The 72,089-nt window shown below is 37.1% G+C and overlaps 1 protein-coding gene across 3 annotated transcripts; it reads left to right on the top strand.

Moving 5' to 3' along the window:
• Window positions 1-13,135: 13,135 nt before the first annotated feature.
• Window positions 13,136-68,319, top strand: LOC131078547 (mediator of RNA polymerase II transcription subunit 21). Of its 3 annotated transcripts, XM_058016270.2 has the most exons (6): window positions 13,141-13,426; window positions 13,508-13,640; window positions 52,558-52,788; window positions 58,209-58,286; window positions 67,731-67,782; window positions 67,929-68,319. In XM_058016270.2, the coding sequence occupies exons 3-6, from the start codon at window positions 52,582-52,584 to the stop codon at window positions 68,003-68,005; spliced, it is 414 nt and encodes a 137-aa protein (XP_057872253.1). In that variant the 5' UTR covers window positions 13,141-13,426; window positions 13,508-13,640; window positions 52,558-52,581; the 3' UTR covers window positions 68,006-68,319. The 3 variants fall into 3 exon arrangements, with proteins under 3 accessions (XP_057872252.1, XP_057872253.1, XP_057872251.1); XM_058016269.2 differs by having other exon boundaries at window positions 13,136-13,525; XM_058016268.2 differs by having other exon boundaries at window positions 13,141-13,640.
• Window positions 68,320-72,089: the final 3,770 nt, after the last annotated feature.

Genomic DNA, 72,089 nt, shown 5'->3' with positions numbered 1-72,089 from the left:
CACATTAGGTCTAAGGAGCCACTCCACTTTATAGACTTTTGTCTGTAATGTGTTAGCATCACATTGAATAGGTTGATTTGTATTAAAAACACTCATGCCTTCCATAGGAGTCTTGGAGAAATACAATAAACCTTTGCCATGGCAATTCTCTCCAAGATGACGAGGGTGATTTGCAAAACTGTTATTTGAAACTGAATTTGAGTCCTCTGAGTATTCACTCTCAAAGGATGTATTAAAAACACCATCTTCAAATCAAATGGATTTCATCATGGGAGGACTAACAAATAGTTCACCTTTACAATCAAACTTAAATACCTCCATTTCAGTTTGAGTGTATGATATTGTAATGGGGGAAAATAAGTTCTCCTTAGTTTGTGCTTCAATACCTTCATGAGTCTCCAGTGATTTGGGCTACAAAAATTCATCATTTTCTTGCATGCAATCAAATTGAAAAGATTCAAATTATGCCTGCTCATTAAGATGAGAAATATTCCCTACTTTATCATCAATACAAATTTCTTGTCCATGTTGATCTTTCGTTTCTGCCTAATCAAGACCACTAGTAGGAATCACATTAGAAGCTTCAAATGTAAAAGAATCAAATTTAGAAAAATAAATATCTTCCAGCAGTCTTTCATCGAATTTTTCATTACCAGACTTTTGCTCAACATGAGATGCATTTACACATGACATTAAATTTTTTAACTTTGAATTGTGATCTTTTCCACCTTCAAAAGAAGCATCCTCCTCATCATGCAAATGATAGATGCCTGCAATACTATGAGAGCTATTTTTAGCCATAAGACATGCATGAAAATCTTCATCATTAAAGACTGTTAGATTCTGGAGATATGAGATGGGTGATGTTGGTTTTGCTGCCTTCAATACGAATTTCCTTTGCTGAAGCTTTTCTATGGGTTTCAAATTCTGATTATGAAAACAAATTTATGATTGTGGCATCTCCACACTACACATTAATGCACTTCATTCCACTCAAAAACATATCATCATCAATCTTAATAGCCTCTTTTCGTGCATCTTCCAAGTTTTGCAATTTCTTACGTATCAACAAGAATTTAATCTTAGTTTGTAATGCAGCAGTAAAAACACACAGTTGATTACTTTCATTCAGTTGGCAAGCTTGAGGAATCTTACCAACACACCTATTAAACCTATCAACAAAATATTTCATTGATTCATCCTTTTTCATCTGAATTTGAAATAAATTCAAGAAAATTTTATGAGTGTCAACCACAAGTTGAAATATTCCAAGAAATTTTACCTTTAAATCATTCCAAGCAGTAATGCATCCCTCTTTCAAATTTTGAAACCATTCAGCAGCATCTTTGACAAAGCTTTCAACAAATAGCCTGACAAACACATCCTCTTCTTGTACTCCGAGAATCCCACATGCAACAATAACTGCTATAATATGATCATCTGGGTCTTGAGTTCTATCTTCGACAAACTTCAGAAGATATTCGCCTGATCGTTTAGGTAGGGCTGAATATCGTGGCAAAGCAAAAGGTCCAATTTGAGCCCCCCATGGCTGAGCTGCAACCAAAGCCATTATATACTGAAATTCTTTTACCAAAGATTTTTAAATTGAAACACAGAGTCTCCAATCTCTTTATACACAAAGATATTTCAAAGTCTGGAGAAATAAAAGCACTAATCTTCGATTTCAAATCCCCAGCAGAGTCGCCAAAAATATGTTAGTTAACATATTTGTCCTTCTAAAATAACTTCACAAATGACTTCTAAATACCCCAAAGTTGGAAAACAAACTGGAACTAACAATTGAGTCACTTGCAATGGAGATGTGCAAGTGCTCTCTGAATTTTGATGAGAAGGTACAACTCCCTTCGTTTGATTTGCAAGGAATTAAATATGAGTTATGTCTTTCACTAGAAGACACAAAGGCACTTTAACATCCACCCATCACCATGGTGTGAACGCAGATTTTGGATTTAAAACTAAAAGAAAAGATTAGACAGACAATGCAAAGCCCATCTATTCGATCTTCCAACTACAAGATGACGAAGGGAAGATTTTAAATATAATTTCCAAGTAGATGCACGGATGAAATTCAAAGCCTTCATCATCACCATTTACACAAATAGATTGCACAGGACTGTATAAAAAGAGGACTGAAACAACACAAAGATTGGCTCAATCAGAAGGAAAAATATCTTAAATTCAAAGCTTTACATATATTCCCTCCTTTTATTTCAACACAAAATAAACAAATCAAAGTCCATATTACCCCTGTACACCCAAAATAATGTCTGAAAATATTAATACTCTCCTCCTTTGCCCTGTTACAATTCAAAATAATAGAAAATTGCCCCCCTTTCCTGTAGCACACAGACTGTCGAAAAAAGAACCCCCCTTTTACCCTTTCTTTTGCATATTTATCCTTCTTTTTCTCTTGGTGAGACACTTTTGGTTCCAATAACTGAATCTTGGCATATCATATGCTGACAGCTGGATATAATAATTGTCTTCACTCTTTCATCTCTTTCATATTCGATGTGTATTATATAAACACTTTCTTGGATTCAATGTAATCTTTATCATAATATTCTAATATGAAAACATTATAACTTAAAATATATGAATTAATTATAGGCCCCATCATTGCAAATATAAGTCGTGCCTTGTTAATATTTGCAGACAAGAAATTTGGTTCCTGCTGGTCACCTTGGATAGACTCGCACTCAGTCAACCATATCTTTTGAAGAAGACATAATTCGGCTAATTGCTCCAGTGGAACCATGCGCAACTTTCTTTTGCACAAAATATCCAAAAATGGGAAAAATCCAACGGTGGAACAAAAATATATGCTCCCCAAGACATGACGGTTGTTCTGTCACAAAATAATCAAAAAATGTTCTTTTTCTAGACTTGTATTCTGTTAAGTGTATCTTGCAGACCAGATCGAATTTCCACAATTACTTTGGTGAGAAATTATAAAAATAGGTTTCATAAAACATATCCGAAATATATCATGATCCAATGATTGATGTGAGATATATGCCCCTTGCACAGAGACTGATTTTGCTATCTCATAAAATTTGTAATTACAGGTTGCATTGAAAATTATAAACATTCTTCATGTTAACTCTTGCACAATCCTCTGGGAAAAATAATCAACTGCTGCCTAAATAAATGGTGAATCAATATTTCTCTTCCAAACTTTTGCTGGTTGACTAAATTTGTCCACTGATTGCATCTCTTAAACATAAAAAATGACTTGATATTGTTTGCAGTGCAAGAGCTATGTGTGTCTTGGCAACTCCATGATTTCATTGATCTGTACAAGCAAAACTGAAAAAAAAAACTATTGGTATGATCAGTAACATAACAATATGGGCCCAATCTGAATTCATTATAATATCACCATATCCCATAGTTGAAAAATGTGACAGTTATGAAGAAGAAGGCATGATAAAATGTTAAACATTTATGCGAGCCATAGTTGTTCTCTTTATTGATATTAAGTGGGGTAGCTTTATTTGCAACTGAATGTCTTGCTATTCATCCAAATGAAAGTCTCTTTCCTGTTCAAACTCGAGTTTCTTGATAATCTTTACAACTAACGGTGCTGGTGGTATATGGTAAACCTTATGCTCCAAACTCTTATACTTAGGGAACTGCTCAAGAACTGCTTGAACTTTTGGAACCTGTTGAACTACTTTAAAACATTTTGAACCCTTTTTAACCATTTTGAACCATTTTGAACCCGAGTTCAAATGTTTTTTCATAGTTTGCCTTTAAGAAAAATGTCACCTCCATAAAAAGATTATAAGAAAAATAATACATATTTCACCTTCAAGGCACTATTAATGGAAACAAAGACTCGATTTTAAAATTTTAATCGGGGCACTATAATGGGGCCAATAGTTGATAAGCACTTGGTTGATTTTTTATATTTATATTAGGTTCCTACGCTACTCCAGGATATCCACAAATGATTAGAGTAGTCGGGATGGTTCCTGATATCTTTTTCTTTGTTTGTTGTATGCGGATTGTTCCAATGAAGTTCTGGGGCATATACTAATGGTGTCTACGTGGGAAGTTCACTAAGCTACGTGATCCTATGCAAAAATACAGTCATGGATCACTATGGATTACTGACTACAGTGTATACCTCAACCATTTGTACATGAACCAGAATGGAGGGGATCTTTCCTTGTCTGCGATGTTTGCTTACAAGTGAAACACTCAACCTTGGTTTTTGATACCTCTGCCAAGATCGATACTACCATGCTCGATGAGGAAATAAAGTATTATGAATATGCCATGGATCGTCATTTCATCTCATCTGTTTATATTGCATCGTATTGCATATCACTCATACATTTGTCCATTCATATATTGTAAATATTTTGTATGCATGCATACACAAGGAATAGGGTTGCTATGAGAAAGCTACGTATGAAGGACCATCCCTAAAATCATGTTTGAGTACAATGATACATACCCTATTCATGTCAACGGATAACTCTATTTTGATCCTCTTCCATAGGAATGAGTCCTAGGTCCTCCATACCTTGTATCTAAAATTGACTTCCCCACCTTACCCTCCCCATCTCGATCATCAACATCACATAACCTACATCGTGTCCCATCGACCCAATCAAGCCACGTTCATTACCATCCATCTGTAACGGGAGGGGTTGTGTAACCGATGTTACCTAGGTCATCTTATAAGAAAAGCAAGTTACTATGTCTACGTAGGTACATCGACTCATGCACACCTAGACTACAATAGACATTTACATCAATTGCCTAGTCTCAATAAGTATGCTAAGTCCAACAAATGCCACAAACACTGTCAATTGATCAACCAATCAAACACAATCAAAACAAACAATTACATCAATTGTCTAATTCTCAACGAGTAATTTGCCTCAAAAATAAATTACATCAATTGTAAAAGTCTCTTCATTGGGCAATTACATCAATTGTCTAAGTCTCATTAGGTCAATTTGACTCACTTACTCAGACTTTATCCTATCCAAGCGAACAACTGACATCAACTGTCATGCTTTGACTCAATCGGGGTAATTCAACCGATTGCACCAGATTGTCCAACCAATTTTGATCAATTGTACAACATCAATCAAAAGCACAAACACTACATTTACACCATATCTCTTGGATGACCTAAGGGTACTCACTGGCTTGCCCTTTCTTCGTTTTACCCCTGTTTTCCTCCATTTTCTTGCCATTTCCTCTAAAATCATCTACTCTACTGTCCTGCTCTGTCGTCCCCTAATTTCTTTCTATTTTTCAAGAAATCGCCCAATTTTCTGAAATTTTGTTCCATCTCTCGAGGGGGCATACCTAACCACTACCTTGGTGCATACTGGGGCACGTACTATGCTTACTTGTTTTTCTTTGAAACAATGTGATAAACCACACTGTCTCAAAGAGGGGCAAATGTAGACACCCAAATCTGTCCACTTAATTGAATGAATATTCAATATTTATTTGATTATTTAAACCATTGATCAACAGTTAATTAAACTAATATTTAATTAATTCATCTTAAACCTCTTCTCCTATTAATTAAATAAATTATTGAATTTATTGAATTTAATTCATTAAACCACATTCTGACAAATAATTAAATGAATAAAGCATATTTGTTTAATTAACCCCTCCCCACATTTAAATAAATATTTATTTAAATCTCTAAAACCCTCCCACTTGCATTCTCCTACAAATGCAAGTTGCACAATTTTAGTTGAAATAAATGAATTTTATTTTAATTAAAATCCCCTTTTATCCTCACCCACTTGCTCACTAACTTTCTTTTGGAATCTTCTAACCCCCTTCTAGACTCTTCTAACCCCTTCTAATTAGCCTAATCCCCCTCTCTAATCACTTGCACATTCCTAAACAAAGGTCACTTATCAAAAATGCCTCAAAGTCTTTGAAATGCATTAAAGGCTTTTATTTTTCAACAAGTTAACCCCCAAAGTCTTTCAAAGTCGGGTCTCTTCAAGCATTTATTGCTTTGACCATGGTTATCTCCATTAACTCTTGCATAAGAGTTTATCCATTGGATAAAAGTAGTATCCATTGGATAAAAGCTTTATCCACTAACTCAAGCCTAACCAAACCCTCCTTTGGTAACCCTCATGTCATCTCAAGCATTTAATGGTTCTTCCCTCTCCTTTCAAGCCATCTCATGTTGACACTTGTCATCATGAGATTGGGTTGAAAGCCATCACATGAATCCCAAACCCATCAATCTTGACCCTTCACAAGCTCACTCATTCTTGGTCATTCAATCAACATTTTTCCCTATAAAAGGACCTCATTCCCCAAGCAAAAAGGGAAGAAGGAAGAGAGCATTAGAGCATTGTTATTATAGTAAAATTTACATAGACATTAATTAGGAACTTTCTCATAGCAAAACATTTTACAATTGTATAAGCATTTGTTTTCATTTACAACCATCTTGAATCTTCATATGACATCCATGGATAGTGCTAAAAGTTGAGAGCTACACTCATTTGGGACCTGGAAAAGAGAGGAACAATGAAGAGCCAACATCATCAAGCACAGGGAGGGAGTATTAGAGTTGTCTAGTTCCTTATTTTCCTCTCTGCTTTGTTATTAATCTTTCTTGATATGCTTTGAAATGGATTCATTTTCATGTTATACTTATGGTTGAAAGTTTACTAACACGGTTTCTTTATTGTCCACTAATCCCTTTTTCACAACATCATTTGTAAATGCATATAACATATCTATACCCAATATTTTGATATGGGGTAGCCAACTCAGCTGTCTACCTAGCCAACGGTCAAAGGTGGTAGCCACGTGGACCCTGTTAGTCCCAACCGGTGCTTAGAGGGGAGGGGTGAATCAACACTACAGTGGTTTTAACCAATTGAAACTTTTACTTTAAGTTTGAACTAATTTACCATTCATCAATGTAAATATTTACTGTAGAAGATTATGCATACATGAAAAGATACACAATGACACACATGTTTATTTCGTGGAAACCCAATAGGGAGAAAACCATGGTGTGAGTAGGAACTCACAAAATTTGTACTCTTCTAAAGTATGCCCAGTTAAGAGTCATCCCTGTTAGGAGATTACAAAGACACTATTAGGTGTCACTCGATTAAGGGATTTTGATCAAGGCCGATTAGTGCCTTTACCCTGTTAAAGGTAGCCTGGTTAAAGGACTTAGAACATCAATTAAGATGTCACTCGATTAAGGGATTTTACAACAGGGACATGTTAAAGTCCACCCAGTTAAGGGATTTATGTTGCAGTTGTCAGAAAGCAACAAATGGATGATCTACTAAAATTGCTACTCATTAGCCTAATCAGATCACACTGAAAAATCACACTAGATCTGCATCGGTTGTGTTTGTTCTACACAACTCTGATTTCCTGAATGCACTTTCAACTCTACCTTCTGCCTATTTACTGATCCTTGAATATCACACTGCAGGTCCTCTGTCACTTGAGTCACCACTTTGTGAAACTCCACTCTACCGGTCCTCTATCATTCGGCTCTGCAGTCTCTTAAACTCCCCCTATGTCCACTTTCACATTATCTTCATTCACCTCGACAACAACAAATCTCAAGAATGAGATATGTGTATTTATAGACCCTTTGGTCTGCATCTAGCTTTCCCTCCAAAACATACCTTTCAAAATTCCATAATCATGCCTTAAATTATGTCTTTGAAAACATTACAGCAATCTCTGTCAATAAAGTCAAACATGCTGATAATTCTGTCGGTTGAGTGGAGAAGACTCTTGATTTAGCTGAATGTAACTGAACGTTACCAGTCTGCCAGTTATTGACTCTTCCGGTGAACCGATCAAAATCTGTCTAGCTAGTTTCCTCCTGAATATCGGTATGTTCTTTGCTTAGTCGATGGACCTCTTATGTTCTGATCTACTCACCACTACCCAATCCACTTACTGTTTGCTGATATGCTCACTGCTTTCCGATCTAGTTACTGCTTGCCAGTCTACTCACTACTTAACCTGTTTACTTATTGCTTAACCGGTTGACCTTAGTATCCTAGTCTTCTTACTACCAATGGATTGTGAAGACTTAAGAGACGATGTTGCCAACAATGACAACCATATCATTAACCAGTCATACAAAACTGCATCACAATGCCAACAAACCCCAAAGATAAGGTGCGCACATTTTGACTCCTCTCCCCTACATGAATGAAAAGTACATGTGTTTGTTGGAATCAAGGAACACTGAGAGGGGGGGTGAATTAGTGTTCTACTGGTAAATAAACTTTCAAATTTATTCTCAAACCACCAGAAGCAAATGTAAGAAAGTAAAATGTAGAAACACAAGGTATTCAACCACAAAACCATAACACCAAATTTTTTATGTGGAAACCCGGAAAGGGAAAAACCATGGTGGGATTGGAACCATATATTGTGATAAAGAGTACATAAATATTACATAAGAGGAATGCACTTGCATTCAAGCACACTCCCTAGAACCAGAGGTTCAATTACAATATGGAAGTCTCACTGATTTAAAGATCAATCACAATGATAACTACAATAATTGAACTCCAAAATAGCATCAAACAATGCCTAGATGAGTTCCAGTTGAGTGCACAAAGTCTGTTTGTAATACGTCTGCAACTCCGCTTTGTTCTGCTTCTTAGTCAACTACCAAATCAATTGCGCACGTGAAACTGTGCCAAAAGGATTTCTCGATCACAACTCACTCGTATCATCATACAAAAAGATCTTCTACATCAATTATATATATATATCTGCAACCACAAAATAAACATTCATTAAGTCGACCAAGCATAATATGCAATGTAACGTGTAATCGAGTGTCAGCTCAGACTAGATCACCAAAAACACATGTGGATCAACCAAATAGCATCCAAATGATTTTTATATATATCTGCAACCACAAAATAAACATTCATTAAGTCGACCAAGCATAATATGCAATGTAATGTGTAATCAAGTGTCAGCTCAGACCAGATCACCAAAAACACATGTGGATCAACCAAATAGTGTCCAAATGATTTTTATATGTTGGCCCTATCATCCCATGCATGAATCTATCTACCCCAATCACTGCAATGATTCCAGACCAAAAATGTTCTGCTTATCCTGAAATACCAGAGACAGATTATCGGATCACTTTCTCCATTGGTTACCAAAAAATCATGATTACCGAATAGGATTTCCAAGGAGAGTTGCCATCAATGACAACCCTAATCCATTATCCATGCACTAAAATCCACCAGATGAGTGTCAATTGCCAATAGTGTTGTCATGGGTATCAATTGTATACACATGGGAATTGCAAAGGGACACTATTAATTGGTTAATAAATGACAAGATCGAGTGAGAGAATAAAAATCCCATAAATGATAAAATCTTACAAAGTAGATTACAATGCGTATGACAATTAATATCATGACCTAGTGGGATGAAGTGGCGTTATCCTCTTATATTATGGGAAGTGTGCATTGAGTTGGGAGAGACACGATATATTTAGGATGCCACCATATAAGTGAAAGCAGTTAAGTTGTCATTTAATATATATGTCGGTAAGAGTTTAAAGGAGTTAAAAAAAGCCATTTTGTGGATAGTTTGTGGTGTAGGAGCACCTAAAACTTAGACTATTTAGTTTTCTCAATTTTGGCTTGTACTGACCCTAGCCAAGTCAGTAGAAAATAAGGACTCCAGGAGGGTCCAAGAGTTAGTGTTTTGAGTCAATGTAGGCCTAGGTTGAGTTCATTCTTCTTAGGTTTGCATTTTTGTGTAAATAGTGGGTTTGAGTAGGTAGTTGACCTTCTTGATGGTCAAAAGTGTCAAAACTTGGTATAGGAATTAGGGAGGGTTAAATTAGTCTTAGAAATGTTTTAAAAGTCATGTGTGATGACTTAGATTAGGTCTCATAGCTTGGGACGACCAAAAAGTGAAAAAGTACAAAATTGCAAAAAGTTGTCATGACAACTTTTGTCCTGAATTGGTTAGCCATGGAGTTAGGGATTGTCCAATGCCCTAGGATGACTCCACACATGGGAAAATCTATAAGTACCCTCTCTTGCATGGTTACCAAGGTTGGAGAATGTGTTTTGTAAGTTCAACAATCTGAAACTACTCATTTTCAGACTAGTTGGCAACGTTTTGGCTTGATTTTACTCATTTTGTAATTGAAAATGGATCAAATCCATTGATCCAACAATGGATTGAATCCATTGATCCAACAATGGATTGAATCCATTGATCCAACAATGGATTGAGTTTCTCTAGTGTGTTACAATATTGTTGGTTCCTTTTCAAGCTTTGTAGATAGTTTACTTTGGTGTTTTCTTGCTTTGGTTTGTATATAGCAGTTTATGTAAAAATGGTTGCCCCATGAATTCCACACGTGCTGCCATCACGACTTGTTGGGACATGAAGGGAAACCACTTGTATAATGTACATATGTAGGGACAAGTGTTGGAGATGAGTTTCAGTATGAATGTCACCTTGTTCTAGGTGAGTCCAAGAGCAACCCGACTAGAGGAAACAAGATGAAAATGATGTGCAAAGTGCAAGGGTGAATGCCAAATCACCATCTAAGTTTTCGGAGGGGTCCATGAAGTTGGGACAAAGTTGCCAATGCAAGGAGAAGCCTTGACAAAGTCATTTGATGCCCAAACCCCAACTTGACCAGTTACTGCTAGCTAGAAGGCCTAGAAACCCTCCAAAACCCTCATTCGGGGTTAGCATATTGTATGGTGAAACAAGAAGCCAAAACCACAAAAAATCTCTCGAGGTTAGGTGAACCATTGAAGAAAAACTAGACTTTCTAGGGGGTCTTTTGGACCATTTTCCTTCAAGCCCTAGAAAACTAGTTTTAGGAGGCCTAATAGGGCTAATTCCTTGTAGCCTTTTTCTGGGCAAAATATTGAAATCGGTAAGAAAGCTAATAGTCGCAAAGCTCAAATGGACCCTAAATGCATTCAAAACATGTTAGAAGACACCTCCACACCTCTGCATCAACTCATGACAGTAGGAGGTCAATTTGACAAGTTGAAGCCAAGAAACCATAATTGAACACATGGGAAGCACTGTGAATTGGTAGGGTTCCTAGCCAAAACACTTGAAGCAAACACCTTGGAATGGTCAAGAGTCAAGCCCTAGAAGAGACTGAGAAGGACTTTGAGGTATAAAGAGCAACGAGGCTTGGTGAATTGGTGGAACTGAGCAACACCAACTAGGTGAAGTAATAAGCAAACTAGGTGAACCCCATCAGTTTGGTAGGTTTCTTCATCTATGTAGTGGACGGGTGGGTGTTGGATAGTTGCAGATAAAATAGAAGCCACATTCACCATTTACACAATGAAGCAACAACTGACATTTGTTGGCAAGATATCTGAGAAAAGGTTAAAATCCATTTTCAAGTATAGTGATGAATTTTTTTTGAGATATTTGAAGTTGTTTCTTGGGGATTGCTTCATGCAAACACATCATCGATATCACACGAATGTGGATATCGTTAGCATGGTGGCGGTATGGGGGTTGGAGATTGGGAAGAGCTCGGACAAGGTAAAGTGGTTGATGAAGGCATGTGTGGGGGAGGAATGACTTGATGGCCTCGACGATTAGCTCCTTAGGGCAATTTCAAGTATTGGGTTTGATCTTTAGAAGGGGGAAAACGAAGGTGGAGTTAGTACCATCTTCCCCTTTATTAGATGGAAAGTTGGGGAGGACCGACAAGCAAGGAGGGCAAAAGCAGCCCTCGGGTGGACAATGTTGGAGCTATTTCTGCGTGAGAAAGAGTCGGGCCTTGATGGCCATGGAATAAGTGTAGAGGGAGGTGTAGGTGCAGAGGGAGGTGAAGGTGAAGGTGAGGAGGAAGGTGGAAGTTTGAAGGGAGATGGAGGTTCAAAAGATGATGAAGATTCAGAAGATGATGAAGATTATACCCCACCCTAGTCAATTAACCGTATGCGAGAGTTGTGGGTAAAGAAGAATTGGAGGTTTTTTGGACGAATTTTTGGTAAGCTTTGTAATTGTTATTGTTTTAAAACTAAATTAAATAGTTCAAACAAAATCAATATATGTATGGACAAAATGTGACAGTAAAGGATTGTGAAGATGTAGGGTAACAAGATTAATATCTATGTGTTTTTGTTGAAGCTCCTCTGTTGGTGTGCCTGTTTGCTCCTCTTCGATGTTTGCCATGTCTTTCTCTTGTTGCAATGCTTGCTGTGTGTTTGTCCGTGACTGCAATGAGATGAGTCTTCTTTTTTTAATACAAACATTTTGTGGTTTCCCCCTTTTAATGTACTGATTCAAATTTGAAATTTGAATGCCCATTGAATTTGCAGAGGCAATTCATTTAAGCTTGTTTTGATTGTTTTTGAATGGAATATGGTGGCCTTACATGCTTGTTGTCGTCGTTGCAAGTGAGAGAAGCCATGATAGGACCAGTAAGTGTGCGTTGAAGATACCTAAAGGTGATGGTTCAAGTGGTACAGATGGGATAGATAGTTGGCAACTGTGTCAAGGACAAAATGTTTCAAGGTGCATACATGGACCTAAACGTTTGTTTAGGTGCTATATGATGGGTTGCATTTGGGTCCATGTGTGTGCGGGTGGCAATATGAAGTTTTTGTATATGTTTGCCATGTTGGTGTCGGACTCAACATGTTTTTAACGGTCGTACTTGTTTGACCCTTTCAATATGACACAATATTTTATATTTAAATATAATGAATACACTTTGACTCTAAAATGTGTTATGTTTGTATGTTCATGTTTATTGATTTAATTTGATGTATATTTTTGAATTGGGGCGGACATGTTTTGGTGCTATATGATGGGTTGCGTTTGGGTCCATGTGTGTGCGGGTGGCAATATGAAGTTTTTGTATATGTTCGCCATGTTGGTGACCGGACTCGACATGTTTTTAACGGTCGTACTTATTTGACCCTTTCAATGTGACACACAATATTTTATATTTAAATATAATGAATACACTTTGACTCTAAAATGTGTTATGTTCGTATGTGGATGTTTATTGATTTAATTTGATGTATATTTTCGAATTGGGGTGGGCATGTTTTGGTATGTTAGGCGAGAAGTGTGGGGCCGAAACAGTGGACAAACCATATTACGCGCACGCATTGGCTCCTCTCCCCTATTGCAATTGATTTGCACGAAATATTATTCTCAATATTTGGCATCGAAGGTCATGATTTTGCACAGCGTGAACAAGGAGTATTAACATTATCGACTATTCATGTGTGCTGAAGCGCTCATAGTTGATCTGTTCGTGGGTTCTCTTGAAGTCGTCAATTCCTTGATTGGCACGGTTGCTTCATGGTCGCAGCGGTTACAGGATATCTAAATCTTTCAGTCCAGAGGCAACGAGAGTGAGATACCGGTGTGTTATTTGTAGCTACTTATATGTGCCTGGCGCCTCACAACGCAGGCACTAATTGATTACCTCATTTGAACCTGGCAGCGGCAACATTCCATTCAGGTGTTCATCGATTCCTTTCTTGAGCATCACTGCGGTGGGAAGATAAAGGGGCAAAATATATAATTGGCCTACTTCATATCGGGTTATTAGGCTGGGAAAATCTGAGTAGTTAAAGGTCAGAATTCTGGTTGCCATTTCCAGTAATACTTTCCTTCTGTTACATACCTTATTCTCAGACTCTTTATTTACTTGTGGATTCACTCTTTGCTCATTATTGGATAATAAAATAAATCATTTCATTTATCCAACTGTTTATAGATTTTTTTTGGAAAATGCATAGCAAAAGTCTGGTAGAAATCAATTAGGGATTTTACACCTAGCTTGATTCTAGTATAGTTTCTCCCTTTTACAATGATTCTCATAATGGATGTCAAGAGTGCCTTCTTCAACAGGTTTGTATGGGCTTAAACAGGCTCCATGAGCTTGGTATATTAAAATTGACCAGCATCTCCAAGATTTTGGATTCAGCAGAAGTCATTTTGATTCAAATGTATATGTTGAAAGAGATTGTGATTCTTACTATATATCCCAACGATCTTGTCATCACAAGTAGTGGGGCCATTGCTTTTCAATAAGTGAAATCAAATTTGTGTGCAATTTTTGAGATGACTGATCTAGGCCTTATACACTATTCTCCAAGCATTGAATTTTGGCGAGGTGATCATCTCATATCCATAGTTCATATCAAATGTGATAGGAGTATGTTGGAGAGGTTTGGGATGATAGATTCCAGTCCCTCTTTGACACCAACGGAGGTTAGGCTGAAGTTGTCAGCCAATGGCGATTCATCCATGGTCTGTAATAATCCCAGTGTGATACCAGCCGTAGTGTAGTCCTGTTCTTTAAATGGATTGATATTATTTATCAATTTACAGTTGCATACTCAGAATTAACTACTCAAAATTGAAATCACAATATTGAAATAACATCAACTTGTAACTGCCCAGGACATGCTGGCCCTGCTGTACATTATAGATTTGAACAATAGTGCAAAAAGTACACAGGAGTACACCAATAATTATTTGATTATTGTCTGACCTTGATTAAATGTCATCACATTGGGCGAACTCAATTCTAATCATTGTACACAGATGGCTGGCATCGTGGACTATAAAAGACCCTTTCCTTTTTTTTTGGTTCAGTTTACAGAATTTTGGGCCTACGGCCTGTAACAATAATAATACCAATCAACTTAATGTTTTTGGAGTGACCTAGGAGTTGACTGGTATTGCACCTTTATTCATCTGATATTGCCTTGTGTCAAAGACATCTCCCTTGCTTCTGCTATGTCAGGCGGCTTCAATTAAAGCAGTCCAACTCTTCTTTCCTAATGTAGACCTCTGAAACTGGGCACCTCCAGCTGGTAGTTGTAATGTCTCTTTTTGGGATATTCCTGATTTTTGCCCTAAAACAATAATTCTTACTTCAAAATGACAATGACTTTATCAAACATCAGAAATTCAAGATAATAATTAGATCAACAAATCAAAGCACAATCCTCAAAATCAATCAAATCATGAATTCATTAGGAAAATGACTTGCTTGGAGCATGAAATGGTCCCTGTACCTTCCATTCCTGGCCCCAGGGAGCATGAAATGGTTCCTGTACCTTCCATCTCCTAGCCCCAGAGCATGAAAGGGTCGTTGTAGCATTCAACTCTTAGCCCCAGAGCATGAAAGGGTTTTTGTCCTTCCAACTCCTAGCCTCAGAGCATGAAAGGATTACGTCCTTCCAACTCCTAGCCCTAGAGCATGAAAGAATTATGTCCTTAGCCCCTAAGCATGAAAAGGTTTTGTCCTTCCAATTCCTAGCCCTAGAGCATGAAAGGATTACGTCCTTCCTAAATGGAAAGCTCTCTTTTATATCTCATGTTTGAGGGGTCACAAAACTTCATTTTATGTCTTTTGACCATTCATTAAAACTAATTAAATTTTAATTATATTATATTTTTTTAATTATTATTCTTATTTTAATTTATTATTATTGATTATTAAATCTTATTTCAAAATGGATACATTAAAGTCCACCCTTCCCAAGATTGCTTGTCCTCAAGCAATCGCAAATTAGGATAGCTTTAGAATTTATCCTTCACTTGACTAAATCTCAAAATTGTGAAATGTATGATGATGCATGAATGTAGTCTGTGATTATGTTACGTCCATGAATCCATTTTGTATAATCTGTTTAGGTCATTTTATTTCTTCATAGTTAAGAGTCAAGACATTCTATGTAGAGTATTGCAGTCTATTGAAATTAGACTTTTAAGTTATTCGATCAGTGGAGAATATAGGGAAATTTATGGTTTGGTGTGCGGTTGATGAATATTGAAGATAATTTGCTTGCATCCCATGAAATAACAGAAGTTAAGCTAGTTGTGGTTGGAAAGGGAAAACATGTCTTAGTTCATGCCATAGTGATATAAGGATGTAGATAGCTAGAGGTTTGAAGATTCAATATTGTGTATTCACTGTTTTTGAAGCTACCTAATTATAGAATTGAATTTTTTGAGTGCAAAATCTGTGTACAACAGATAAAAATTAATGTGGCATTAGAATGTATTGTCTGAAAATTTTGGGATCCTTGTATGGAGTGGACTGCTACATGTGAGAGGGATCTATTGTGCTTATGTTATTGAAGTGATCCTTAGGCTGGCAGGAACCTGGCTTGGATATGTAATGTCCCCAAGTAAGTTTAACCATTTAAGACATCATAGAAATAGAATAGGACGCTTTGATACCTCAGTGTGACGACTCCCTCGGGGTTTTTGGATCCAAGCCCAGGCCTAATTTTGGGACGACAACCTCAAGGTCTTACATGGGTCGCTGATCTCTACCCATCTTGGGATAGATGCCTGATGGTTTTACACAGGCCTTTCCCTATTCATTCATACAACCTTCCAACTACATTCATATTAAGGATTAACAATTTGTTTATGTCTTGTTTAATTGTTCCAACTTGTTCATTTGCTAGTTACGGATAAGAGTTTGTATGATAAAGAATAAATAGTTCTGGATTCATAGATGTGTTACAGATAAGAAATTAATTGTTGAATTATTGCGATTTTATTAAAACACTGATATATTTGACATCCCCTTTACAGTTTATTCTAGTAATCATGAATTAAATTACTAATGTTGTATTTTGCTGTATTATGGATGACTTGCAATAAATATATATTTCTGTGTAAATTATGTGTACCTTGGCAGGATCACAGCGGAATTCCTGTAAACTGATCCCAGACACGTATTCCCAGCCTAAGGAAATCGTGTGCAGTGGATGTCAACCAATGGCTAGTGATTAGAGCAGCGTATATTCCAACTGAAGTCCAGACGTGATTTTTCCTCAGCGATTTCGATTTCCTCCCCTTTATATCTCTCAATTTGAGGGAGAGGTCACACCTCTTCATCATGTATTCCCTTTGGAAAGAGTGCAACTCTTCATTATTTCTACCCTTTGAAAGGGACACAGCCTTTCATAATCAGATGTGCACTTATTATTTAAATCAGATCTGCACTTCTCATTAACAAATTATCCCCCCTCTCAAATGAGGTTCTCTTCTCCCTTTTATATCTCATTGTTGAGGGAGTCACAGCTTTTCCTTTCATGTCTTTTGACTTTTCATTAACTTAATTAATTTTAAATTAATCATATTTAATTATATTATTTTATATTTTAATTTAATGTTTAATGTTTTAATTTTATTATTATCATTTATTATTAAATTCTATTTCAAGGTGGGGACATTAGAATGCATTGTCTGAAAATTTTGGGATCCTTGTATGGAGTGGCCTGCTACATGTGAGAGGGATCTATTGTGCTTATGTGATTGAAGTGATCCTCAGGCTGGCAGGAACCTGGCTTGGATACCAATTGTAATGTCCCCTTTTGGGATATTCCTGATTTTTGCCCTAAAATAACAATTCTTACTTCAAAATGGTAATGACTTTATCAAACATAAAAAATTCAAGATAATAACCAGATCAACAAATCAAAGCACAATACTCAAAATCAATCAAATCGTGAATTCCTTGGCAACCGACTTGCCTATAGCATGAAAGGGTCCCTGAACCTTCCAACTCCTAGTCCCAAAGCATGAAATGGTTTTCATCCTTCCAACTCCTAGTCCCAAAGCATGAAATGGTTTTCATCCTTCCAACTCCTAGCCCCAAAGCATGAAAGGATTATGTCCTTTAACTCCTAGTTCCAAAGCATGAAAAGTTTACGTCCATCCCAAATGAAATGATCTTCCTTTTAAATCTCATGTTTGAGAGAGTCACAACTCTTCATTCTATGTTTTGTGACCATTCATTGAACCTAATTAAATATTAATTATATTATATTTTACTTTATTATTTTTAATTTTTAATTTACGATTATTTATTATTAAATCCCATATTGAAAAGGGGACATTACAATGGTGAAGCCAGTGGGTAATGCTGATCACTCTGAATTAAGTTGGACTGCATATTCAATATTGCTCAATGTGTATGACAATTTTTAAACCCAAGGGCGCTGTAGTGGGGGGTTCGTCCCAATCCAGCAAGTTGCAGAGCAACTTCGAATTGTTAAACTCTCATACCTAAAACAAGAGGAATGAAGCTGCCTATATTCCCCAGTCCAAACCAAGAGCAAGTAGGCCTGGAAGTTTGAATTCCCTTTTTTGGCACCAATACAAACAAGAAGTCGGCCCAAAACATTATTATTATTAAAAAATAATAATAATGATATCATAATATAGTGTTTAAAAACACTCTTAGTTAATTAAAAAAAAAATTTATTTAAGGCCCAACGAAAGGACATGACAGTCCTCTGGCCCCAATTTTTTCTCAAGCAATGATGACTTCGGAGTAACTGCCCACTTCATATCAAGGTAGCATGTCAGGTGGTGATGCTTATCAATCCAGGGCTTGGAAATCCTAAATTTTTGACTGTGATGCTCCAAACTGCTCGTTTACAGCCGTTCAAGGAAGGTACAACTAGTGGAAGCATCATTCCTTTGCTGTAACATTGCAATCCTGTGATCTGGATTGGAGGTATAATAATTGGAAACCAACCTCGGAGTGGTTTCTTGGTTATCTTTATGTGGTGAGTGATTTGGCTTGCCTGAACATTGCCTTCCACTCTTTTAGCTTCAACCATACTTGGATCTCCATTCAATATACCTTTCAACTATGTTCGGATGTCCATTCAATATGTCTTGTCACCTTCTTCCCACTCGCCCTGAGTTTGAACTCTATGGTGAACTCTGCCATAGGGTATACCCTTGACATGATGAATTCTCCTATGACACAGAAGTTGCTGCAGTCCGTGCATCCATCCAGCTGTTGTGGCCACTTGTTCATCATAGGTAAAGGATTCCAACCACCTATGCGAGCTTCCTGACTGTATCCTTGAGCCACGATGAGATCCATAATGCTACTGTGGGCTGGTCCCTCCACAGAGTGACACAAATCAGCTTGCATGTATGGATGTGTTGACGTGTATTTTGTACACTATCAAACACATAATAAAATACCCAAAGGTACCTTATCCTCTCTTGAACAAAGTCTCTGATTGCTGAAGATGTCGCAAAAAAGGATCAATCAAGGTGACTCCAAGGTTCTTTGATGTAGGGTCTCTATGTGTGGATAAGCACCAGTGGTCGTTGTGAATGCTGTTTCATCAAGGGGCCTTACGTTTCCGAATTGCAGGAACAGAATTTCCTAAAATTAACAAGTTCTCAAAAAAGATCAATAGGTAAGGTTTGCAAGAGATAGATTCTAATCTAATCCTAAGAATAACTCAACGTGGGCTAGACTTGGTAAGATTTTACCAATTTCAGTATTGCCAAGGAATTACAACTTTACTGGAATTGATGCGATCTTCTAAGGTGAATAATGATTTTTCGAATCATTAAGAATTATAGATACTACCATGAAGATGCATATCAATAGTTCAATAATGATTGAAAGTTCAAGCCATCCAAATATCTCCAGTTGACCACACAAGGCGTCCTTACAATCAGTAAGAAGCTAGTGGTTTGGAACGTGAATCTCACCAAAGATCAAGCCCAACACTTAGTCCTTCAAACTTAAATACTATTTCGACTGAGAATGATTCAAGAAAGTAAACAACCATGAAGATAGCCACGAGAATTGCAATAAAACACCATAACTTCAATATTTTATTGATCTCCAAGCCAACATAGACAACAATTGCTTGAAATTCTTTCTTCAATGCTCAATCTTGCTACAAAATAACTTTCTTCTTTCAAAAAGCTCTAATCTTCTAACTTCTAATTGCAAATCATCTAATCTCTAATGACAAAATGAAAATGAGTGAGGGTATATATAGCATCCTCAATTACAATGAACGGCCTAGATCAACAGAAGATCAATGGCTGAGATTATGACACCTAAACCCTAATTAGGGTTTATTACAAAAAGTCCCCTTTTTATTGAACAATATTAAATGCATAGCCAAATATTTAATTGGCACAAAAATCTAGGAAACATAGACCAATGATAATTAAAGTGCCACATCATCTACAACAACCTTTCTTCTAGAATCTTATTCCCTTTCCAATGCTCTTTCTTAGCATATGCAACGAATCTAGACACAATTCCTTCAATCTCAGCAATAGGAATCTCGGGAAGATTCTTCAGTCGTTCCTCCAAGTGGATGACCTGATTGAAAGCCTCGAGAAGAGACGCATCCCATCCAGGCTCAAGTTCTTTGATTTTCTCAATCAGGAGCATGGTAGCAAACATTTGATCCCATTGCTCATCTGTGATAACATTATCATCTTTGCAAAAGATAACCTTGACCTTTTTTTCCAACTCTTGAAGATCCACATCTGTCTCAACTTCGATCCTTCTGCCAAGAATAGTACATAACACCCCAAACACCTTGTCCTGAATCGGATGGATGACTTCTTCAACTTGATTGTATTTGGTGTTGATGTCTTCAAAAAGAACTTCCTTCATCTGAAGTAGGGTTGACCATTGGAGTAAATTATGAGCTCCTCCATCCATTATCTTTTCTTGTGCTAGGATTTTCCTTGGTGTTTGCCTGATTACTTGTAGAACAGGAATGATAACATCTCTAGTGTGGGCAAAGGCGGCTATTGTTATCATTAGGTTGTGGATGATCTCAAGAACCTGGATAGCTCGGTGGATAGTCTGCATCATTCTTGTTGCAAACTCAACGGCAACTGTATGGGATTTGTCAATCCAAGAGCTCATAAGCTGGACCAAGCTCTTGACTCTCTCTGCCTCACCAACTGATTCAAGGGGAAGTGCTTGCACATGAGATACTGCTGGATCCTGACGTCCCAAAGGCTGATTGAGATGGCTAAAGTAACCTCTCCAAGCACCTCTCTCTCTCTCAAGCTTTCTATTTTTTTCCATTTCTTCCTTAAGTTTATCTTTAAGTGCCTCAAATGAATCAGTTGCCTCCTCCAGTGTCTGCTCGGCGGTGAGTGGACCAAGCTCAAATGTTTCTACATCATACTCCTCTGCGAGGATTTCACCTTCATACTTGTCCATTGCTGGTGTAGCTATCTGCAATTTCCTGGATCCTGTCTCATCTCTGATCATCTTGGACATCTTAGTGGCCTTCCTTTTCTCTGTTACTTCCTGAGAATTCCCTACAAGACTTTCTAAATCAATTATATTATCTTCGTCCTCGATCACAATCACCCTTGTTAGTCTCTCTTTCAGCCAATCTGGAATGGCTGATCTCGTCTCTCTAACTTGTATCTCTTTAGGCAATGATTCTTCTTCTCGGAGAGGAGATGTCACTTCATCATTATTCTTGTCTTCATGTAGCTCATTGACTTGGAGAGATTGACTTGATGAACGTTGAGGCGCCTGTCCTTCTTCGTGTTTATCATTCTGAACCATTGATTCCTCCACTTCAAGTGCCCTTTTCTCTTGTCTTTGTCCTTTTTTCATGTCGAGAAGATGTGCCGGATGAGCGATCTCGATTGGCCTCTTGCTTCTTCTTGGAGGATTCCCTTTTCTCAGGTCTTTCTTTCCTCTTTGCACCTCTAGGATGAGGATTGCCCTCACTTGCGCTTCGAAGATTGCCTTCGCTTGTGCTTCTAGGATGAGGATTGCCTTCACTTACACTTGCTCCTCCTTCCCCTAGTCTTTCCTCCAAAGTAAAAGTCATAGGTATGTTCTGTTCTCTCAACTTTTGATGTTGCACATCAACCCATCTGCGAGTACAAGACAAAATTGGAGCCATCAAAGCATCTAGATCCAAAACCTCAGGATCGTTCCAATCTATCCTCACTGCTTTGTTTTCTCGGTCATAAGATGATTGGAGATGTCTGCCACTGTCCTGAGCTTGATTGGCCACTCTGTAGACTTTGCATCTCCTGATGAAATCTAAAGGTAACCTGGAATGCATCTTTCTTTTCACTTCTAAATCATCTGAGAGATTCATCCAAAAGTCCTCTACCTGAAATTCATGCTTGTACTTTCTACCAACCATCTCTTCTATATACCCATAAGGATCAAAATTCTCTCTCAAGGCAAAGAATGAAAATGAATATAAGGCCAACTCCCTCTCTGCGTCATCCATGGCTAGAGCATTAGGACATACCTCAACTGAATTTCCTAATATGATAGGTACAGGAATTCCATTTCCATGCCTGTGTCTGAATGCCTTTGCATAAGCTACCAACTGCCTAGTCACCTCAAGTAGCACTATCCTGTCTGTTGGATATCTCGGCAACATATAGGGAGGCGAAGGACACCCATGAACTCTAATATATGTAAATTTTTGGAATTGGATGAACCAAGCACCACACCTCTTTACAAGCTCCTGTGCATCTTGAGATAGCCGATTGTGAATCCTGCCTTGCAATGTCGTGGTGATGTTCATCGTGAAGGTATCATTGACTAACTTGTAGTCACTTCCAGGTGGATGATGCAAATGAACATAAGAATCACAAACTCTGACTTCTCCGGGCCCTCTTCCGATCACTCCTTTGTGAGGTAGTCCTGCATATTCAAAACTCCTGATCAAGGCATATATGATGTATGAGCTCATGTGGAATGACTTGGTAGCCTTTAGTCTTCTCAACTGCACGTCCAAGCAATGGCTAATAATTCTAGCCCAATGAATTGTTCCTTTTCCTTGAACTATCACTTGGATGAAGTAGAACATCCACTTCTCAAAGTAGAAGGCCTGAGGAGCCCCTGTAACTCGATTGAGCAAAGTTATCAAATCTCTGTACTCCTCCTGGAAGTCGATCCTATGTGGTGTGGTGGGAATCTTGCTCAGGCGAGGACGACTTTTGAGTAACCAATTCTTATTAATGATGCTCAAGCAAGTGTCAGGATCATCTTCATACATGGACCTGGCTCCTTCTAAGCTTTTGTAAATCATATCCCTATGTTCTAGAAGATGAAGAGCCTCACTTATAGCCTCCTCTGAAAGGTAAGCCAAAGTGTTTCCCTCCTTGGACACGATCGATCTTGATTGTGGGTCATAATGGCAGGCACACTAGATCATCAGCTCATGGCTTTGGACTGCTGGAGGGAAACCGGCCGCCTTGATAATGCCACTTTCAATTATTCTCTTTGCGACAGGTGATGACTTTCCAATGTAAGGGACCTCTCGAAACTTCTTCACACTGAAGTTTCCCAAGTTGGTATCTCCAATGTTGCTCCACTTTGACATGATCTTGGTCTCCAATTCTTCATTCCTCTGATCTTCCTTCATGAGAGCTGGACGACTAGTGGATGCTCCCGCTTTTGGGGTCGCCATCTTGACACCTACACAGCATTTCATAATGAGTAATATATTTTGCAATTTAAACATATAGAGTAGAAAGGAAAATTGAAGCATTTAATTTAGGAAACTTCATGATAAATCTTTGAATTATCATTTCCTAAATTTAACTACGCAATTTGAAATTCAAAATTCAAAATTTCAACATTGGACTAGGAAGATCTCGCCATACCTCCACTTGAGGATTAATTCTAAGAAATGATGCAAAATTAGGAAAATTCGCTAGGGAAAAGGTAGATCGAAGTCTTCAAAATGCGCTTCCTTTATCAACTCCACCACCCCTAGCCTTGAACAAAATTCGCTCCAACTTAGACCAGATTTCGCACCTTTTATTGCTTCTCCAAATCGCACTTGAATGAATGATTGAATGATTGATTAAAATGGTTCAAAATACCAATGTTATATAGGCGCTCACCACTTCCTTTTCCCATAGGCCGACTTGGTAAAATAAAACCCAAAATAAACAAAAATTAATAAAAGAAGAGGCCGACTTTACAAAAATATTAAAATGATACCTCAAGCGCTCTATCTTTTAATTTTTAATTTAATAATAATTAATTTCGAATGCCTAAATAATAATAAAAATCGATTTTCCAAGGCTTAAATTAATTATTAAATACCAACGCACCCTTATTAAATGCCAATTTAATAAAAAAAATTTCCAAAATATTTCAAAGTTTTAGCGAACTTGACATCTAACGTGGTTTGGAGGATATTGGTGCCCAGGCATGGTGAAAAATAGTGGATGTCAATAACCTCGCTCTGGTTCCTTGGAGAGGGACAGGAGCGTCTTTTCATTTTAGACCTGGCATCCCTCGTTTTTACGTTCAAAACCTCATCCTTGACGTTCAAAATGGCATTTTATTTGGAACTTTAAGTTCAATTCATGTGATCTTTGGAAGGAGCTTGCCTTAAAGCATTTTCGCCCTGGTCCCTTGGTGAGGGATAGGAGTGATTTTTGTCTTTTGTCCTTGATCTTTATCTTCTAAATTGCCAATTCAAGTTTGGGGATAAGCAATGATCTTCATTGTTCGTTCTATGCATGTTCAACTCGCTTTCTCAAGACAAAATGGGCTTTCCAAAGATTTTCGCCCTGGTCCTCCAGTGAAGGACAGGAGCGATTTTTGTATTTGAGCCTAGGATTGTTGATTCTTGGAGGCGATTCCTTGTTCACTATCTTTCGAAAGGCATTCCCCATCTTTTATCACCTTGTCTTGGCGTGGTTTTGGAGGAAAATTGTTGATTTTATAGAAAATCGCCTTGGTCCTTCAGTGGAGGACAGGAGCGCTTTTTAATTTATTGCACAATCTCTTGACCACATCGACCTTCAGTTACTCCTAAGGCATAAAACATGATTCCCCATTCCATCTTGAGTCTTGGAAACAAAAGTAGCATTTCAAAATGTTAGGCGATTAGGCATATTTGAAGATTTCGCTTCAGTTCTTTGAGGAGGGACAGGAGCGCTCTAGCCAATTTTCATTGAATTTTATGGTCTTTGCAACTTCATTCCTCCTTGAAGCACTTTAAATATCATTGCAATCTCGTGCCTTGGTCGGGATTCGTCCAAATTTGGAGGGGGAAGCTAGATAATGTGTTTTTCACCCTGGTCCCTTGGTGAGGGACAGGAGCGATTTTGCAATTATAAGCTCACTTGTGCTTTGCTAGTCTTCGAAATTATCTCCAATGGATCGATTACGTCCTCTTTCATTCATCTCAAACACAAAACTTAACTTTTGCAAGATATTTGCCTTGTTAGAAAATCGCTCTAGTTCCTTGCTGGGGGACAGGAGCACCCTTTGAAAATCGCTCTGGTTCTTTGAGGAGGGACAGGAGCGATTATGTCACTTAGGTTGATTTTCTTCATTGTGGCCCACTCAAGTTATATTCAACGGACAGAACACACTCCCCTTGACCTCTTCAAATCGTAAAATCACTTAAATCTTGCAAGGATAATGCAAATTTGGAATTCAAGCTCCTGTCCTTCAGTGAGGGACAGGAGCGCCTTTTGCCCTCTAGGCCAAATCGTTACAATTTTCATCTCGAAATTCCTTCGCTGGAGAAGATATCATCCTTTTACAAGCCATGAACGAGAGCCCAAGTCCAGGAAAGGTCCCAAAAGGTGTGTGTAAAGAAAATTGCCCTGGTCCCTTGGTGAGGGACAGGAGTGAATTTATCTTGCTAGGTAAAAGGTCCAACCTTTCATTGCTTTTAACTGAGTCTGGATGCTCCATTATGCTCATTTCATCCTTCATTGTGTCCTTAATGGTTCAATTTGATCAACCAGGGCCAAAAATGACCAAAATAAATCATTTCGCCCTGGTCCTTCAGTGGTTGACAGGAGCGAATTTATCTTAATCCTTCAAATTTCATCATTTTCAAACCTTCAAAATCCTTAAAATCTTCAATTCACGTCCAATCATCTCCCCTGGAGACCCTGCACAAAACAATTTAAACAAGTCAGAAACCAATATGCACCAAATAACATTTTCGCCTTGGTCCCTGGGAGAGGGACAGGAGCGATTTCACCTTTATAAGCCAAAATATCCACAATTTAAATCTTCAATCACTTCACCAGGCAGGGTTAGGTCATCTTCAAGGCCAGGGACCAGTTAGCAAGCCTTCAACAAAATTTTAATCAAAACTTAACTAGGCAAGAATACACAATTCCATCATCAAAATGCTAACACTTAGACATAGCTTGAATTTGCCTCAAAATCCTGATTAGACCTAACCTGAGATCTATCTGAGCTCACTGTCTCAATCCCAATCCTCGGGAGGATGCATAATAACTTTCAAAATTTGACTGGACTTGTCTCAAAAAAAACATATCCAAAAGAAACCCCCAGGGTTTAGCCCTAGTCCAGACAACTCACTCACTCAAAATCCTAGAAGAAGAGAGAGAACAGGCAAAACAGAAGCAAGAAGAGGGGGTCCCCATTCCAATGGGGCGATGTGTGAAATGGTCACAACAGGATGCAAGGGAACACCCTCACTTCGCACAAATATACAGCTGTCCATGTCTGAAAACATTAAGGCCAACAATATAGGAATGATGTAACAGCTGTAATTATGACAAACACCTGCAAAATTGAGCAATGAGCAATGTGATGCAACGATAATGTCCTGAAAGGCCCCAAGCACTTTCTTGTCTTGAGAGAATATCTTTACTAATCCAATTATGAAGAGAAACTGCATCAGGTTGGGCAATGGATTGTCAGAATTTGTGGCTTCATTTTGGAGGATTTAATTGAGATCAAAAGCGAAGATTTTCCTGATTTGAAATAGCAAAGATGTTAGTTCAGCAATTAATTCTGTAATGTTTTCTTTGCACTGTAAAAGGTAATCTGCTAAACAAGCGAACTCCTGAATTCCGATGACTAGTTTGTCAACATCTGATGCTTTAAACCTTAAGAGTCTTTTCAGGGTCTTGGGTGAAAAAATTAATGACATTGGTAATAGCAGTTGCAGACTTTACATCGATGACACTAATTGTACTCCTGGTATCAGAAAGAGAAGTGGATTTTGCTTTGACAAAAGACCAAACACAAGTGTGAGGATCTCCAGTACTTTCAGCATCAATTATCATGGCATATTTGACCTTGCCAGTATTTTATACAAGTCTACCCCCTCAGCATCAGCAGCAAGGATTATATCAAGCGCGTTTCTAGCTTCTTGAACAATCATATTTTCTTGGACAAGGTTTAGTTTTTTTAACAATTCAAAGTATCCCTGATTGGCAGCTTGAAACTTCAACTCTTTTTGGGTGAGAGCATCTTCTAAGAAAGCTCTATCTTCTTGTTCCTTGGCGCCCATCCTATCATCTCCTTTACATGTAATAATAACCTCCACTGAACCCAAATCTGAAATAGTAGTCATAACAGCATTCTATTTTCTTTCAATGGAATGTTCTTGAATTGTTTGGATATCAGATGGATCTCCAGATCTTGGAACATCATGTTTACAAATCTGCATTAGATTCTTTGTTCCGTTAATTTTAGGTGCTCAGATGTTAAACAAATTAATTAACTATAATCAGACTGTGAATAAACAGTAATAGTAATGAAACACAAGACACAAGACACCAATACCCTGGGAAAACCTCCCTCTTGGAGGTGAAAAACCCAGCCTTAAACTATGAAGTATATTATCTCAATGATAGGCAATTACAATCATAACAGACTTATCTCTGATTGTTGTCCAAACAGCAAGTTGACAAAATGAAAGAGGATGCAGCCCTAACCAGCAGTAGATGACCAAGAGAGCAATCAGCAGAAGATAGCTTCAATAGACTGGAGCAGAAATATCCTTGGATTTCGCCAAGATGTAGAGCAACAATTCGCAAGTGTAGAGGAGCAGATCGCTAAGTGAAGAAGAGCAGATAGCTAAAGAGCAGATCACATTTTTGCAAGTAAGAATGGATGTGTTTGACTTCATCTTGAGGTTGATTATAAATATCCTCCTTTTGGCAGTAGAGACTCTTAGGTCGGCTTGCAACTTTATTGATTTAATGTTATATTGTTATTGCATATTACCACGTTGGACATTTGGGTCCAGACCAATAGTTATTGACATGCCTTTGCACGTTACATTTTGGGCCCAGCCCAATGACACATCAAATTGCCTTTCCCACATTACATTTGGGTCCAGCCCATTTAGCAAATACATTGAGATATCATATACATATTTAATTATCATTTAACATCAAAGTTTGATAATAAGATATCCGAACTTAGCTAATATTTTCAACACCCCCTATTAGCTAAGGAGGATAACTGCCACATGTCATGATCCATTCATGACTTTCATCTTGCATTGCCTGCAAGAGTGAATGTATAAACTTCATAGAGTATACCTGCAACAAAAAATACATAAATATCATGAACTCATTTCATGATGTCCATCTTACATTGCCCGCAGAGGATGGAACCACCTGCCCGCAGAGGGTGGAAGAGGTTTTACACCTCAGCCTTCTCCCAGAGAAGGATACACTGTCACCTTGCATTGCTCGCAGAGGGTGACTCCACCTTGCATTGCCCGCAGAGGGTGGAAGATGCAAACTGAATTGCATTACTAAGATTGAGACTCCCTCTCAATCAATGTTGTGTTCTCCACCATTCCAAGCTTCTCTTTGAAGTACTCAAACTTCACTTGAGCTAGAGGCTTGGTGAGAACATCAGAAACCTGTTCATCAGTGCTGATATATTTCAGCTGGATAGCACCTCTTTGTGCCATATCACGAATATAATGATAATGAGTTTCCACATGTTTTGACCTGTCATGAAACACGAGATTGTTAGACATTTTAATACAACTCTGGTTATCACAATAAATAACAGCGGATTCCCATGGTTGTCCAAACAACCCAGCAAGAAGCTTGCGAAGCCAAACTGTTTCTCTAGTTGCCACACTTGAGGCAATGTATTCAGCTTCTGCAGTACTTAATGCAACTGAGGACTGTTTCCTACTGGCCCAAGAGATCATAGCGGAACCCAAGCTGAAACAGATTCCTGAAGTGCTTTTCCTATCAGTAACACTTCCAGCCCAATTAGAATCAGAGTAGCCTTCCAAGTTGATTGCTGTGTTGATCGAATACTTCAGCCCATAGCCAATTGTTCCACGCAAGTATCTCAGGATGTGCTTGGCTGCCATCGGGTAAACATGCTTTGGCTAGTTCATGAATTGGCTAAGTGCATTCACTACATAGTAGATATCTGGTCTAGTGTTGACTAGATACATCAAGGATCCAATCAACTGCCTGTATTCTGAGGGATTTGCAAAATCAGAGTTAGTTGCAGAGATACTCAACTTCTTCAAGTTAGTTTCCATTGGAGTAGACATAGGTTTACAATCCATCATACCAAATCTTTTCAGTATATCAATAGTATATTTTCCTTGACTTAGAATAATTTCATTAGGTCTTTGCCACACTTCTAACCCTAGAAAGTAATGCATTAGACCTAGATCCTTCATTTCAAATTCAGTAGCTAATTCTTTCTTACACCTAATGATGAGACTATCTTCACTAGTTAGAAATAAATCATCAACATATAGAACTAGAATTAGCATTTCACCATTAAATACTTTAAAGTAAATGTTAGGGTCAGCATCATTCTTATAAAATCCTAAACTAACTAAGTACTTATCAATTCTTTCATACCAAGCTCTAGGAGCTTGCTTGAGGCCGTAGAGAGCTTTCTTCAATCTGCACACATGAGTTTCTCTATTGTGGATCTCATAACCTTCAGGTTGTTCAATATAGACTTCTTCTTCAATGACACCATTAAGGAAGGCAATCTTTACATCTATTTGATTTAATTTCCAACCTTTGGTTGCAGCAGTAGCTATAATAGTTCTAATAGACGTATATCTAGCAACAAGAGCAAATGTTTTTTCATAATCTATACCTTCCTTTTGAGAAAAACCACGAGCTACAAATTTAGCTTTATATTTCTCTATGCTACCATCAGCAACATGTTTAATTTTAAACAACCATTTGGAAGAAACAACAAACTTACCTTTAGGTCTAGGCACAACATCCCAGATATCATTCTTGATGATGGATTGATACTCTTCGTCCATAGCTAACTTCCAAGCTTGCTGGTTCATAGTTTCTTCTATGCTGGATGGTTCAGCCTCAATGATGTTGCACATCATTGCAAAATAGTTGGAGAGCTTCTAAGGTCTCTTACTTTCTTTGAAAGTGCCACTAGGAGCTGCAAACTTTTTTGCGTCTTGAATTGTACTTCTAACCCAAAGTGGTCTTTTCTTGCTAACTGCAATATCTCTAGGTCCATTAGTTGGAACCAGAGGCTTAGGAGGATCATCATGCTCAATAGGTTCAGGGGGCTCAATAGGCTCCCTCCGAATCTCAGGGTTAGTATCAATATCCATATTTTGATTATCATTAACTTCTTTATCATTTTCAACAAGAGAACCTTTAGATTTCTTGAAAGCAATATTTTCTTCAAAGGTGACATCCCTACTTACCTCAATGTACCTTTGACCAGGAATGTAGATGCGAAATGCCTTGGAGGATTCACTATACCCAACAAGGATACCCTTCTTCCCGGAAGGCTCTAACTTAGTCCTCTTTTCCTTTGGCACATGAACATAGATAGGACTCCCAAAGATCCTTAGGTGGCTGATATCTAGTTTGACTCCTGTGAAGGCTTCCTCGGGAGTTACGTTCTTCAGGACACAGTGAGGACATCTATTCTGAATGTACACAACAACCTTGGATGCTTCAGCCCATAAGAAGGTCTGCAGTTCCTGATCGTGAATCATAGCTTTAGCGGCTTCAACGATGGTTCAATTCTTTCATTCAGCTACACCATTTTGCTGAGGATTGTAGGGAATGCAAAACTCCCTATTAATTCCTGTTTCTACACAAAAGTCATTGAAACTACTTGAGGTGTACTCACCTCCATTGTCAGATCTTAACACTTTGATTCTTTTGCGAGACATATTTTCAGCTAGAGCTTTAAATTCCTTAAACCTACTTAACACTTCATCAGATTCTTTAGATTTTAGAAAGTAAATCCAAGTCTTTCTAGAAAAATCATCTATGAATGTAAGATAGTATAGAAATCCGCTAGGTGAAGGAACAAACATAGGCCCACATAGATCAAAATGAACAAGTGCTAATTTTTCCTTAGCTCTACTTTCACCTTTATGGAATGGACTTTTAGTGTTCTTACCTAATGCACAACCTTTGCAAGAATCATCATGAGATTGATTAAGTTTACGCATACCTTTAACCATCTTCTCAAGTGAAGGAAGTGCCTGATAGTGAAGATGACCGAGCCTTCTATGCCATAGCTCGCTGGATTCAAGAGCTTCATGAATGAGTGCTCGAATGGGGTTAGCTGAAAGCTTATACAAACTATCATATCCATTTCCAATAACACGAGCAGATTTAATACTAGATTTCATAGGCCATGCAAGTACTTTACCTTCAAAAAATGCTATTTGATAACCTTTATCTTCTAGGGCAGAAATGGAAATTAAATTCCTTTTAATTCCAGGGACAAATAAAATATCACTAAGATGCAAGGACATACCAGATTCTAAATTTAAAGAAGTACTACCAAAGCCTCTTACCGAATACTATGCATCATCACCAATTACCACATGAAGATTGGACTCTTTCTTCATCAAGTCTAAGAGATGCTCTCGATATCCCGTGATGTGTCTAGATGCACCACTGTCAATCAACCAAGTGTTGCTATCGGTTGGCACATTGCTGGACAAAGCAGAAATGAAGAGATAGTCTTCATTATCCTCTGAGTTTGCAACTTCATTCAGGTTGGCCTCCCCTTGCGTGGGCGAATTCTGACATTCTTTGGCATAATGTCCAAACTTGTCGCATATGAAGCAACGGACACATGAAAGATCCCTTGGCTTCTTCCTTGAATCGAAAGCTGGAGGTCTGAAGTCTCTATCTCTTTTGAAGTTGTTCTTCTTCCAATGGCCTCCCTTCCTTCTAACATGTTGAGATGCAAGCACATGTTGATCTCCTCCATGAGAGTCTTTATGCATTTGTCTGGCAGCTAGGCAAGACTGCTCTTGAATGCAATCTGACCGGAGACGATCGAAGGAAGGGAATTCAGCTCTTCCACTTATGCTTTGAATGAAGGGATCCCAAGAGTTAGGAAGACCATTCAACGCAATCATGACAATATCCTTGTCCACAACCTCGCTTCCAATGGCGCTGAGTTGGTCCTTCAATTCTGAAATCTTCATGAAGAAGGACATGGCTGAATCTCCTTTGCACATTCTGACTTGAAGAAGTTGCTGCCTCAATGTGAGTGTCTGGCTGATATTGTTGATCTTATATATCCCTTCTAGATGTTTGAACATCTCTTGAGCTGTCTTCAATTTGGAGATGGCTGGAACAAGATGGTCCTTCATGGAATCAATAAGGAATTTCTTCGCTTTGAGGGCATTCTTCTTGAATTGCTTTAACTCTTTTGGATCCGAAGGTTCAGTTAGATCCGTATCTTCCACAAACTGTAACAGCTCTAACTCTTCAAGGGCAAGGAGGACACGAACCTTCCATGATGTGAAATTTAGGGCACCTTCAAGTCTATCCTCTACTTTCAGACCTGTAACCATCTTGCAAGACTAAAACAACAAACTGAAAGTGAAGAGCAACTAATAATCTGATTATGCAATGAACCTAAAGCTCTGATACCATGTTAATTTTAGGTGCTCAGATATTAAACAAACTAATTAAGTATAACCAGACTGTGAATAAACAGTAATAGTAATGAAACACAAGACACAAGACACCAATACCCTGGGAAAACCTCCCTCTTGGAGGTGAAAAACTCACTCTTGGAGGTGAAAAACTCAGCCTTAAACTATGAAGTATATTATCTCAATGATAGGCAATTACAATCAGAACGGACTTTTCTCTGATTGCTGTCCAAACAACAAGTTGACGATGAAATAGGATGCAGCCCTAACCAGCAGTAGATGAACAAGAGAGCAGATCAGCAGAAGATAACTTCAATAGACTGGAGCAGAAATATCCTTGGAGTTCGCCAAGATGTAGAGCAACAATTTGCTAAGTGTAGAGGAGCAGATCGCTAAGTGAAGAAGAGCAGATAGCTAAAGAGCAGATCGCATTTTTTCAAGTAAGAATGAATGTGTTTGACTTCATCTTGAGGTTGATTATAAATATCCTTCTTTTGGCAGTAGACACCCTTAGGTCGGCTTGCAACATTATTTATTTAATGTTATATTGTTATTGCATATTACCACGTTGGATATTTCGGTCCAGACCAATAATTATTGACATGCCTTTGCACGTTACATTTTGGGCCCAGCCCAATGACACATCAAATTGCCTTTCCCACGTTACATTTGGGTCCAGCTCATTTAGCAAATACATTAAGATATCATATACATATTTAATTATCCTTTAACATCAAAGTTCGATAATCAAATATCCGAACTTAGCTAATATTTTCAACATGTTCCAGATAACCTTCTGGACAGTCTTGGACTCAAAGGAATAGGGACTTGAGAAGGAAAAGGTGCATTATAAGTAGGGACATTTATAGGCACTGAAAGGTCAAAATGTAGTCTTTTTGCATGACATAGCAAGATGGCCATGAGCATGAGGAGTTGAGGGGTAACCAAGGTCCATGCTTGCAGAAGCCTCAGGAATATTGATAGGCCTGGGTGGCTTCATTCCAGAAATGCCTATCCTTTCTCCCATATTTTTGCCACTAGAAGAATCTTATAGCACAAAAGTAAACAAGCTTGATCTCTTAAAAGCATGTGAGACGACATCCATATCAAAAGATGCAAGCTCCACCCAAAGTGGAAGGCATTGAAGCATTTCAAGGGCATCCTGTTGAAGGTTCTGTGTTTATACACAATATATCTGAATAGTCCCTTCTCTGTCAATGACATTTTCAACTGTGGTGGTAAAGCTCAAAATTGACATTGCTGCAGAAAATTCTGCCAGGTAGTCCACACGAAAGGCCACAGGCTTGGAGTTGTATTCAACATGTACAATATGAATTGCATTCGTTTTTGCATTTTCCAATAAGATCACACTATCACTGACCCCAACTTAGAATGCATCTTCATTCCTCAACTCTGATAAGCTTAAGAGCCTGCATACAATGCCACTCCCAGTGAGAGTGAACACAACTTCCAACTTCGATGCCTCAAGTAGTTTGTGGAAGCTCCATTGGCATAAGCAGCCTGCACAACTTGCAGCTTAAATGAATGGCATTTCTCTTGAAGAGTGTTCAACTGTTGCTTGATGAAAATAGCAAATAGAGCCAAGATTTTATCACCATCAATAAGATCAATGCTTTCCTTTTCCAAAAATGAGATGCAGAAATAAACAAGTTTGTCTGCCACACCATCCAAGCTTGCATACATTTTTCCAACATCACCAACTCCAAAGCCACATGACATCACTTTCTCCTTATGCATAAAGTTAGCTCCAATTCTTTTATTGAGGCAACTTTTCCCCTTCTTTGCCAGAGTTCTTGATCTGCATTTCTACCTCAAGAAATGGCAGTAACAGAAACAACTTTTCATTGGCTCCTTCTACTACCACATGTCCAACATAAGATTCTAATTCTAGCACTTTAAGGCTCAATGACATTAGAGTCCTGAATGAGCTTGACACTTGTTTGTAGTAATCAAATTCTGTTGCTGGCATAAATCTGTTTCTATTTCGGTCCATCCAGTGAAGTTGTCGAGGTGTCAAGATACCCATGTTAACAGCTACAACTCCTTTAATGACTTTGATTTCTTGCATGGTAGCACTAACTAATGATTCTCTAGTGGGCCTTCTGTCTCTTGCTACAAGTACCCACCCAGAACATGCTTCTTTGAGTGATATACCTTCATTCCTCATGAACTCCTTTATTGTTTGTACAACATCCTCTGGGTTGACAACATCGCCAAATTTTTTTCCAGAAATCTGCAAACTTTTGCTATTATTGCCAAACCTTTAACATTGATGAATGTGTAATCCAAGAGATTTGAGCCCCTTACACCACTTAGAATATTGCCTGGATCCCACACTATTACATATGTATGTCCTTGACCTTAAAGGAAGGGACTTTCATGCCCTAAACTATGGAGTATAATCTTGATCTCTCTGATACCATTAGGAGTTTCCACATATACTTGCAATCCCTCCTCATGGGGGTCAATCTTAGACTTGTTCTCCACAATAGCATAACCATGTTCTTGAATATCATCTTTACATGGTTCAATAACTTCCATACCTGAAAATTGGGTGGATGCTTCTTGGACATTACTTGCAATTATTGACACCTCTTCCTTTAACTCAAATTCTTCATGCCTCACCAACGGAGTCTTTCCCACTTCCACTTCATTGGTATTTTGCTGCTATGCGCAATTGTTAGAAATCTGTAAGGAATCTTCACCTTCAACTTGCTTGTAGGATTCCTCTTGTTCTTCCTCCGTGGTATCTTCTAGCCTTAGTTTTTCTTCTTGCTCTTTTATCACAACTTCTTTCTTGACCCCCTCTTGTGTTTCTGGCTTTGGTGTATCCTTCATTGTTTCAGGTTCCGTCATATTGGGTTCTCCCTCTTTCAAAAATGATTCTTTTGGCTCCTGTTCTTTGCACCTTCTCCTCTGCTCATTTCTTATTTTCATATCAGAATACTCCTCAAAAGAACATGTTATGATGAATGGCAGGATCTAGGACAACGTAATCAGCATGATATTTCTTGATTTCATCCTCTTGTTGTGGGTGTATAGGTTGTTCTTCTTGCTCCTTGGTTGCTATCTTAGCCATCTCTTTCAGATCTGTTCTTTCTTCCTTCAAAAACATTCTCTGTCTCTTGATGCTCCATCTGTGCGATAAATTCTTCTGATATTCCTGCAATTCCTGCAATTTTTCTAACATTTCTAATATGGATTTTTGAACTGTCTTCATCTTCTTGGCTTGCAAACATTAAACTTTGATATGCAACTGCAAAAGAATGACTTACAATGGACTTAATCTTACCATAAAATGATAAATTTATGATGATTCATAGGCTGACAGGATTCAGGCGCTGATACTGATGCAATAATCCCAGTGTGATACCATCCCTAGGGTACTACCGTTCTTTCAATGGATTGATATTAGTTTATCGGTTTACAGTTATGTTGGCATTATAGTGATGGTATGATGAAATAATAAGTATCCGGTAGATTACTAAGGGAGGGGGGGGGGTGTGAATCAGTAAATAGAAAAACTGATACAAACTTTCCCAATCTCAATCTCAATCACTCAAAGTAAACTTATCAATGAAATACCACTGTCAAAATAAAAACTCATAAGAAAACCGGTTGACTGTTACAACAACTTAACAGTAAATAACATTAAACTTGTAAACATCCAAATGCTTTATCATATGTCAACATACTTCATTTCTCAATGCTTCTGGTTATCATGCCTTATCAGAATAGTTAAGTAGTTAATCAAATCAACCATAAGATCATAACCACAAAAACATTCACCACATGACACAAGTATTTTTGACGTGGAAACCCAAATAAGTAAAAACCATGGTGACATGGGACTCACAAGATAACTATTTGAACTCTTCTGAAGTTCGCCCTGTTAGGAGCTAGGCCTGTTAAAGCTTTTACAAAAGTCCTGTTAAGAACTAATCTTGTTAGGAATCACCCGGTTAAGGGATTGACTACAAATTCCTTGTTAGAAGCAAGTACCCTGTTAGGAGTAACCTCGGTAGAGGATTTGAAAATCCAAGCTAATGGATCACCTTGTTAGAGGATTTAATAAGTAACCAAGCTTGTTAGAGCTTACCCGGTTAGGGGATTTCAGTTCTGCTGTAATTGTTAGAAAACAACGGGGGTTTGCTTGATCTGTCTGACTAACACTACACTTGCTTGATCAGATCCTTTTAAGCTCCTATCTGCCTTTACTCAAACTGAAGACTCATCTTTCGGTTCGGCAACCACACACTCAACTGATCTCAACCAACATCTTCAACTAGACAACTTCATCGACCTTATAAACAAATCAATTAGGTTGGTAACACAACAAAAACCTAATTCTCTCATAGAGATTACAAACAAATACGGTTCAAGTATGACAGTTGGATTACATAGCAGTCTCTACACATCAATCAAGAAAACCTCAACCGCTCCTTGATTACCGCTTCATCGAGCTCAGTAACTCATCATGTGCTTTGCATTAGATGCAATACACTTTGCTCATTCCCTAAACAAAAAAATGTGCCAAAACCATTTTGAATGTCTTCATACAATGACCATACGTTTGACCGTCATTTATCGCTCAACATCAGATCATAAACCAACATAACCAATTCAACAACCTTAATCGGTTATGGTTTAACAAAAACAACTGGTAGGTTTTATTGGTTACATTACATAGATAGGGTTTAACCTTTTACACCGGTTATCAGTTTGACTCACAAACTTACATACCGGTTTACAATGTCCTTCACAAAGCTCTTCCTACCGGTTACAAGACAATATCAACAATAATAACAATATCAGCAATATCATTACCGGTTAATTGACATCAATGACAACATAACATATCATTAATGCAATCTTCATGCAAATGCCAACATATAGATGTAAACAATAGTGCAGAAAGTACACGAGAAAACCAATAATTTCTGACTGTTGTAACGTTTTCATACATCGCCCCATTGCAAATGGGGACCTCTCACTTTTTGCTTTGCTGCTTGGGGTTTCTAGTTAGGTGTCAGTCCTTAGCCTTTAACCTTTTAGTGAGAGGAGATTAGCTCAGGTTGTCAACATGCAAGATAGAGGTTAAGTTATCGAGGTTTGTCATGGTCAGTGTGTCTAGATGAGATCAAGTAACCCAACGATCATTGAAAGCTTAACGCGCAAGATTGTCTAGGTGAGAATGTCATTTGACATTTTGTGCAAACCGGGCTAGATGTTGCACCCTAGGAAGTGTGATCTCAGGCTTACAAAATTGCCTCCCAATGATGAAATACATTCAAATAACGAAGAATGAAGGCAATGGACTCATGGAAGTTTGAAGAAGAAAAATTTGACTAAGTCAAAATTTTGCTTAAGTCATGGCCTTGATCCTAGCTTGCTTGCCAAGAGCAATTTGGGCAATTGAACCTAGGATTTGTGCCCTCCCTTTGAGAGCATCTAACAACGCCATCAACTTCCTCATGTGAGTAAATGAACATATAAAGTGTGCTTTGGGTCTTGGTCAAGCAAATATCATTTTCGTGTCTTGGTAGGCCAGACAAACTGATGGACCCTAAAAGTGCACCCATGTTAGAGAGGCAAGAATAACAAGATAATCTAAGGCAATGCTAGTAAGGGGTCAAGATTGAAGAATTTGGGTGTGAAGACAAAATTTGGCTAAGTCAAGATTTTGTTGAAGCCAAGGACCTTGCCTTCAAGCAAGAAGTTGTGTGAATGAAGGTGAAAAATGCGCTCAAGCAAGAAGTTGTGCAAATGAAGGTGAAAAATGACCTCAAGCAAGAAGTTGTGCGAATGAAGGTGAAAAATGTACTCAAGCAAGAAGTTGTGCAAATGAAGGTGAAAAATGTGCTCAAGCAAGAAGTTGTGCAAATGAGGGGTGAAAGTGCGACCAGGCAAGGATGTCAACTCAAGCATAATGTAACGTGTTGGAGAGTATGAGATGAAGTGTGTGAAGTTGAATTTGATCCTAGACCTAAATGCAACATTCATGTCATACTTTCTTATTTGATTCATAGTGTTTTAATTCAAGTTTATCTCTTTTGCAGGTCTAATTAGACGTGGATATGAAGGGATGCACAAGGATGCGAAACAAGTGTAAAAGGACTTCATCAAAGGCTATCAATGTAGTTAGCACCAAGCGGTCAAACCGGAGCTAGCATCAAGTGAATAACATTGAAAAGTCATACAAGCAAGATGATAGACTTCACAACTTCAACTAAACTATTGCAACAGGATGAGGCTCTCAACATCTCAGAAGATAAAAGGATTTGCTTAAGCAAGGCAAGTTAAACAATCAAAGCTAGAGGGTCGACTTGATCCTGACGATGCCATCATCATCTCACCAAGCTTAGAGATGTTGAGTATCAAGAGATATTGCTCAACTACATAAGCATGTGACGAGGTATCAAGTCTGTAGCGCAAACCGAGGTGGCATCCTTATCATCACTGACCAATCAAAGCATTCTATGTTAGCATGTCCAAATGCAATGTACCTGACACATTCAAGGGAGGCACAAAATTCAAGATACCTAACCTCATTTTCTATTGGTTCACATTCAATGTGGAACATATTTTAAATCAAATATAATTTTCTCATTGGCCGAAAAGGAGTTTGTTGTAACAAATCCTAATTAGGGTTTTATCTTGTAATCTTGGCCATTGATTGTGAATCAATTTGAGCCACTCATTGTAAAGAGCTATCTATATAAGGCTCAGTGTTCTCATTTGTAAAGGTTAAGAGAGAATAGTTAGCAGCTAGATAATTAGGAGTAGAGTAGGAGGAGGAAAGAAGGAATTGTTGCTAGACTTGTTGATTTTAATACATGATCTTCATTGAAGCATGGTGGATTTATGTGTAATGTTTACATGTTGCATGGTTTCTTGATACTCTTCAAGTTTTAGTTGAAGTTCATGGAGAAATGTATGGATGTTGATAATTCTTTGGTTCATACTTTTTGCGGCTTGCTGATTGTAAGCTACAATGAAAAGTTAGCCTAAACCTTGTTATTGTGCTAAGTTCAATTGTGGATATGTGTTCAAGTTGCACCATATTTGGGTATTTGAATAATCTTCATCATCCTTAGAAGATTGCACTAGTTTTTGTGGAGTCCTTCCTAGCATGGCAAAGCAAAGCTTAGTTTAAGGAATGTGTCCATCCAAACATCATCCATGGTTATCATAGATCTTAGAATTAGATTAGATTTAATCCCTTTTGCTATTTGTTTTTCAGATCAAGTAAAGTTCCACGATCCAACAACATTCAAACATTCAGGTTCAACGCAAGTCCCCCTCGTGATTCCAGCAATATCACATCAAACCATTGAGCTTATCCACACGGCAAGACCTAACAATAGAAACCTTGGAGTCGTCTTTGTTGATCACATAATTTAGCATCCGAGGAGATTTTGATCAAGAGAGGATAGAGTACTTTTGGTATTTTATTGTGTGTTAGAGGTGTCTAAAAAACACATCAACACTGACCTTGATTAAAAGTCATCACATCAGGCAATCTCAATTCTAATCATTGTCCAGTCTACAGAATTTCGGGCCTACGCCTTGTAACATTGATCATACCAATCAACTTGATGTTTTTGGAGTGACTTGTAGTTGACAAGTGTTGCACCTTTATTCATTTGATATTGCCTTGTGTCAAAGACATCTCCCTTTCTTTTGCTATGTCAGGTGGCTTCATTTAATGCAGTTTGACTCTTCTTTGATAATGGAGACCTTTGAAACTAGTGAAGCTAGTGGGTAAAGCTGGTCCCTCAGAATTAAGTTGGGCTGCAGATTCAATAGTGCTTAGTGTGTATGGCGATTTTTAGACCCAAGGGTGTTGTAGTGGGGGTTTCTTCCCAATCCGGTAGGTTGCAGAGAAACTTTGAATTGTTAACCTCTCATACCTTAAACAAGAATGAAGCTACCTATATGCCCCAGTCCAAACTAAGAGCAAGTTGTCCTGGGATTTTGAATTTCCTCCTTTGGCACCAATATGAACAAGAAGTTGGCCCAAAACATTATTATAAATAATAATAATAAAAATAATAATTTAATAATATAGTGTTTAAAAACACTCTTAGTTAATTAAAATAAACAATAATTATTTAAGCCCAACGAAAGGGACATGACATGGTCGATGAATCTTCATATAGGCAATTATTAGGATACTTGAATATCTTATGTCCACTCAACTAGATCTTTGCTTTGTTGTCAACAATCTTTTTCAGTTTTTGTCAGAACAAAAGCTCACTCATTGGACAAAAACAAAGCAAGTTTTGCAATATGTGGCATACTATATCAAAAGGATAATAGGTTTTGGATTGATATTATACATAGACTTTGATTGGGTGCAATTGAGGGATATTCAATGGTATAGTAGAGGGCACACCATTTCCTTTTTAAGGAGACATTTTATTGCAGAGTAAGCTTTAACACATCATGGCATTATCTTCCAGGGAAACAACGTACAAAGCAGTTTGGCTATGTCTTGAAGATCTTGGAATGCAATGTTGAAAATGTAGCTAGGTCGTATCCCTTGATTGGGCTGACCTAGCTTGGTAAATTTTAATGTGGCCTTCGGCCTTAAAATTTTTTGTGTATGGGCCAATTTGGGATATTGTGTAACTTGTAAATTCAATAGGTCAAGACCTATTAATATGTAACTTGTAAAGTGTTATTGGTCAGGTCCTAACTGATGTAACTTGTGATATTGGTCTGACCCTATAATGGCGAATGTAACTTGTGGTTATAAATGGGTCTGACCCTATAATGTAACTTGTGAATTTGTAATTTGGTGCCAAAGCCGACCTAGGCATAAGGGTTAAGGGCATGTATATAAAGGAAGTGACTTGAGGTCACAAGTTACATAACATAAGCGAATATCATCTGCCTTAATGCGATCTGTTCTGCTCCAAAAGATCAGCGAACTACATTCTGAAGTCAGCGAAATTGTCTTCTAGCTGGGCGAACATCTTCCTAGGTCTGCCAAGCCTGTCCCAAGGCTGCTGAACCTGCTCCAACGCTGCTGAACTTACTTCAGCCTGTGCTACATCTGTTCTAGAGCAAGCGAACTCCCTCACATGATCTGCAATCAACAATCTGGGCGATTGTTCAAATCTGACCTGAACTGTGATTCAGATAAGTTCTTTGTATCCCCTAGAAGGGCAGTAATGTAATCTGCTGCTATACCAAATCTAATCAGATCTGAGATCTTTGGTTGCTGGGTTTTTCCTCCGAGAGGGAGGTTTTCCCAGGGTACATGTGTGTTATGTCTATGATTTACTTTGCATTCTGATTTTCTGTTCTATACTGCTAATCTGATCACTAAAAACTAACATGCAAGTGGGTCAACACTCCCCAACCAGACTGTAAAGGCACAGCAAATGTCTTGACACCATAATGTCCCCTTTTTGGATATTATTGATTCTTTCCTTAAGACAACAATATTTTTTTTTTGTATTCAAAGGCTGTAGAGTTATAAACTTGCAATGGGCCCAAATAGGCAATATACATGTTGGCCCTAAGCCAGTCTCTTTTCCCAACCTCAATTCTGTAACAGAATCCAAATTGTCAGATCTAACTTCCAGCTAAATAAGGTGAACAGTATTGGAATTGCAAAAATATTTGGAAAAAGTTATTTCCCACATAAAATTATGGTGCAGCATACACATGTAAACCGAAAGCTCAAGCTTACAGAATACAATACAACAGAAGCAGCAGAACATACTTCTATACAACAATTCAAGAACACTGTCTTGAACATGATAGATCCTAAAAGACTACAGTAAATTGATACATTTTCTAGGATTCCTGATCCCAGAGCTCTTGAATTCTTTTAAGTGAAGTTCTTTGATATTTTCCCTGCTACAATCAGGATGCTACCAGTTAAACGCATATACAATGGATTCCAACTTGATCAGTGATACAGCATTCTGTAGTCTATCCATCCCAATCTGGGACTTAGTCATTAAATATCCCCATACTCTGCAAATGCTTCCAAGTTTGATAATAGTAGAGGCACCACCATCAGGAATAGAATGATCTCTTATCTGGTACTTTTCTGCCAATTTCCTCAGCCCTTGTGCAACTGAGAAAACATTTTGTCTGAATGCACCCCTTATCCCAAACAATGAGAATAAATCTTCACTGGGCCTTACAATATATTTTTAAATAAAAAAAGTGCCATCTCAATAAATCTCCACATTTCACAGTTTATAAATAAATTATGGCACAACCTCTTCCAATTGTCGAAAAAGCCTAACAGATATCTGTTGCAGTGATGATACCCTGCTAGTGCAAAGAGCTGTCAAAGACATCTTAACCATTTTCCAATACATATTTTTCATGCCTGAATGCCTCAGAATCACTTCAAATAGATCAATACATTTTTCAGAGCAGGCATGAGAGTTAGATTGATTCAATTGAAACAAATTATCAATGGATTTGCACTTATCCAAGATTTGTATGCCATGCTCTGGCATGTATTCCTCTACTATTAATAAATCCAAAGCCTTCAAGCCCGCTAAAGCGACTTCTGGATTTTGATCCTTCAGCATCTCCACAATATCCGGAACCACTCCAGCCTCAACAATGCAATCATTTGAACTACATTTTCCTTTGTGTAGCTTGCAGGTTACAGAAGTTTTCCTGGATAAATTGAAACTCCACCTATGAGTTTCTCTATTTAGTTTGGCTATGCTTTTAGATATGTTTTCCAGGAACTTGCGTGATAAAATTTTGGCTTCTGCAGTTCCAAACCTTAGCACTTGTTTCAGACATAAAATAGGACACAACTGAATCAACAGCCGTTGTGTTTGGATGTCAAATGAATCACTTAATCTCACTAGAAATCCAAGGGCATTAGCTTGGCCTTCCCTGTTTTCCCCACACTCAATCTTAACTAATGCTGGGAGCACATTCTTGGTGGCCATCAGCTTATTCAAGTTATTTTCAGATAGCCGAATGTATGACGAAATTCCTGTTGCAGCTGCTTGAACACTTCCCTCAAATATCTCTTTTTTTATTCTACACAGTAGTACTTTCTGTTAGGATAACCGGTGAACAACTAAGGGGGGGGGGGTGGTGAATCAGTTGCCCCCCCCTCAGTTGTTAACAGATTATGAAACTTTAAGCACACAAAACCTTTTACCGGAATGCATAAACCAAATACCGGATAGCAGATATATCAATTAAGCACAAACATAAATCATAAACCAGATACCATGCATCCACAACACATAACACCAAGATTTGTACGTGGAAAACCCGGTAAAGGGAAAAACCACAGTGGGAAGCCCTACCCACAATCAGATGATACTTCTGCAGTAAGTATGTGATTACAATAAGGGGCCTGCACATGCAGGAAGGCCAACAGCCTAGAGCGCACTGCTCATCAAAAGGAGCCTCACTGACTACAAAAATCTTCGGACTACAATCCGGAAATAAGAATGAACTGCAAGAATAGCATCTCCTATGCCTGAGTACAGTTCCGGTTAAGCTCAATGCCAGAGGTCTCAAGCCTCTTATACAAACCCAATTCAATCACCTATGATTGATTGAAACCTTTGCATATGATTACAACTTTATTCGCACACAGATAATCCCATAACCCACGACCACGATCTACAAAAGAGATCTTACATCATTTTATACCAACTTGGGACCTAAACAATTAGGTCGGCCACCTAAAAGATAATACAATAAATCCATTACATAAACCCACAAACCAATGATAACACAAGTCGCCCTAAGACCGAAACAACATTAACCAAACAATAAATCCAACCGGTAACGCATCGGGAGCATCTACCGGCACATTACATAAATCGGTCCATAACCTAACAGAATAGCATTAGGTTTGGTGCTAAATGCAACACCACCGATCAACTGGAACACGAACATGATAACCATCAACATCTCGAAAACCTTCTAGAAGCCACACCAACACCACTTATCGAATCGATTAAAAGATCTTCAACAAAGCTTTGCCGGTAACCAAAAGGCTTACTAGAACATATGATAGCTTCCGGATCACCAAATCCTGAACCAACTAAATGTGAAACGCACATGAATGACCAAACCAAACCAATTCCACCAATCTGAACATACCAGAGAATACCGGAGATAGTCTCCAGATCAACATCACAATCCAACCACTTTACCGGAACCTGGTAGACAACCAAACAAGCTAGTGTTGACATCAATGACAAACATCAATGCAACACATAATCAATTCCGCCAAATTGCCAACACTTTCAAACACTCATCATCATGTTCCACAAAAGAAATGGTGCTTGGATTCTTTCCGCACATGCAAAAACCCAGTTGTATAGCTTGATGTTGCAAGGGAGGCTGTGCCATTTTGATAAAACCCTTAATTGTTTGAAGGTTATTATCATTGTCCAGAATCAATCCTGTGAGATCACTGGCATCTGAAGCTTCAGTCAAAGATAACAGCACCTTCATTGCATTTTCTGCAATTGTTAATTTACAGAAAGTTAGAATTCCCATAATGACTTCAACGAGCTTGCATGCTTCCATTGGTGTCTTTTCATCACAGAGAAGAAAAGATGTCCCATGCAGCATAGTTATATCTGCTAAAATAGCTGTAGTTTTGACTTTCATATTCAAATGAGGCCTCTCTAAGAAGTGAAATAGCCAAGGAACCTCTCCTGCTTCTGCAAAACATTTTTTTTATCAATATTTACTCAAAATTGATAATTGTTTTATCAAAGATTAAGAATCTGTAATAATATTTAGATCAGTAAATCATAGCAAAATACCCAAAGTTGATCAAGTCGTGAATTCTCTGGAAATACTTTGCAAATTTGCTAAATTAGATGGTTTTGTCCCTAACTTAAGAGTGACAATACAAAGGGTTTTGTCCTTAGCCGTCCTTCCAACTCTTAGCCCATCTTCAAGGATTTTCGTCCTCCTCTACCGAGATTTGGATTCAAACTTAGTAAGAGCATGAAAGTGTTTTCATCCTTCCAATTCTCGTGAGCCCGGAAGGGATCTCGTCCATCCAATTTGCAATTGCTTGCTAGAATTCAAAACCTGTATCTTGAAGAACTTGCTAGACAATTGCTGATTAATATTTCTTGATGGATTGACAAATCAATCCTTGAATAATCCTTGGTTGCTCTTATAAATGAGCGCTGCTTGATTTTATTTTATGAATTGATTGCTTGTTTGTCTGCTTTGTTGATTGATAGATTGCTTGATGCATTGATGAGTGATAATGTATTGATTTTTTCTTGGAAGTATCTCCATATATATATATATATAATATTGTCTTTTGGAAGAGTCACTCTCTTTCTCACACTATCACTACTCTTGAAAACATAATTTGATTTACTTGCAAAGTCACATAATGTTCTATTCCCAATTTTGATTGATTGAATACTTGTTTCCTTTATGAATTGATGATTTATTCCATGATTCTCTCAATGAAATGGTTTTCCCTTTATATCCATTTATTGAAAGAGTCACCACCCTTCACAAAATTGAGTTATCTCCCTTCATTGCTGCCTTTAAGAATAATAATTTATTTCTAAATTGATTGATTGATGATGATCCATGGATGTCCTTTTCAAATGAAATGATCTCCCTTTCATATCTTATGTTTGAGGGAGTCACAACTCTTCATTTAATGCCTTTTGACCTTTCATTAAACGTAATCAAATTTTAATTATATTATCTTTTGTTTTTATATTTTATATTTTAATGTATTTTTATTATTTATTATTAGATCCTATGTCAAAAAGGGGACATTACATACCACTCTACACTTTCCCAAAGATTTCCCTCATGGGGACAAAGTCTATCCCTTCCACTAAGGAGACAATGATAAGTAGCTCTGAATGTGTAAGTGCTTCGATTGATGGGGAACACTTCTTTGAAAGGATAGAGTCTAGCCCCACCATTGAGGAGGTGGTAAGAAGTGGCTTGGACTAGGTGAGCATAATTATTGGTAGGGAGCTAGTGGTGACATCCTTTGAATGTTACCATCAGGTGGAACTTTGCTCATAATACATGGAGTTCTCCCCCAATTTTTGAGAAGGTCCTATAAGGATTGGAATTCTAGTGACACCTTCTTTGCTTATGCCCAGATCTGAAAATAAGTAGAAGTAAGCACATGGACTTTCTCATTGAGAGGTGAACAACAATCTGTAGCTTCTACTTTGCAAATCTCTGAAGAAATTCCATTTTTTTGGGAATATAACTAGGCTATAGTATTGTGTGCCTAAAATAGCAGTTTGTTGGGAAAAAAATTCTAGGTGAAAGTAAGAGAAAAGATAGGATTGAATTATAGGCGTCTTGGGCAGGAGGGCAAGTCCAAAAGAGTTATTCCAATTTGTGTCAAGTTGGACACTTAGGATGAGCCAAACCGATGTGCATAAGTCTTTCACCAAGAAGTCCTGGGTAAACTAGACACCAAAGAAGATGAGCAATCTTAGGCTCAAGTTAGGATTATCAAAACTCTTTAATTTGAAAAAACCAAGTGTGTGGGGAGGAAGTCAATCTCCATCACTTCCTTAAGCGTACAAAGGACCAAAGAGAAATGAGTAAGCACTCTGTAAAGAAGGTCCAAGGTTTAATTCATGAATCTGATGATGAAATTCCAGCACGTCTTTCCATGAAACCAAAGGAGATCGAAACCCCATCTTGTGAAGCATGGCATTTGGAGTCAACTCTTGTGCGTAAGTGCTTAAAGGCGAATGAACTTTGACAAGTTAAAGCTTCTATTGCAAGACAGATCATGGGGTAGCCTCAAGATGAGATTATGTTTTTGATGGTATGAATACCTTTGCAATAGAGTTTAAGAGCTTTGATTCTAGGATTTTTAGCTAAAGGTGAATTAGAGTTGTTGACGACAAGTCTCTTGATGCAGTGGGAATCATACACAGACCCCTTCACAGTAACAAAACTATAATTCAAATCAAATGCTATGAAATAGAAATGAAAGTCTGCAAATTAAAACTCTATATTTTATCATTCAACACCTTCAAAATGAGACAATGTCTCTACAAATCTGCAAATACATATGATTCAGCTTATGGACTGATGAATACAATCCCACATCTAATGTGGTCTGCTCATAAATCTGCAACAAACTATACTAACAACTCCCATGGCTTCTTGAAAGCCTTCCTAATAGTTTCTACTCAAAGTCTCACATCCAACCCCCCCTAATTAACTTTCCACACCAAAAATTATACCCAGCTCCCCCTTTCCCCAAAATCTGGAAGCTTCTCTTATTCTTTTTAGCCAACCCTGCATCCCACTCCAAAAACAGCACCCTCAAACTAAACAGCTGCTGCCTCTAGAAGCTACCACAGCCTCTAGAAGCTACCACACACCCACCTAAAACCACAACTGCCCCCCCAAAACATCCGATCCTCCTACAGTGCCTTCAACCCAATTTATATTCTTCCAAAATTTAGAGTTGGTCAAACTATTTTTAGCTCCACTACTCCCAGCTGGTCAGACTATTTTTAAACTCCCACTACCTGCAAATACAAAGTTGGCCAGAGCATATCAATGCCTTTTGCACGAAAATTTGAAATTCAAATTTGGGCTCCATGCGGATGCCCTGCATCAGACACCAATGGTAGAAAGAAATGTTTCATTAGTGAAACTTGTAAACATTTATAATTTTTATGTTTGTTCTGCATCCGCTTCTTTGCCTCATCTTCTTGAATATGCTTAGTTAGTTTCCTTTGTAAGTTGATGTCTCTTCTATTCTTCAGTTTTCCTCTTTTTCTTCCTCTTGTTACATAATCCAATTCCCACCAATATGCACTAGGGAATTCCAGAAAATAAAAAACTTCAATGTCATTCCTTTTAGTTAAACAATCAAATTCTTGTATTACCTCATCCCTTGAAACTGCTGCAAAAACTTGTTCTTTATCCCCCTCTATGGCAACATCGTGTTCCTCTTTATTCAGGCCTTCCAAAAGACACTGTTTTTTTGTGAACTTTTCTTCTTCTGCTTTCACATCGATATTAGAAAAGCAGCCAAGGAATTCTTGTTTCCCATCCTGCAACAAACTATTAGTTACAAAACAAGTATCTTCAACAATCTCTTTATCAATCAAAATATCATCCATCAATACAACCTTTCCTTGTGCACCCTCTTCCTCATTTGTAACTTCATTTTCCAATGGATTATTTGATGCAACATCCTCTTTTACATCCTTAAATAAATCATTTTCAACAAGATTCTCACATAAATCTGATTTTACATCTTTATTAGCTAAAAACAATTCAGCCCATTCTTGTTCAATCCGCATTTCTAAATCAACAATGTCCTCTAAAGGACTCTCAACTATTGCTGCAAATTCTTCTTGTTCGCATTTATCTTTTCATCATGCTTTTCAATTTTGACTCCATGGAAGTTATTAACTCCTGCAATTATTTACTCTATCTCTTTACACTCATTCACCTCAAAGAACACATAAAAATCTGATTTTACTTTACCTTCTGCTGCAACCTTTGTCCCACCTAAAATCAGTTCTTCCCATTCTCTATCAACTGCTTCAATACACTTTAGCAAATCTTCCTTTTCAATTTCTTCTTGTTTAGCTTTAATAGAACTAACATGTTCACATTTCATGCCATCTATATCATCTACCAAAAAAATTCTTGCATTGCTACATACCTTTTCCATCACACCATGCAATGGCTTCAACTTATGTTTCACTCCATCCTTCATTAGTGAGTAAACATTGGTATATCCATCATGCATTGCTCTCCTGTCAAATTGTCAAGGCCTCCCTAACAAAACATGGCACATATTCATAGGCATAATATCACACATTATCTCATCATAATATGTTCCAATATTAAACTTTACCAAGCTTTGTCTGCTGACTAAAACTTTCTTGTCATCTTGTAGCCAAGCTATCCTATATGGATGCGGATGCCTCCTTTCAAGCTGCAATTTCTGCACCATCTCTTAAAAAATGAGATTATTAGTACTCCCACTCTCTATAATGACATTACATACCTTTTCTTGACACTTGCATCTTGTCCTGAACACGTTCTTTCTTTGATCAGATGCATTGTCTTCACTCACCAATGTCCTTCATGTCACTAGGACTTCACCTCCTTCAACTTCCTCGGATTGTGATGATTCAACATCCTTATTAACATTTGCAGCTCTCGCTTTGCCTTCATTTCTTCTTCTGGTGTCTCCACGTTTTGGACTTTCGTATGCTTTATGTCCTCCACATTCGTAACAAGATAACATTCGTATGCTTTATGTCCTTACCCTCTACCTGACTTTCCTCATCCTCTGGAGTTTTGTCCACAAGGTTAGGAGTCATCTTCCCTCTGATTTTTACTTTTGTCATGCTCTTCAAATTCTTGATTTTTCTGGTTTGAATCCTCATCCCAATCTCCATACCCTCTTTCTTTCCATCTCGGCCTCTTCCTCTCTGTTTATTTAGTATTTTTAAATCTTTTGTTCATTTTCTCCTTAATCTTTAAGGCAATTTGGTATGCATCTTCCATTGTAAGGACTCTCACCAAAGTCATTTCTTCTTGTATGCTTGGCCTCAAGCCATTAATATACCTTGCCACCTTCTCCTTAGTTGCTTCAGCATGCCCGGTTCTAATGAGGATTTTGTGAAACTCCTCTGTATACTCTTTTAGTGTCTTGGCTCTTTGTTTTAATCCTTGCATCTTCTTGAGTAGATCTAATTAATAATCTACAGGAACAAACCATCTCTTCATTTTCTCGACCATTTTGTCCCACTTTGTGATTCTTTCTTTTCCTTTTCTTCCTCTTTCTATTTGGACTTCTCTCCACCAAATTGAAGCATGTCCTTGTAGCTTGGTTTTAGAAAAACCTCACTCTATTAGGATCTCTTATTTCCTCAAACTCAAAATACTCCTCCATATCATTAAGCGAATCTATCAATTCTTTTGGATTTAAATTCCCACTAAATGTAGGAACACTGATCTCGGGTCTTTTTCCTATCCTTGATAATGTAATTAGCAATGGGTCATTGACTACTGCTGCTGCTGCATTTCTTTGTTCACTTGTTTGGCTGGCATCCTCCAAACTCTCTTCTTCTTCATCACTCACTAGGTCCCTTATTGTTGCAAACCCTCTTCTAATCTCTTCTTGTAAAGTTTCAACCTGCCTTCTCAAGGCTCTGAAATCATCATCATGAACAAAATTATCACCCCTTCCTTTACCCTAACTCCAACTCTACCCCAACCACATGGGCCTCCTCTTGCATACATTTTCCCAACACCTACAAACTCGACCCTGGTGCAAGCTGCCTCCCTCTGGCAAATCTGCTGCACACTCAGAATCTTCTACCATTGATGCAGTGGGAATCATACACAGACCCTTTCATAGTAACGAAACTAGAATTCAAATCAAATGCTATGAAATAGAAATGAAAGTCTGCAAATTAAAACTCTATATTTTTCATTCAACACCTTCAAAATGAGATAATGTTTCTACAAATCTGCAAATACATATGATTCAGCTTATGGACTGATGAATACAATCACACATCTAATGTGGTCTGCTCATAAACCTGCAACAAACTATACTAACAACTCCCATGGCTTTTTGAAAGCCTTCCTAATAGTTTCTCTCCAAAGTTTCACAACCAACCCCCCCTAATTGAAGCTTCTCTTATTCTTTTTAGCCAACCCTGCACCCCACTCCAAAAACAGCACCCTCAAACTCAAAAGTTGCTGCCTCTAGAAGCTACCGCAGCCTCCAAGAAGCACCCACACACCCACCTAAAACCAAAACTGCCCCCCAAAACATCTGAGCCGCCTACGGTGCCTTCAACCCAATTTATATTCTTCCAAAATTTAGAGTTGGTTAGACTATTTTTAGCTCCCACTACTCGCAGCTGGTCAGACTATTTTTGAACTCCCACTACCTGCAAATTCAAAGTTGGTCAGAGCATATCATTGCCTTTTGCAGGAAAATTTGAAATTCAAATTTTGGCTCCTCCACGTGGATGTCTTGCATCATCTCTAGCTCAAGCCTTCAATGGAGTAGGAAGAATTGGACCACAATATGCGATATAGACTCTGGTTGTTGTAGTTGCATTCTCAGAGCTCAGGTATTAATTGCTTTATTCGCTACCTTTATCTAATAACGAAATGATCTTGCTTTACATTAACAAGTTGAAATTCAAATTATGAGAAGGTAATGCACTCAAATGGAGTCAATCTTTCTCAATCAAATGAAAAGTAAGCATCCTGTAGTTTTATTTGGGTTTTGTTGGAATCTGCATTTGTATATTGGAACCAACTTTCATACTTCAATTTCTGTTGGTTGAGTAACATCTAATGCTAGTCAAGCAATGAGGATTCACTATGAAATTATGGAGAAACATTAAATGCACACAAAAATATAATCCTTCTTCAAATTGCATTGTCCTTGAAGCATTTTAAAAATATTTTTTTCTTTTAAGTTCTTAACCTTGTTGCTTAATGCTTTTTAATTGCTGTGTTCTAGATGAGTAGGCATGTTAAATTTCTTTACATTGGGCATTTAAAATCAATGGTTCTTGCTCTTTTGCATGGGTTATTAGTTATTATGGTCTTCTATAAATATTGGCATAGATCTTGATATCTGTTTTTGTTTTGTAAATATTTTTTCTTTTCACCTTACCCTCCTGTTGAATCCATTCCAATGATTTGCTCTATTACCTTAAAATAGTCTGATGTTTAGAATTCTATACAGATCATCTTATAGGAACGAAGTGAAATGAAATCATTGTTATAATAAATGTTGGTTGCAATTTTTAATCCAAGGAACTTATTCCTCTGGTCTACATAATGGCTTTTTAAGAATAAGAATTAACACTGGAAAATATGAGTGTAAAAACAGATGCCTTGTGTTGAAGCCACATGTTTTATCATTCATCTATAAGGTGCTCTGGATTAGATTATTTCAATGCTTCATAACCTCTTTTTTGTACTTGAAATTTTTAGTTTCTCTTTTTCTGACACTTTTTTGTTTTGAATTTTCTTCAAGCCATACACTTGGTATTTCAAAAGAATGGACATCATTTCACAGCTGCAGGAGCAAGTTGGTCTAATTGCAGGGATTACCTTCAATACCGTTGGTACACTGCAACGAGATGCTCCACCGTTGCAGTTATCTCCAAATTATCCTGAGCCGCAGTCTAACTCAACAGAAGATCCAGCTGCAGTGGCAGATCAACCAAGGTCCATGGCTGCTGCTTTAATAGATGCAGCTAAACAGGTAAACTTTGGTTATGATTTATGAATACATGAAAACCAAAATGATTGATATAGTAAATTGAAATTCTGAACCTTGAAGTTTTCTATTATATGCTGTTGGGTATCTTAATGTCTTTTGCTAACTTAAAATAAGGATCATGATGTTTGCTGTTATTTCACACATCGTTGGTTCTTTATTGTGCTCTTAGAGACATTGCTAAAGAAGCAGGGTAAAATTTTCACTGTAGACTGTTCCTCTTGAATTTCTCCTTGAGAACATTGAAAGATGCTATCATGCAAAGTGTGTCTGCAGTAGGGAGTTTGTACATGTCAAACAAACTGTCGAATCTATTTGTTCTGTTCTCCAACAGACCAGGAAATTGTCTTCATTTATCTCACTTTTTTGTGGCTACATATAAACAAACATTGCATTGAGAAGTATCTGCATCTAAATAACTTTCCTTACTATCAGTTGAGGAGGGGCACAATGCCACTATGCAGGACTTGCATATTGGAACTACTTGAAGTAGCATTAACACTTCTTCTTGTTCCAAGATGATGCTTTGGTGCTCTCAATGAAGAGCAATATGATAATTTGAATTGATTTTCTCAGTGCAGTTGCACTAATATGAACATTTTGATTTATCTTTTTGAAAACTGACAGTGGATTATCAACTATGATATTATCAGCTGTGTTTTGTATTTAATTTGTACAAATAATGTGTGTGTAAAAATTGGCAAGCGACTAAACCCAAATGTGAACTGGTAACGTAGTAGTTTTTTGGGGGTTTATGGTCTTTCTTATACCACTTGCTTTTGTGTAAAAAGTATAGAGATCCCAGCAACCTTTATTCATTCATTCAAAAATATTTTCCTTTGTATTTGGTTAGGCTCGTGGAACTTTCTACATAGCTTACATTCTTATAAAAGGCGTACAGATCTCTGATTTTTACTACATGTTGACAAAGGCTTGCTATCCTCCTCATTATTCTAGCTCTCTTTGCTTAGTTAAGCACCTAAAACAACTCCATTTCCTTTTCAAGTGTTTTTCATATAGGATTTGTTAACATCTGTTTAATGCGTTTCTTTGTTTCTTGGGACAACAGATTATTGCTATAGTTTCATTTTCATACCAATTATCTATTGTGTTTTGTTCTCAATTTTGATTTATCTTTTTGAAAACTGACAGTGGATTATCAACTATGATATTATCAGCTGTGTTTTGTATTTAATTTGTACAAATAATGTGTGTGTAAAAATTGGCAAGCGACTAAACCCAAATGTGAACTGGTAACGTAGTAGTTTTTTGGGGGTTTATGGTCTTTCTTATACCACTTGCTTTTGTGTAAAAAGTATAGAGATCCCAGCAACCTTTATTCATTCATTCAAAAATATTTTCCTTTGTATTTGGTTAGGCTCGTGGAACTTTCTACATAGCTTACATTCTTATAAAAGGCGTACAGATCTCTGATTTTTACTACATGTTGACAAAGGCTTGCTATCCTCCTCATTATTCTAGCTCTCTTTGCTTAGTTAAGCACCTAAAACAACTCCATTTCCTTTTCAAGTGTTTTTCATATAGGATTTGTTAACATCTGTTTAATGCGTTTCTTTGTTTCTTGGGACAACAGATTATTGCTATAGTTTCATTTTCATACCAATTATCTATTGTGTTTTGTTCTCAATTTTGATTTATCTTTTTGAAAACTGACAGTGGATTATCAACTATGATATTATCAGCTGTGTTTTGTATTTAATTTGTACAAATAATGTGTGTGTAAAAATTGGCAAGCGACTAAACCCAAATGTGAACTGGTAACGTAGTAGTTTTTTGGGGGTTTATGGTCTTTCTTATACCACTTGCTTTTGTGTAAAAAGTATAGAGATCCCAGCAACCTTTATTCATTCATTCAAAAATATTTTCCTTTGTATTTGGTTAGGCTCGTGGAACTTTCTACATAGCTTACATTCTTATAAAAGGCGTACAGATCTCTGATTTTTACTACATGTTGACAAAGGCTTGCTATCCTCCTCATTATTCTAGCTCTCTTTGCTTAGTTAAGCACCTAAAACAACTCCATTTCCTTTTCAAGTGTTTTTCATATAGGATTTGTTAACATCTGTTTAATGCGTTTCTTTGTTTCTTGGGACAACAGATTATTGCTATAGTTTCATTTTCATACCAATTATCTATTGTGTTTTGTTCTCAATTTTGATTTATCTTTTTGAAAACTGACAGTGGATTATCAACTATGATATTATCAGCTGTGTTTTGTATTTAATTTGTACAAATAATGTGTGTGTAAAAATTGGCAAGCGACTAAACCCAAATGTGAACTGGTAACGTAGTAGTTTTTTGGGGGTTTATGGTCTTTCTTATACCACTTGCTTTTGTGTAAAAAGTATAGAGATCCCAGCAACCTTTATTCATTCATTCAAAAATATTTTCCTTTGTATTTGGTTAGGCTCGTGGAACTTTCTACATAGCTTACATTCTTATAAAAGGCGTACAGATCTCTGATTTTTACTACATGTTGACAAAGGCTTGCTATCCTCCTCATTATTCTAGCTCTCTTTGCTTAGTTAAGCACCTAAAACAACTCCATTTCCTTTTCAAGTGTTTTTCATATAGGATTTGTTAACATCTGTTTAATGCGTTTCTTTGTTTCTTGGGACAACAGATTATTGCTATAGTTTCATTTTCATACCAATTATCTATTGTGTTTTGTTCTCAATTTTGATTTATCTTTTTGAAAACTGACAGTGGATTATCAACTATGATATTATCAGCTGTGTTTTGTATTTAATTTGTACAAATAATGTGTGTGTAAAAATTGGCAAGCGACTAAACCCAAATGTGAACTGGTAACGTAGTAGTTTTTTGGGGGTTTATGGTCTTTCTTATACCACTTGCTTTTGTGTAAAAAGTATAGAGATCCCAGCAACCTTTATTCATTCATTCAAAAATATTTTCCTTTGTATTTGGTTAGGCTCGTGGAACTTTCTACATAGCTTACATTCTTATAAAAGGCGTACAGATCTCTGATTTTTACTACATGTTGACAAAGGCTTGCTATCCTCCTCATTATTCTAGCTCTCTTTGCTTAGTTAAGCACCTAAAACAACTCCATTTCCTTTTCAAGTGTTTTTCATATAGGATTTGTTAACATCTGTTTAATGCGTTTCTTTGTTTCTTGGGACAACAGATTATTGCTATAGTTTCATTTTCATACCAATTATCTATTGTGTTTTGTTCTCAATTTTGATTTATCTTTTTGAAAACTGACAGTGGATTATCAACTATGATATTATCAGCTGTGTTTTGTATTTAATTTGTACAAATAATGTGTGTGTAAAAATTGGCAAGCGACTAAACCCAAATGTGAACTGGTAACGTAGTAGTTTTTTGGGGGTTTATGGTCTTTCTTATACCACTTGCTTTTGTGTAAAAAGTATAGAGATCCCAGCAACCTTTATTCATTCATTCAAAAATATTTTCCTTTGTATTTGGTTAGGCTCGTGGAACTTTCTACATAGCTTACATTCTTATAAAAGGCATACAGATCTCTGATTTTTACTACATGTTGACAAAGGCTTGCTATCCTCCTCATTATTCTAGCTCTCTTTGCTTAGTTAAGCACCTAAAACAACTCCATTTCCTTTTCAAGTGTTTTTCATATAGGATTTGTTAACATCTGTTTAATGCGTTTCTTTGTTTCTTGGGACAACAGATTATTGCTATAGTTTCATTTTCATACCAATTATCTATTGTGTTTTGTTCTCAATTTTGATTTATCTTTTTGAAAACTGACAGTGGATTATCAACTATGATATTATCAGCTGTGTTTTGTATTTAATTTGTACAAATAATGTGTGTGTAAAAATTGGCAAGCGACTAAACCCAAATGTGAACTGGTAACGTAGTAGTTTTTTGGGGGTTTATGGTCTTTCTTATACCACTTGCTTTTGTGTAAAAAGTATAGAGATCCCAGCAACCTTTATTCATTCATTCAAAAATATTTTCCTTTGTATTTGGTTAGGCTCGTGGAACTTTCTACATAGCTTACATTCTTATAAAAGGCGTACAGATCTCTGATTTTTACTACATGTTGACAAAGGCTTGCTATCCTCCTCATTATTCTAGCTCTCTTTGCTTAGTTAAGCACCTAAAACAACTCCATTTCCTTTTCAAGTGTTTTTCATATAGGATTTGTTAACATCTGTTTAATGCGTTTCTTTGTTTCTTGGGACAACAGATTATTGCTATAGTTTCATTTTCATACCAATTATCTATTGTGTTTTGTTCTCAATTTTGATTTATCTTTTTGAAAACTGACAGTGGATTATCAACTATGATATTATCAGCTGTGTTTTGTATTTAATTTGTACAAATAATGTGTGTGTAAAAATTGGCAAGCGACTAAACCCAAATGTGAACTGGTAACGTAGTAGTTTTTTGGGGGTTTATGGTCTTTCTTATACCACTTGCTTTTGTGTAAAAAGTATAGAGATCCCAGCAACCTTTATTCATTCATTCAAAAATATTTTCCTTTGTATTTGGTTAGGCTCGTGGAACTTTCTACATAGCTTACATTCTTATAAAAGGCGTACAGATCTCTGATTTTTACTACATGTTGACAAAGGCTTGCTATCCTCCTCATTATTCTAGCTCTCTTTGCTTAGTTAAGCACCTAAAACAACTCCATTTCCTTTTCAAGTGTTTTTCATATAGGATTTGTTAACATCTGTTTAATGCGTTTCTTTGTTTCTTGGGACAACAGATTATTGCTATAGTTTCATTTTCATACCAATTATCTATTGTGTTTTGTTCTCAATTTTGATTTATCTTTTTGAAAACTGACAGTGGATTATCAACTATGATATTATCAGCTGTGTTTTGTATTTAATTTGTACAAATAATGTGTGTGTAAAAATTGGCAAGCGACTAAACCCAAATGTGAACTGGTAACGTAGTAGTTTTTTGGGGGTTTATGGTCTTTCTTATACCACTTGCTTTTGTGTAAAAAGTATAGAGATCCCAGCAACCTTTATTCATTCATTCAAAAATATTTTCCTTTGTATTTGGTTAGGCTCGTGGAACTTTCTACATAGCTTACATTCTTATAAAAGGCGTACAGATCTCTGATTTTTACTACATGTTGACAAAGGCTTGCTATCCTCCTCATTATTCTAGCTCTCTTTGCTTAGTTAAGCACCTAAAACAACTCCATTTCCTTTTCAAGTGTTTTTCATATAGGATTTGTTAACATCTGTTTAATGCGTTTCTTTGTTTCTTGGGACAACAGATTATTGCTATAGTTTCATTTTCATACCAATTATCTATTGTGTTTTGTTCTCAATATTATAAATTGTTCTTTATGTAACAATCCATTTCTCTACTGATATTAAAATTGCTAACACTTGGGGTTACTGTCATTATAGTTTGATGCCTTGGTAGCGGCACTGCCTTTATCGGAGGGAGGAGAGGAAGCACAACTTAGACAGATTGAACAACTTCAAGTGAGTATTGCCAATCAATTCTTTTATTCCAAGTCAATATATAACTTGTGGCGTAGTGTGTGCTCTAGTTTAATGTAATGTCCCCAATTGGGACTTTACTCAATTTGCCCTAGAATTCCCAATAGCTAGTTTGAATTAGGCTTGGGAATGTAAATTGTCAATTTAGTACCTTGGTTTAGAGCCACAATTCTTTATCACTGTATAGATTGCTGTTCACTGTAATAATAATCAGACTGCCAGTTCTTCCTGAAAGCTTATCTCTTGTGTTCACTGATCGTTATAGCAGATCTGACATGGTTAGAAGTCTGCTGCTCTTACGTCTGATCAGTATGTCATCTTCTTGATCGATGGTTGTATTTTGCTTGTATTCTCCTCTTTTCTTTTGGATTCCCCCCTTTTTGACTGCTGGGCATGCTTTTCTTATCTCTTCATCAGGATTGTAAGGTGGTGACCTTTCCTCAGGGTATGACCGTTTGGAAAGGCAATGTCTGTTCGGAACTAATCACATCCCTTCAAAGACTAACCGCCTTTGATAAGGCTTAACTAATCTCAATCGATAAGGCTTAACTAATCTCAATCGATAAGGCTTAACTAATCTTAATCGATAGGAAGAAGACTGCTGTTAGGAAAGGGAAGGAAAACGATGCATAAGGGAACAATGGTCTGCTTAACCCAATAACCACGATCTGCTAAACCTGATAATGGGCACGATCTGCTGCTCCTGCAGGGTAAAGTAAGAAATTGTGAAGTCTTATTGTAGTAAAACAATTTCTTCAATTGGTCTGCTGATCAAGGCATGCAGGTTGCTGATTAGATGTATCAATTTGGGGGTATGACATCTAATCAGGGTTGGACCTTTATATACAGTACCATTGGAGTATAAATTTAATTATTCTCTGTGTATCTATCTTTTATTGGTGTCCTTATTACAAAGGCATATTTGCAAGCTTAAATTCAATGCATATCCAATAATGAACGTCATAACTAGCCCTGAAATTTAATACTCAACTATTTGAAGTTGTTCACATACTAAATAATTTCTAAAAATTTAAAAAACTGTTTGATTTTATTCAAATATTAATCTGCATTACTTTTTCCTTAAGGAAATTTCATTTATGTCTATTTTTCATCAGATCTTTGAGAACTTGCAGAAATATGTTCAGAGTTTACTGTGTAAAAATTTATTAAGATGTTGCTACAAATTTGTATATATAGGATAAAATCTGGATGAAAATAAGGTCTCTGCTCTCTGTTTCTATATGGTCTGAGTTATGAGTTTTGTAGTTTAACTGTTATACGCTGCTTTTTGTGTGCCATGAATTCTGCTCTTTTGGTAAGGGGTCAAAGAATGTTGTTCCAGTTTGCATTCTGAGGTAAGTCACTTTAATCAGTACTCTAATATAGTTTTCTTTGCTGTGTTGGCATATTAATTTGTGTTTTTAAGACACCTTAAACTGAAACCTCGTGAGAGGAAATCACTCTCTTCAAATTTGCAGGGGAAGCTTCTGAACTAATCTATTCGTAAAATCTAAAACAAATAAACTAGATATTTATGCTCACTGCACAATTTATCTTTTGGGGGTTTTACATTTAAACAAAATGTGTGAAAACAAATTTTAATCTTCAGAGGTTGGGGTACAAGAAAATTACTTTATCTTACCACAAGTATTTTTTTGTTATGCAACTAAAGAACAACACTATCTGCTGATTAAAGCAGAGATCATTAAATTTGTATTAACAAAAATATTGGATTCGAACAAAGGAAATTTTCAGCATAAGTGAAACATAAACTCATATTACATCCTGTATGCCCAGGGCACTTATCTATAAGCTCTCTAAGTTTTATGTCCCCAGGCTGTGGTGTATTTAATTCCTTGATCAGGGTCTGCTGAAGAGGATTGTCTATTTAGAAATCAGAGGCATGATACAGCTGCAAATTAAATAGGAAATAGAAGTCTTGTATATAAATCGAGTCTGAGATTACAAAGGGATCTTTTTGCATTAATTCCCTTACTGATGTAATGTCTGATCCTTATGTTGATCTCCAAAGCTAACGCCTATGAGATATAGCCTATGGGAAGTTCTGCAAATGAGGGACTATAATGCGCTTTACAATATGATCTCCGAGATTTTAGAAGCTGGCTCTTTATTTTTTGCCCGAGGAGGTTAAAGGGAAAGAGAAATAAAGCATAAGCTAAACTAAACTAAGATGATGTGCCAGAACACTGTAATGTTTTTGTCCATCACAAGCATAATACAACTCCAATATTGTGGATGCTACAGAAATCTGAAAGAGTATTCAACATGATTAAAAAATCTGCAACCTATGATATGACTGAAATTATAAAAGCTGAATTAACAATAATCAATAATTGCAATCACTCCCAGATAGACATAGAGCATCAAATTAAGCTGATAAGCAGAGATAGAAGGCACTACAAAGGTGGATATAGCACAATATCGTGTATTTGATCTCTATTATTCTTTAAGAACCTAACATGCTAAGGAGCGAAGAATTACAAATTATTGATCAATTTCTTTCTAATAATGTCTTAATTAAAGTGATGAAACCCTAATACAAAGTGCTTTCTAGCTTTTATAGAGAATTTCCTTCCTAACAAAAAAGATTCTGCAATCCATTTGTCCCCTGTAAAAACAATCACGGCGGCTGTTGCAACTGCAAGATTGGATACTCATTTCAGCTCCTCAACAAACAATGTCAGTACCATCTGTTGTGCTCCGCACTTTTGCTAAAGCTGCTAGAAAGGCTCCTCATTAACATGGACAATGGCGAGACTCTAAACTGAGTAAACTCAACCACCATTGCTTTGTTATAGCCTATAGGCTTGCTTAGATAATCCTTGTGGCATCATCCTCTTTCTTCTGCAATGAGTCCATTTTCAAAACAGGCCAATGGTTCAATGTTCAAGTCATTCTGAGCTTTTAATCTACTTTGGCTTGCGCCCTGTTGACACATGGCTTTTATGGGCTTCAGACACATCATAAAACAAAACTTTCCTTGCTTTTCCTATCATGATGCATGGGCTTGACACGCGGTGCTCTGGTGCATCATCTTGAAAACTTTGCCTTCAGCCCCAAGAGAAAGAGCACAAAGTAGACATGTGGCTTCAGTAGAAACATTGTGCTTAGAAAATTGAAGACCACTCGCATTCCCCAACAGTTGTTCGCAAAGCCGCCATGTGGCATCCTATTGGTGTGGTTTTTATGCATGTTCAACATAGAATTAAAAACCTAGAGATATCCTATTCTCTCTTGATTGAAATCTTCTATGTGCTAAATAGCTGAACTGTGTGATCACAAAGACGACTCCAAGGTTCCCAAATGCTTACGGATAGTCTCAGTTGGTTCGTTGTGATTTGCTAGTAATCTTAATGGGTACTTACATAATTGTTCGAGGAGTAAATCAATCTAAGGATTCTGTTGATTCCTGACACTTATAGCTTTCTTTTTTTTTGGAATGATTTGGCAATAAGCTCTTTCCAATCCTACTACTAAGACTTGAAAAAAGGAAAAAAGGGTGAGGGTTTAGGAGGATAATTCTAGCCCTAAGCTAATCCTATGAACTTTGGAGATGGAAATTACAAAAGTGGAATTTAAACCAATTCTTGTTTCAACAACCGCACAAGAATGGTTCTATCTTCTAAGGAATTCAAAAGATTTTCTTATCACTTATATTCACCAACATATTGAACAATGAATATAGTGATACAAGTCAAGTTTTCATTTACTTGTTCAGGCCAACTTTGCAAAATAATTGAAAATCATCCAATTTTAAAAAGTATGAACACATAAACTCCACATTAAGCAATTTTATCAATCCTTTATTCAATCTATGAACTTGGAAATTAAATCTATTCTAATAAGAGTTAAGAAACCATGCTAACTTGCAAAAGTGGACAAAGATTCACCAGCATATGGAACAATTAATTATGTCTATTACTTAAGAAGAATCATTACAACAATTTCTCCAAAATCTCCCCCTAACAAATGAAAAGATGAGGGTTTATATAGGCACCCCATTACAAAGCAACAACCTAGATTGATTTAAGATCAATGGCCAAGATTAAAACATCAAATACTAATTAAGGCAAGCTACACTAGTTATCCAAAATGGACCAATGAGAAATAAACAACTAATAAATCCAGCTTTCTTCTAGAAGTGGGCATCCCTTATCATTTTCTTTGGTAGCAAATTCGATGAACCTGGTCACTATGGGGTCGAGCTCTTCTAATGGGACACTTGGCAGAATGTCAATCTTGTATTCCATCAGGTCCATCTCATCTTCACACATGGCAAAAGTGGCTATCCAATCCATTTTCAGTTTTCGAAAACCACCCTCAATGGACGAAAATGAGGATGCTTTGCTGAAATGTTGTTTCTGGATTGGATTTGTAGAAGTGAAGAAGTTGTTCAGAACTTTGGCCTTCAAGTTCTCAACATCTAAGTCCTTGTCTCGGACTATTTCCTATTCAAGCACATCGGAAACTATGATGAAGAGCTTGTCTTGGACAGCTTTGATTATTTCTTCAATTTTGGCACCATCAATCTTCATCCTCTCCAAGACTTCCCTTCTAGCTACCAAGGCTTGATACCACGTGCTGAAGTCATATGATGTTCCGACATCAATTACATTTCCATTGAGCAAGTCATGCTCAAGAATCCCTTTTAGCACCTTCAAACATGGAATTATCTTTTCTTGGATAGTTTGGAAATCTTCCTAAAATTCAGCTATGCTCTAGATTCTATATATGAACGAGGAAATCTGATCATAGACCTGTGCCAATTCTTCCACGAATTTGATGGCTTTGTCTGCAACTTCTGCAATCCATTCCTTGGCCTCTTGAGTTGCCATCTTCATTCCTTCAAAATTCTCAACTAATTACTGCGGAAGAACCAAAGGTGGAGCAACTGTTGCCTCTTCTCTCCCAATAGGATTAACCAAATTTGGATATAATCCTTCAATTGTTCATTCTCCATTTTGAGTTTGTTTTTCTTTTCTTCTTCTCTCCTTAGCCTTTCCTTGATGGTGTTGATTGAATCATCTAACTCCTGGACTTCTTGTTCCTTTGTAGTAGGACCTATGTCTATGGTCATTAGCTCATAGCATTGCATAGTTGGGGGAAGTCCAGACGCTTGAACAATTCCATTTCTCATCATCTTGCGTGCTAATGGTGAAGGAAAGCAATCATCAAGCCCATACATTCTTTTCTTGAAGTCATCGAGGTCCACATGGCCAAGGTCGGTATCTCCAACCTTCTTCCACTTTTTCACGATCTTGGATTCCAGCTGTGGCTCTTCGTTGTTGAACTTCATTTGTGTTTTTCTGAAAATCCCTCCTTGAGTTGACATCTACCACCTGAAAAACATGAAAAATTCCAAAGTTAGGAAAAGAAGAAAGGGGGTTTGATGTTTGCTTAAAGGAATTTCGAAGAATAATTCTGATTTAACTTATGAAATTCTTGAAATCAGACTTAGTTAAGTCTGATTATGAAATTGAAACTAAAAATCAGACTTAGTGAAATTTTGGAAATTGTGAATTCAAGTCTGATTACGGAATTAAAAATAAAATCAGACTTAGCGAAATTCTGAAAATTAAAATTAAGTCTGATTGCAGTATTTTCAACTTCCAAAACTGTAAAAAGCATTAAAAGCAACACTGATCTTAAGTGAAATTCGAAGAATTTGAGATGAAAAGTTCTTGTGCAAGTCTGGAAAATTAGAAATTTGGACTGAAAGAAGGAAATCTTGAAGTGCAAAAGAGACTGAAATTCTGAAATTCTGCCTTCATTCCTTCACAAACCTGAAAATTTTGATGAAATTCCTTAAATTGCTTTAAGGAGTTGCTTCGAACTTCGGCTCCAAATGTAGGAATTAGTCTGAGTTCCTCTAAAGATTGACTTGCACCTGCAATTCACTTCAAAATTCGCCTTAAAGCTTGAAAGAGATTCTTTCCCAAGCTTCAACTTTCAACCTTGAGTTGAATGAATGCCAATGCTCATGTTTATAGAGAAGTCGAACCCTTGCTCTGCTTTTTTTTTAGTTTTAATCTTTTCATTGGAAATGAATCCAGACTTGTTTTGAGCACCGAGTTGAACCTTCCCTTTCTTTCTTTTCTGCTTTATGATCTCAAAGGCGATTTTTTTTTGCTTCAATCTAGAAGCTTTCCCTTATGGTGAATTACATCTTGTTTGTTTTTAATTAGCCAAAAATCTTCTCATCCTATTGGGTGAACTTGCTTCTTGATTATTATCTTTTTGCTTTAATTCACCAATACTTAGCTAAATTTTCCCTCTATCTTCTTTGGTGAACTTGCTTCTTATTTGAGGAAATTTCCAATCCATCACACTTAGCCAAATTTTCTTATCCTCACCTTGGGCGGACTTTGTGCTAGGCTGAGGAATTTTCTTGATGCCTAGAGGGAGGACTTCATGGATTCAAGGAATTTTCTCCATGCCTTGGGCGGACTTCATGTTGAAACAAGTAGAGTTTTCTAAGCATTCCTAGGCGGACTTCGTGATGGAACAAGGATTTTCCAAGCATTCCTAGGCGGACTTCATGTGCAAACAGGAAAATTTGATGATGTTGCAAGGCAGACTTCATACTTGAAACAAGAAATTCCATGATGCCAGGGCGGACTTCGTATGGAATCGGGAAATTCTTCCATGGAAGGGCGATCTTGATGATTGAACAAGGAATTTCTCGATCCAAACTCCAGACTTAGCCATTTTCTTGTGATCTCCAATTAGCTTTTGGGAAATTATCCTCTAGATTCGAAGATGGTTCCATACCTAGTTTGTTCTGGATGAACTCTCTTGGCTTGACATTTTTCCTAGCCCGATGAACACCTGTGATCCTGGAAAAAGAAAAAAGCAACTTTCTATTTTTAGATAAAAACAAGATAAAAAAGCATGCTCCTGGATTGACCCCAAAATGCCAAAAACAAAACTTTCTATTTTTAGAAAAAGCAGAAAAAAGCAAATTTCCTAAAAATAGGAAGTTGTCAAGACTCAAGATTGATCTCGAAAAGTTGCGTTTTTTCTCCTTTGACCTATTTGAGCACATCCGTAGCGTCAGACCACTCTTTTGACCATTCCTTCTTATTGATTTTTGATGACTCCCCCAATTTCGAAAAACTTAACTCATTTGCAGAGGCGAGAGATTAGAGACAAAACCCTAAGATGCCAAAACACACCTCAACACAACACATTGGGAATCTCTATTCTTGGACCAAGGAGAACATGTGCGATGCCTACATGTGGAACACTCCTAGTTGTTTTTGAACTTAAATATGAAGAGCCCGCAAACATTATGAAATGAAGCCGGAAGAAGAAAAAGAATCCGCAAGGGACTTGGGAAAAAACGGCAAAGCCTTATCAAAATTTTTATGTCAAAACGCCGTTGCAAAATGCTGCGGTAGATGTGATCTACAGCATACACTCTGGAATCATCTCCTCATATGAATGTATGTCCTGTGTGCTTCCAGAGACCTAATCCGCTGACAATTTTGCTCAGATCTTCCTTCCTATTTGACCAGCGCCTGGTGTTGTAGGAGTCAGTGCGCTAGATGATGGAATGGCCTCAATGATGAATGCTGCACATGGAAATTAGCATACAGAGGCATTGAACAGGTCAGATCCAGTACAACAGAATCTGGTAGTTGACTGATTTGTCGAAGTCCCTCCTAGATTTGTTCATTTCTAAGTCCAGAATCTACTATGCACCTGGGGTTTAGCTGTAGTTGGAATTCAGCTGAGATTGTCACTAGTGCGACTATCCTAATGGCATGTGATTTCTAGCTTTTAGGCCAAGCAAGGAGCTACAACTAATTGCGAGGACTATACTCTTCACTTCCCAATTTTTCACTTGAATGGGGAAGAGGAAATTGTAAAAACTTGTAATTTGTTACTTGCCTAGATATGTAATTAATGATAATGATTTTCAAAGACACTTCTCTTACAATTACAATTCATAGGACTTATTAGTTAGTGGCTAGTTACTATATCCGCCTTTGCATGCTGATGCAATTTTGTAGTCCATATGTATTGAAGAATCAAATCTAATATAAAACACTTCCTCATGTTTTTCTAGACTCATTTGATGTATATTCTAATTGAAATTTGCAATTGAATTGTGTTTTTTAAGAAATATAAATGTTTTTTTTTAAGTTTCTGAGTTTTTGCTGAGTTGAAAATTTTGGGTGTGCTCGGTTTTATGTCATGTCTGTGTGAAGTAGGAATTTAACATTAGGAGCAAGGTTGAGATGCCTTTCCTAACAAAAAATGTGCCAGCCACTATGTTGTTTTACCACTGTTTTTGCCAAGCACAGTTTATAAGGTCTTTTCCACCTAATTGCCATTCCATGTTGGTGTTGCCACTAATAAAATGTGCTTTTAAGATCTTTCTGCCACTCTAAGGTTCCCTCCTAATAGCACTTTTAAGATCTCTTTTCCACTTGAATCAACCTATCCTGATGATAATGCCACGTTAAAAGTACAACCTCTTCTCACTTTGCTCATTGTTGAGTTTCTACCAACCCCTTACCACCTTGGCCACCCTTTTGAATTGGTTCAAGCACTAAAATGGCGTGACATTTTCTTAATTCTGATGTAGTTCTTCTTTGACACAGGTTTGAAGTGTTCTTACCCCTTGCCATAGTTTGTGATTGGTTTTACTGCTCTGATATGATGGCTGAGTCTCTTAGAATTGATTCCTTTGTCAGATACTGATAAAGCAATTGCCAGTTAAAGGAACTTTCTTTGACATTCACCAATCTCGCAGTTGATCTGAGTCTTCCTCATTGTTTTTTCTTTTTTCCATGTTTACAATTTAAGAGCTTGATCATCTTTGTCATCATTTCCCCCCTGTTGAGCAATCCGCAAACACAATTGGTGGACAAAATAGACCAAGACCTGATGACTTAAGATTTGATATTAAGGACAACTTAGCTGTCATTGACAGCATGACAAGAATGACATGATTGCTGACTAAAATATTGACTGTAGGAAAAGTTTCACAGGGATGCCAATATTGGTACTAACATGCTTATAGAATTAGCTTCATTTTGTTGATAATCTATCCATTTAATTGCTTAATCTGCATTGCTTTTTCCTCGGGGAAATACTATTTTGTCTTGTTTTCATCAGAAAACTTGCAGAAATATGTTCTGAGTTTACTGCTTAAAGCATTATTAAGATGTTGCTATAAATTTGTTTATATGCATGTGTGTGTGTGTGCATGTGCGTGTGTGAACTTCTCAATCTACTTTGTGGTTTCCTCAAGGAAATGCCATTTTATGACTTCTCATCAAAATATTTGCAGAATCAGTTTCCAAGTTTGCTACTTAAGCATATGATTGTCACTATAAAGTTGTACCGTGCATGTGTATCATAAATATATCATAATGTATCTATTTTCCTTTACAGGGAGAAAATGAAGAAGTGGGCAAGGAGCTCCAGAAGGAATTAGAGGCTGCAGGTGAAGATCCTTGTTATTGTCATATTGAAAGTTTTCCGCTTTGCTTGGTTTTTGTCTTTTCTATAATTCCAAAAATAGACCTCTTGTTTCAAGTTTCAGTTCTTTTTCTATACCCTAAAATGAAAATTGTTGTAATTACCTGACAGAATTGGAATTCAAGCAAATACAGGAACTTTTTGATATGACAACAGACAATTGTTTTAATCTGAAGTCACCTCGCTAACCATTTGAGGGAAGTGGAGTATTCCACTATAAAGTGTAGCAAGACACATTACCATTGTTAGTCAAGCCTCAATATTCAATGAGACACTTCTTTATCTCAAAGGAACGACTAGATGATTCTCCTTGACTTATGTTTGTATCATATTCTCCTTTTGGAAAGGAGGTGACAAAATGTGGTTGTCTAGGAGTATCTTTAGCTAGGCTCTAGGTGATTAAATTAATGCAGAAAAATTTGATGTCAAATTATGTACACATATTTGTAATTTTTTGATTGTTTAGTTTCATTGATCCATAATTAGTATGGATTTTGCACCACCATATTCACCACAATGAATCTTCTTCAACCGCATTGTTCATTGATTGACACAGATGCCGCTCCATGCACATAAATATGGAAAGAGAGTTCTTAATTATTCAGTTTTAGTGTGTTCGCAACAAAAAGTGCAATAATATGAAAGAAACTATGCATATGACAATTAGAGAGAAAATAACATAAGAAAAGGACAACAACAAATTAAGTTGGAGAAATACAAAACAAGGAAAAGTTGGAAGGAAGAATGAGGCGTCGTTCCTACACAGGTAAGTATCTACTGCAGTTTTAAAGATGCAAGGTTGGAAATTGCTTGCTTTGCAATATTCACCACATGTTTTTACATTTATTTTGGTGTCCATTTGTAATGTCCCCTTCTTTGCAGTGATTAGTTCAGTTGGTTGTTAGCCTATTTCGGAGGTTCGTAGGCTAGTTGGGAGCAGAAATTAGGGTTTCCTATTTTCTAGGAGGATTCTTTGGTGTTTTCAGGGGGGTATATGTGGGAGTTTGACAGTTTGGATTCTGGATTCCTTCTGGGTTTTCAAAGAGCTTCAGGATGGTTCGACATGCATGCATCGGGTGACTTTTTCCAGACATACTATTTTTAGGAAGTGCGACGACTGCTTAGAATGTGGTTAAAATCACTTTGGAAACACTTACTATTTGTTGCAGTATGTTATTTTTAGTAAGTACTATTTTTAACAGGATGTCAGCAGGCTTGTTCAGATGGCTATTTCCGGTAGGTCAATTTGAGCAGTTTGTCTTCCAACATTTTTTGATGCTATTCTAGACAAGGGTTCTTCAACTTATTTCAATGACTATTTTTGGCAGGGCAATTCTCTCAGCTTGTTTCCCCATATCCTTGGAGCTTGTTTTGGTAGGTTCAGTATTTGATGCAAAAATGGTGTTTTAAATTAAATTATAACTTAAAGCAAAGGTTGAACGATTTTGTTTAAAAGGGATTGCTTAAGTTATATTTATATCTAAGTCATTTCCTTAATTATATGTGGGCGATTTTTGGTTGAGGAAAATATTTTATAAGTGAATTATTGTTAAGGCAAGATGGACATCTTAGGAGGAAAAATAAGACAATTTTATGATATAATTCATTATATTCTTTAAACACCATAATACACTTTATCAATATATTTTTTATAAAGTGTATTTGCCACCAAGTAATGGGCGATTTTGAAAAAATGAAATGAAATGCAAATTAAAGAAATTGGAATGTGGTTGTTTAATCCCATATTGGAGGGAAAAAAAGTTCGACTTGAGGAGGAAGTTATAAATATGTGCCTTGGCCTTCATTTGGAGGTATCCAAGAATTTTTCATAATGAAATGTTGCCGAAATGCAGAGTGAAAGCTTCGGAAAACGCTTACCTCCTAGCCACAACTTGATTTCTTGCTTGCAATATAACAATTAGTCGAGTTAGAGACTGCTCTTCATTCAGAGGGGTGGATTGAAGAACAATGTTGCAGAATTTGTGTGTCAGTTTCAGATATTTTGGTGCGTTTTATTGAGTGTACCCGTTGCTGGTCGCGGTGTGTGCTGAAGGTATTTTTTGCTCGTGGCTCCCTGTGTGCTCGATGTGTGGTTCTAGGTATCGTCTCCATCTCTTCCTATGCCTTGGGCGATAAAATTCACCATTTTGCGGATCTTGAAAAATTGATTTGGATTTTATGTAGCAAGTTGAACTTCCTAGCAGAGTCGTCCCCTTTCCTTGGCTGCCTTGGGTTGTGTTATGATTGTTTGTGGTGTTCGCGGTGCAGGTTTGAGGTTCTATTTGTGTCGTCTATGTTATATCTCTCATTTGCTTTTGATTTGGTGCAATTCGGAGTTATTTTGGAGAAGTTGTGAGCATTTTAGTGTGTTCGTAGCTTGTTAGTCTGCGTATTTTCAGTGTGTTATTGTTAATTTCAGAATTTGAAGTTGGTTGTGTGAAGAGCTTTCTTGGTGTGCCTTGAGCTTTTGGTGTTGGGAGTTGATTTTGGGGTGTGTAAGTTCATTGGTGTGGAAAGAAGGAACTTGGTTATCATTTGCAGCTGTTGGCTCTCAATTCTTACTTCTATGATCCATATTGTGATGCTGGGAGTAGTACTAACAGGAGTTCCTATTGTTCTTTTTTGTTCCACTGCATAAGTGGAAGGGGCTGGCCATGCTGCCTACCTTGGAATAATGATTTCTCTTAGTTTGTAATCCATATTATGCATTGTAAGCTGGTTAGTAGTACTAACAACCATCTTATTGGATTATTGTTTAAGTCTCACTGCATAAGTGGAAGAGGTTGGCTTTGCCACCTATTTTGGATATAGTAATATTGTCCTCCTGCTATATAAGCGGTAGAGTTGATTTGAATTTCATTTCTAGTCCTCCCGCACAAGCAGTTGAGTGATTGCATTCTTCAGTACTTTAACTTGGCCTTGGCTTGTGTGCCGCCAAGTGATTGCATTGTTTTCATTATTCCGCTATATAAGCGAAAGGGGTTGGCTTGTTGCTCGAAGATTGCAATCATTTTCAGTTTTTGGCATCTAACGATTCCCTCGACATTGTATGTTCCCACCCTCCTAGATTGGACTCTCGGTGATCAGAAAGTGGAGGGTTACTTTCAACAACATTTGATTTTCATTTCGTAACCATAACTAGTGTTGTGTTGAATGTAATTGTGGAAATGTTTTTTGGGAAAAATTAAGGAGGATATTACACCATTTCCCTATTGTGTTGTATGTTCAATTCCACTTGTTTATAGCCTTCTTCATGATCACATAAGGACATGCAGATAGTCTTGAACCTTAGAAATTTGGTATTAGATGTTGTTAAACAATTTTGTCACTATAGATTTGTGTTTGATTTGCCCAATGGATAGTGGTACATGTTTATAAAAATGGGAGAAGTTATTATGTATTAACTTCCTTGTGTTTGAGAGGGGCAACTCCCTCATATGATAAAATTTGGTGGTTTTGAAATATGTTTTTAATCAGAAAGGCAAGAAAGATAAATTAACAAATGACTTAAAATAAATTAAATAAAACATTGATTTGGCTGATACGAGGCCATAACTTTTAGATTTTCTAGTTAAGAGTAAAGGAAATTTTTATAAAAATACAGGGATACACTCAGATTTATCTTCTAAAATTTTTTTCTTAACAAAGAATGCAACTAGGGTTTGAATGTAAAGACATTATCTAACATGAGAAATATTTATTTAAAAGAATTCTCAAACACGAAGATTATGAAATAATTATTTGGTGCAATCACAAATTGTGGGAAATAGATTTAAATGACAAATGATTCTTCACACCATAGAATGAAAGCTTACAAAATTGCTACCATTTAAACATAAGAAGAGAGAACAACATAAAGAAAATAAAATACACAAAGACCAACAATTTCCCCTTTATTAATTTTTAAAAATGGACAACACAAACACTACTATTCTGATTCTCTACAATGAGTGAATCTAAGGCTGGGGTCCCATGGAGGGGGGCTTCCTAAAAAATAGAGCTGGAGCTGTTGAGATTTTTTAGGAAAATTTAAGGAAGCTGGTGGTCTCATAAATATAATATCTTTGTATGTGCATAATAAAAAATAATTCATTTCCCTCCAAAACTATTTTTTAATAGGAATTAAATTTAAATGTTTGATAAGTGGCAAGATAATATCCTTAAACTGGTGGGGCAATTTCTAGCCCCACCCCTTTTTCACCCGCTCAAATTTGCAGGCTTAAAAAGTAGGGGCTTCTATTTTTTGGGAAAAGATTTCAAAAATCTGTAGGA

The sequence above is a fragment of the Cryptomeria japonica genome, chromosome 8, assembly GCF_030272615.1.
Source record: "Cryptomeria japonica chromosome 8, Sugi_1.0, whole genome shotgun sequence".
Lineage (NCBI taxonomy): Eukaryota > Viridiplantae > Streptophyta > Pinopsida > Cupressales > Cupressaceae > Cryptomeria > Cryptomeria japonica.
The sequence above is the reverse complement of the archived record's forward strand: the minus strand, read 5'-3'. Positions and strand labels throughout refer to the sequence as shown.

Excerpts from the sequence above, each read along its gene's own strand:
- LOC131078547 (XM_058016269.2), top strand. The coding sequence starts at position 52,582 with ATGGACATCATTTCACAGCTGCAGGAGCAAGTTGGTCTAATTGCAGGG. Across the intron at positions 52,789-58,208 it reads TAATAGATGCAGCTAAACAG|TTTGATGCCTTGGTAGCGGC; the intron begins GTAAACTTTGGT and ends CTGTCATTATAG. Across the intron at positions 67,783-67,928 it reads GAAGGAATTAGAGGCTGCAG|AATTGGAATTCAAGCAAATA; the intron begins GTGAAGATCCTT and ends ATTACCTGACAG.